Below are 72,089 nucleotides of genomic sequence, written 5' to 3' on the forward strand. Positions count from 1 at the left end.
CTGCCTTCCATCCTGCGTTTCACTGCTTCAGCTTGAGCCTGTTTTCTTAGCCCAGTCATGAAGTGTGTCATCCTAGAGAGGTGACATCATTCTCTACATGTTATGGAAATAGTTTTTATATGAATCAAACAAAATATTCATGTGCTCAATAATTACATCTAAACAATTGCTTAATCTCAACATCATAAAGTCAACAACTTATTCTTCTGCATCTGCACTTCTACTTAAGTTTTTGATGTACATAATGCACCAATGCTACGAAAAGCCAATTTATCCGAGAGCTTTATTATATAGTACATGTGTATTTAATGATTGAAACTTTATATATTTATATTTGAAACTCTGAATTTTATGTTTAGAAAATTGAAACGCTAAATTTCAATTTTAACCTACAATTTGGTTTTCTCGATTTTCAAAACAAACCAAATTGTTTTAACTTGGTTTGAGTTTGCCTTGAATTTCATATTTGATAACCTTAAATTATCCTTTTTGTAATGAATTCCAATCAGCCTTTGATAAACAATATGCTTACAACATTTAAAAATAATAACAACGTTATACACGTTTTACCATTTATACGACTACCAACCAAAGCGAAGCTAAAAAATGTAATGGATTGCATTCACATGAACTCTACATGCTAGACAAAAAACAATTAAAAAACATATAGCAATTATAAACATAAAATGAATGAAAAAACATTGATTTTTTTTCTTCATATAGTTTTCTTTAAGAATAATTACGATGAAGATATTTTAAATGTAAGAGGTACGCTTATCAATAATTAATTATCACATTGTTCATCAACCATATATATTTGAAGTCACATCTGTTTTGAAATAGAATGATCGCAAGTTTGTGACATGAAGTATGGTTTCGTACAGACTTGACTAATTATTGGAGTGTCGCATGTATCTATGTATGTTACGTACACAAATAATCACATCAATTTTAAAGCATAAAAGACAAAGTTCCCAACACCAAAAAGCAACCACAACTACGTTACATACATGATGATCTTCATCAAAACGACAAAACCCATTACCAAATATACAAAACTTCCCCCCACATAAATTAATTATTAGGTAAACAAATGTCAAGATGATTTCCCAAATATCACAATAAAAGAAAAAAATGATATATTGAGATATGATAAATTTACAATAAGGTAGGATGAGGGATTGTGATTGTAAAATAATGAAAGATTTTAGTACCTGTTGTTTTGTTATTTACACTCAGTGACTCTTTGGATGATGATGATGATTATGTTTATGTATGTGAGGAGGGGTCTACCATACCATAAATGATAAAAACTATTATGGTATATACATAATTCTTCATCGATATGATGATGCTGCTCTAAGTTTGTGCAAAAATTGCAAAGTTTCACTGTAAGAAGGATCTGTTCGGGTGATGGGCTTGCATGAATTAACATGATCTGTCGACTCCAACACCTGCCAACAAGTCAAGCGTATCCAAATCAGCATCACTTTTGTAGAAATTATAAGTAGGGTAAAATAGTCATTTGCTAAATAAAACTTACAACAAGTTCCCCATATCCAGGATATGCAGATTCAATTGGTACTATTTCCAATCGAAAAGCCCATCCCCCATACCCTTCAACTATTGGAGTCACTTTTGTCTGCAAAAAACAACAACATATTAAGTATTTCTTATTACAACATTAATACTTTGAAAATTCTTAGCAGAGTGAAAATTGTTTTGTATTTGGCTGACATTGTTATAATATAAATATATAGTTAAGTGCATGAAGAATTTAAAGAAAGTACCTCGCAAAAACTTAGAACATCAAGAGATCCTTTTTTATGTAGCTCGTGAAGAAAATCATTAAGCTCCACTAATCTTGTGGACCCACTTCTCAACTCTCCTATCTGACAAAACAAAAGTAATCATACTTGCAACTTAAAAAGCAAAACAATCCAATCCAATCATATAACTTTTCTCTCATTCATTGCTTCTTCATAATATCCAAGGGGAAGTGAATTGATAAATCATTACACATTTATTCTTCAATTAGTTGACAAAAAAATAAAAATAAAAAAGTACCGATGGTGCAGGGCGAAAGACATAACCCATTCGCCAGGGCATATCTGCAAGTTTACTACCAAAATGTGGGCAACTGTAGAACACCTAAAACATTGGACAACTTAATAACAATAATAATAATAAATATTAATTGGAAGTAGTGATAAGTTATTAAATCAAACATACCACACCAACAGTGTTTTTGACAAGATTGCCTCTGTTTTCTGCACTTGCTTGATGTAGCATCTGTTTCACAACCAATCCCCCCATGCTGCAATACAATATAATAATATATTAACAAGAATACCAAAATGGCTAAAAGAGAAATTCTTCTGTTTTTTCTCTTTCATTCTTAATTAAATATTTCAACCTATGAGTTACAAATACAACAGGTCGATCTCCAATACGTGCTGCAATAAGCTTTTCCAACAGCATCGAGCTAACTTCCTACAAAATTTCACATTCCAATTTATTTACATTTCCAATAACCAAACATCTCCAAATCTCATTTATTTTTTAAATATATTTCTAATAACACACCACAAACCTGAAGAGGCAAGCTTGATCCAGACCATTGTGTAAGATTCGTCTGCAAAACAAAAGATATAACTCAAACTTCATTTACAATTTACAATCATGTTTTTATACAAAAACAATTTATAATTTTATATAATCACAAACCTTGTACTTAAGACTAAACAAACGTGCATGAGGGAAATCAGTAGAAAGCCACTCCCCTGGCCAAAAAGTCCCATGTTTTCCTGCCTCTTCATCAATCTTTTCCACAAGCCCCGATTTAGATGATGACTTGTCTTCAGATAACCTCCAAGTCTTGTAGGGCCCACCACGAAGCCCATGAACAAAAATAACATCAAGTGAAGGACTCTCTAATCCACCTTCAGAATCATTATTCCTTCCTTTTCCAGAGCATTCCCAATGACTCATTCCAGGGTTGATCAAAAAAACCGTCTCACCATAACGAGCACAACCATGATTTTTAGTTTTAGAGCCACTATTTCCATCATCATCATCATTACAGAAGATATTCAACAATGTTGCTCTAGCATAGCTTTGAGTTTTAAGATCACTACATATCTTTCCATTTGCACATTCTTCAAGCCAATTACACCAATCTTTATCTTCCAGTATCATTTTTTTAACTTTTGGATGAACTGAAAGCACCATTAACAATCGAGCTGCATGTCTACGGACATGAGCTGTAGGTGGGACCCGGACACTAGACGGGTCCCGGGCATCAACAACAGATGAATCACCATGATCATTGGCTTCCATGTCTCTTGATGCATCATATGCTTCAATTGCTGATAATTTCTCGTAATCATCACTTAATAAAAAGCGGCGTAACAGAGGAATTATGCCATAATCGATTATTTTCTTTTGAGAAAATAAATCATCACTGCAGATTTCTGTCATTGCTTTGATACCCTTTAAAGTTGCAAGTGCAGAATCTAAAGCATTCGCTTTAGGGATATTTCCTTTCTTTAGATTTTTGTAGGTGTTAATAAATGGTTCAAGGGTAAGAAAATCTTCCAAAGCAAATGAATCACCATTGACTGCTAAGTTGACCACAGCACTAGCCAATTGGTTCACACTTTGGGTGCCAGAAAGTACATTTGCCTGATCGATTTGTGTCTGCAAGAGAAGGGTATTTCCGTAAATTACCATAAACAAAAAAGAAAAAAAAAAAAAGTAACAATGATACAAACCTTGACTTTGTCCCTAGGTTGAGCACTCCCTTTAAGAGATAACTTTCTGGATTTGAGAATGTCTGAAAGCATAATAGCTAACCAACCTTGGGAAATGGGAATGGAAGAAGGGCCATAATCTTCACAAATGCGAGAAAGGATTGTGATTGCAGAAGATCTAATAGCATCAGATGAAGTTTCCCTAAATACCCATGGAAGCAGAATGCAAGACCACTTTTGTCCTTCTTCAAGAGACAAACGCATGTCCCCTGAACAAAGTGATTCCAACCCTTTTGCTAGTGATTCTTGAACAGACTTATGATTCATAGTCCTTTTAGCAGTCTCCCTCATTAAATGAAGACCTTTTTCCATAACTACCCTTTGAGCACCAGGGCATCTCTCGAGAGATAGTAAAAATGCAGATAAAGCCACACGAGTTAAAGAGATATCATCGGCTTTGCTTGCTTGAGAAACGGTTGTAAGAAGGGTAGAACTCCAATCAGAAACAAAATCATTCATGGGGAGATTTTCGTCTTTTAACAACAACTGAGCTACTAAACTCCCGTGAAATTTCACGGATCTTTCAGGAGCAATCAATGCAGACATGACAGCGTGTCCATTGAAGTCAAGTTCTTGGATATGGGATCTATTTACATCTGATGCCATTGCCCAATTTGCTAAAGCCCATGCAGCAAAAGGAACAGCAACATGTTGTGAATGCAAATCATCCCATAGTCCAGGGATAACAGTTGTGTTTACAGAAGAAGTGTTGTTTAGTTTGTTGAATGATGGTGAGTTGTGAGTGGCTTTAGATTCATCTAAATCCATTGATTGATTGCTTGTAGAAAGACCAACAATTGAAGTGCCTCCAAGAACTTCCATTCCAATGCCTTTCAATCCAGTTCCATCATCATCATCCTGGCTGCTGCCAGGTGGCTCATCCATGTGCATGCCACCTTCTTCAATAACTTCAAGTGCAGCTGCAATATCTCTCATTGCAGCAGTTCCTGATAGCATGGGCTTAAGTTTGATTTTGTCCACGTTGTCACAGTTGGAAGTGACAATATCCATGATTGCTGCAACAAGCATGCTTCTGCCTTTTGAAGGGTCAGAAATGTCAAATGAACTTCGCCTTGGGTGCTGCTTTCATGAAAATGCTATATCAATATGATAAAAAGTTATTCTGGATAAACTTATATACATTAGAAAATTAATCAAAATCCTAACTTCCCAAACAAGCTATGATTAAGTTATTTATGCATGTAGCTTTAGTAGGGTGGACAAATAGCACATCTAATAATTGTTGCTTAAACTACAAAATCAAATACTACTTATTCTGATACACCAATTAAAGGAGAACTCACTAAGTCCGGTTGGAGCTCATTCAACATTAAGGATTTAAGGCCACTAACAGGATTACTAAATCAACAATTAAGAATATAACTATAAGCTACTTTTTGGGGCACACCATTACTCTTGCATTTACTAACACAAGAAACAGCAAAAGAGAATATGGTGTTGTCCAATGATGACAGAATTATACCTTTTTGGATTGATGAGGTTGAGCAAAGAATATGAACCTGAGAAGATTGGGAATGGCATGAGGCCTCCCAAGAACCGCCTCAGACACATTAGGGTCAGCAATCAAGTACGCTAAAGCCCTAGCCGACTCGGCCTGAGTCCCATAATTTCCCCCTCCGGACAATGCTACCGACTCTAATAACCAATCCAACACCACACCACCGCCAGCACCAACAATCGCAGCCCTCCGGCTCTCATTCGCCGCCACAATATCCGCCAATAACGCCGCAACCCTAACCTCAAACCCTGACCAAACTTCATGGTTAGCCGAAGACAAAACCGAACGAAGAGATTTCCATAGAACCGACGCCGCAACGCCGGTATGCTTCATCGTATTCACAACTCTCTTAAACGACTCCTTCGACCGGTCAATCGCGTGTTCGAAATCATCAAGCAAACGTTTCTTCTTCGCTTGTTCTTCCTTAATTTCGCTGTCATCAAATTTGATAACGGATGATGCAGCAAGAATTGCGGCAGCGGATATTACAGTCGCGGATAATGCAAAGCGCGAAGTGCCTGATAGAGGAGATAGAGTCCTAGGGCGGAGGCGGTGGAGAACCAATGGCGGTGGCGGAAGATCATCTTGTGAATGTGAACTGTTGAGGAGTTGCGGGTAATCGGTTGAATTTTTTGAGTTACGATCGGAAGGATTGGCGGAGAAGAGGCGACGGACAGAACAGTTGGATATGTGAGACCGGTAGCGGTTGACGGTGGTTCTACTAGCGAAGATACGACGGAGCATTATAGTAGAAAAAATCAAGAGAAAAAGAAAATGAAGAATCAGCGCAAAATCGGGAAAGGAGACGGCTTAGACGCTCGCCGTAAAGAGGCGTCGATGGAGTCGCTTTTCGTTGGCATCAATTTTTTCGTCGCGTCTAAATTACATTATAGTCCTTTATAGTTCTTCAATGACACTCAAGTCCTCCTCTTATCATATCATAAAGGTATTTAATTTGTTTAAAATCTCTTTTGTAGGAGCAAATACATGCTCGGGATCAAACGAAAGTTATTGCGGAGCTAAAAGCGGAAAAATTAGTGCAAAGTCAAAGAAGTCTTAAAACTGGAAGACCACGACGTGGTGGATAGAGGATTCCCGGTCAAATAGTGACATGACGATTACGTGATTTTAATGAAGATCACGACGTGGTGGCAGTAGGCCACGACATGGTGTGTCAGATTCGGGATTTATAAATATGTTGATTCTTCTCTCAACCCTAACGAATGCTTGAAGTTATTTCGACTTCTGGAGACCAGAGAAGTGTTGGAACACAGAAGGAACTCGTATTTCGATTGAAGATTAGCTTCTAAAGAGATTTGAGCCGATAATACTTCTAAAACTTATTTACTTTGTTCTTCATTATGATTTTCATTGTGAACTTCGTTTTTAAGTGTTTGTTTCCAGAAATCATAGGATACAAACCCTAACTTATGTTTAGAATAGATGATCATTATGACTATGTGTTGATTTATTGGATATTGGATTGTTGGTAGTTGCTTATTTGTTATGATATTTCGTTAAAGATCCTTTTGTGTTAATAATTACTACTTTTTCTATTTATTACTGAGTTTTCTGAATTAGATGATCATTCTATTTGGTAAACTTGAATCTTATGAATTTGTGACCATCAAAGTTGCAAGACTAGTGTTTTGGTCATAAACCTATGGTTAAATAGAAGAATATGTAAATTAATGTGGAAGCTAATATGTAATGATCATTCATGTATTGAATTGATGTTATTATCCATTAACACTAATATTCTTATTTGTTTGTCCACCTGATCAATGTATGAATGAACTAGTTTTACTAAAGGATTATTCTTTTTATCATAAAGTTTAATCAAATTAGGAATCAGTAAGCAACAAACAACTCAATCCATTGCTCTTTCCAATAAATCAATCATGGGAGTAGTGTGAATCGAATCTAAACGGAAGTCTCTTTAATATCTTGTTTCAATCCTTAATTTGAATTGTTTTTTGTTAGTTTTTTTTTGTCTTCTGTAGCTTTTATGTTTCTAGACTTGCAAAAAACCTAAAAAAAAAAAAAAACTTTTTAGCTTACCTGCTATTCGATTAGGTTCACTATCTACCGCGTATTAATTAGTCTAGATTAGTTGGTTTATTACTTAGTACATAAAATGCATATCAAGTTTTTAGCGTTGTAGCCGAGGAACGGTTCAAATCTTAGTTAATTATTATCTGATATTTGTTTTCAATCCTTTGTGTGAAATTTATTTCACAAAAAGTTTAAATTTTTCTATTTAATATGTAACCACGACATGGCAGTTTCTCACCACAACGTGTTGAACGTCCTGACGGTTTTCGAATTATTTTTCGTTTATTACTTTTGTTCCTTTTTACACGTTGTTTTTTTGTTTATTACAGTTAGTTTTCGAGATGATGGATATCACGTGAATAACGATGGGCACATACAAGAAGCAAGTGTGCAACGATCAAGGATCAAGACTTGCTCCACCAGAATCCCAATTGAAACCAAATTTGAGCTCAAGGACCATATTCTAGAGATGCTCAAGGACATTCTATTTTTCGAAAAAGGATCATGAGGACGTGTTTAATCACATCGATGAGTTCAAGGACATTGCAAATTATTTCAATGTTCCAAGTGTCTTGCAAGAAGCAATTTTTCTCAGAATGCTCCCAGTAACTTTCATAGGAGATGCAAAAATTTGGCAAAAATCCCTTGCATCTTGAGCAATTACTACTTGGATGAATCTACGCATAGCTTTCATTGAGTAGTTTAGTCCACCATCAAAAATATCCAATCTCAAGAAGAAGATAGCAAATTTCCAACATAATGATGGCGAGTCTTTATTTGAAGCATGGGGGAGGTATAAAGGAATGCTTAGGAATTGTCCACAACACGATCTAAATCTGCAACAAGAAGTAGTTATCTTCTACGATGGGGCAAAAGTTACAACAAGACAACTCCTTGACTCTCAAGGACCAATGACAAACTAAGAACTGGCTACTATTAAGGAGTTGATCGAGGAATTCGCAAAACATTCGCACGGATATCATACCCCATGGGAAGATGTTACAAGAGGAAGAGGAAATTTTGATAGAGGCAATGAAAACATGGCGACGGTTTTAGAGAAATTAGAATCAATGGATCGAAGGATGACTAAGATGGATCAATTCATCCATGCAATTCGTGTTGGATGTGAATATTGTAGCGATCCTCACTTAACAAAGGATTGTGACCTTGACGAGCAGAAATCGGAAAGTTCAAGCATGCTATTCTAGTGAAGATAAAAATGATGAAAATTGGAAGAAATACAATAAGGAATGGTTTCCCTATGATGAGTATCAAAAGGCAAAAGAGGAAAAGTATATGCAACAAGGTTGCGAGTTTTACCAAAAGGAGCAACCGGATCCCAAAAAAAAAAAAGAATGACTTTGCAGCCATGCTTGCCCGATTCGCAACTGCGTCCTAGAAAAGACACGATGAGACTGATGTTGTCATTCGAAATCAGCAAATCTCCATCAAAAATATTGAGCAACAAATCGGTCAACTTTCAAAGAAATTCAATGAACGATTACCAGGAACACTTCCAAACAACACAAAACAAAATCTGAAGGCGCATTTCCAAGCCATCACAACAAGGACTTGTAAAATTATTACTCCTTTGGCTCCTGTTTCTAACGATGATTCAGATGTTGTGTAGAAACTGGAAATTAAAAATCAAGAAAAGAACTCTGAACCTCAACCACGACGTGGTGAAGATCCAACCACAACGTGGTCATATGCTAAAGCCAATAAAAATCCTCTGGTCAAACTGTATCAGCCACCGCTACCATTCTCGAGTCGAGTAAAGTAAGACAAGCACGCCAAAGACTATAAGAAGTTCCTGGAGAATATAAAGGCCCTTCATATCAATATTCCATTTATCGTAGTAGTGGCCCAAATGCCAAAATACGCTAAATTTTTGAAGGATCTTCTCACGAGTGGAATGAAGATGGAAGAGGCGGCAAAGGTGGTCTTAAATGGGAATTGCTCAACTGATATGCTGAACAAGTTACCTAAGAAGATGAGGGATCCAGGAAGCTTGACACTCCCATGCCAATTCGGAAATTTGGCCACAAGTTACGCTCTTGCCGATTCGGTAGCAAGTGTCAGTCTCATGCCTTATTTCTTTTTCAAGAAGCTAGATCTTTCGGAGCCAAGGCCAATTCTCATAGAAATACACCTCCCTAACAAAACAGTGACCTTTTCCAAGAGGTATATGTGAGGACTTATTGGTTAAAATTGACAAATTTGTTTTTCCCGCATATTTTGTTGTTCTAGATATTGAATAAAGACAACCAAGTTCCGATCATTCTTGGAAGGTCTTTCCTAAGCATCGTACGGGCCTTGGTGGACATAAGAGAGTCCAAACTCACCCTTCAAATTGGAGAAGACGATATCACTTTTGGAGTAGATTGAGCTATGAAACATTAAAAGATAACTAATGACATGGCTTTCACGGTGGATATCTTCGATGAGATGTTGGAAAAAGAATTGAATGGGTGGAAGGACAACAATTCAGAGGGGTACATGGTTCTTCAAGAGAATTATTTTGATGTTGAACATAACTTAGAAGAGTTAGAGAGGCTTATGGAAGAAAGTGAAGTTGAAGACCTGAAAATGCAATCTGAATGTCAACCACAACGTGGTGACCCTACCACGTCATTGTCAAGTGAAAAATCACGATCATACAAGCCATTTGAAAACACTACGACGTGATAGGTAGAAGACCACGTCGTAGTAACTGCTCAGAACACGAAAGTCGAGCTGAAGATCTTGCCCGAACATCTGGAATATGTCTTTCTGGAGGAAAATAAGCAAAAGCTTGTTATTATATCAACTATTTGTAACATCCAAAAAATATGACCCAAAAATTTCATTTTTCATTCAAGTAAAAACAATATTCCAATTCATTGTTCATACAACCAAAATAAAATAAGTATGTCAAACATCATAAAAATCAGAGTGTGTCCCATAAACAAAATCCATATGGTGTGTGCGATGCAGTCAACTCGAGCTCTTCCCCTTGGAATCAGAAATACCTGAAACATAAACTAAAAACCATAAGCACAAAGCTTAGTGAGTTCCCCAAAGTACCACATACCAACATGCATAACATATAACGGGTCCCGCCCAATGAGTATAACGGGCCCCACCCACATACAAATCATATAGCAACTAATAACGTACAAGATAATCATCAGGCCCCACCCAGAAAACATACAAGCACATACACATAGTAGTGTCACACAGACAATGTGTATCCTAACAGATTATATCATGGGTCAGCATTGGTGCCTTCGACCCGCTATACATGGTGATGAAACTCACCTCGAATGCTAAATCTCATGAAAGATCCCTAGTTGTTGTCCTTAACGTAAAATGACCATTTACCCCTGCTCTGATTTGGACCATAATCGAGGCCCAATTCCATCTAATCTTTCTAAGTCCACTAATGGTCCATTAAAGGCCTGCTAATGGCCCAATTTTCTAAATTGGCCAACTTCTCAAATGGGCCTTCCCTAAGCCCAACCATGTCCTTAGTCCAAAATCTGACTTTTGATGGCCCGCTAAGGACCAAAGACCTAAAGTCCAAAGTATGGGCCAAACCGAGGCCCAAAACGCACCAAGCCCATATCTGTTGAGTACGTTGGGCGTACTCCTATGTACGTTAAGCGTATTGTCTAAATGGCGTGCATAATGTGCGTACCTGCATGTATGCCCAACGTACTTCTCTGTTAAGTCACTTTTCCCATTAAGTGCTTAATACTCTAATCCAAAGGCTATAATCACATATCCAAGCCCTCTTCAATGTCTTGATCCATAAAGTCGATCACTTGGTGGCTTACAACCCACCAAATGAGCCCAAACATAGAATAATAGTAACTAACTCCATAGAAATGGCTAGATCTCATGCATGGTTACATAAAGGCCTTAAAGGTTGAAACTTTACTGCTAAAGGAATGCTTTGAGCTCCAAGGGTGGGAACCCTAAGCTCAAAAACAGAGTTGCATGATAAAGATCCATCCTTTGGACCTAAAAAGGTCCAAAGCTCCATAATCCTAGATCTAAGCTCCTATGAGGAAATTTGGAAGCTTTATACCTCCTTTGAGTGCCAAAAGATGAAATAGTCCCAGATCCCTGAGCTCAAGATACTCAAGTTCTTCTTCTTCAACTCCTCTTCTCTTCTTCCAAGCTTTTCTTCACCAAAATAAGCTCAAAAGGTCAAACACACACAACAATGGAGTATGAGGGCGTACTAGGGTTTTCAGAGGGTGAGGGACTAGTAAGGAGGCTAGGGTTTGAGCCATAATGGGGTATTTATATGGCTAAAACCCTTAAAATTAGGGTTTTGAGTCTGCTCACGTACGTTGCGTGTACGTGCATGCGCCTCCCGCATCCTCGGCGCTTCTACGCCCCGCGTACGCCAGGTTACGCCCAACGTATGACTTATGGGCAACCTAACTACTTGGCCCATTTTTCTAAGGTCCACTCCAAAAATCCACTTGTCACATTATTAGCCCAATAAATAATATTAATTACTTAAATTACATAATACCTCGAGAGACGGATGTTACACACTCGTTCTATAAAAGGTTCATTTTTAACCCTAAAATATATTTAAGATTTACATTTTGGTCCATACGTCGTGTGTACTCGGGGTGTACGCACGGTGTAGTCATACATGAGGAAGCGGGTCTTGCATGCGTATGCCCGACGTACTCATCAGGTACGCAACGCGTACACTATTCAAACAAAAACCCTAGTTTGAGGGTTTGCACCCTATATAATCCTCTTTATGACCCCAAAACCTTCACCTTCATCAGCCTCCACCTAAAAATCGTCCTTCTAGCTAACCCTAAGTGAGAAGAGTGAACTTTGAGCTCATTTGTGTGTTTTGGTGGTGTTATTGAAGAAGAAGAAAAAGGTGGTGGTATAAGGACATTGGATCTTGGAATAAGCTTGGATATGGGATTCTCACCTTATTAGCAACCTTTTGGAGGTAAAAAGCTCTTAGCTTGATCATATTTTCTTATGGATCTAGTTATTTCTTCATTTAGGGCATTTTTGGTCCCAACCTTTGTAATTCTTGAGCATGACATGATCTTAACCTAATAAGTCGTCCTTTCAGACCCAATGAGGGGTCTTGAGTCATAAAAATGAGATCTTGATGCTTAGTTCTTCCCCATGCATGCTCTAGAAGGTCTTTAGGTGTTAAGAAGTTAAGTTTGTTAGTATTAAGCACATAATGGGCATGCAAAGTCATGATGTTGGAAACTTTATGACTCTCAGTGGTATTTTGGCTTTGGATCTACATTTGGAACGTGAGAGCTCTTATTAAGGAAAAGACTTTGGTGCATACGCCGAGCGTAATCCAGTGTACGTTGCACGTACGGGGTCAACTGCCCAATGTCGGTTAAGGCTTGTGTATGCCCCAACATAGGAGCTGAGTACACCCCTTGTACTCAGCTGAGTTGACCGATTTGACTCATTGACCTTGACGTTTGACCAAGTTGGACCTAAGGGTGTTTTGGGTATTTTAAACTATTAATTGAGATTAGGTCCTTGGTTTTTATTAGGTGATCGTTGAGCCGATTTTTCAGAACAAAGATTTATTCAGCTTTCATTCCGATTGAGAGGTGAGTTTTCCTCACTGTACTTAGGGGTCAAAGGCACCAATGCCTACCCAACAAATTATGTATCATGTTATAGGATGTTGCTATTCAGATCTACATGTTTATCTGTATTTGCTGGTTCTGTGTTATGTTTATCTGTTACATATGTCGACATATGTGTTGGGTTAAGGTTTTATTGCTTTGTGCGGTAACCAACAAACCAGGGAGCAATCCAGACATAAGTTGTTGGCCCAGAGGGCAAGCCAGACTTATTATGTGGGCTCAGTAGCAATCCATATATGAGCTGAGGGCCCGATAGGAATGCCAGACTCATACTATGGGCTCAGGGGTAATCCAGTCTTTTAGTTGTATACCCAGTATATGTTGTTATGTGTATGTGTTTGTTGGTACTTTAGGGGATCTTACTAAGATTTGACTTATAGTTTTAGTTTATTGTTTCAAGTACTTCTGAGGATCGTGGGAAAGCAAAGGCGTGATCGTGAACATCTTCCTATTTTATGTCACTTGGTCTTGGGGAAAACTCTAATTTTGAAATAATGCTTTGAAACAATGACTTTATTTGTAAACAATGTTGGTTAATGGTTGATTTTGAAAATTTTAATTTTCCTTGATTTTTGGAGTGTTACAGAAAACTCACATGTCAAGAAGTCAATGGGAGTCATTTTGATCTTGATCCTGCGAGAGTCAACTGACAATAATCCTTTTAATTATCACTAGTACAAGACTAGAGGTTGAAAAACTATTGTGTTTAATTGACATATTTCTGTGCACCTCCAATTGAGTTGGAAATGCTTATGAGTTATATGTTCTTCTTTTAACTGCAAAAGCAAAGAACATTGGTCAGTGAAATTACACTAATTAATACGGATGATATGCTAATAACTTATAAGCATTGGTGGGCTCTTGTGCTATCAAAAGGCAATGAATTTAATAACAAAGTTCAGTCAATGAAGGAAAACTGATTTTGATTTTGGTTTGTCCTAAATATTTTCTTATGACTATATGTTGGAAATGACAGATCCACATGGATGGGAATGTATACAACTTTAAATCTAAGTAGAAAAAGGTTTCGCTTTAATTCATGAAAATGGTTATAAGGAAACACTTTCACTAGTAGATTTTAAGAATATGATAAACATCAATATGACTGTTGGTTGTATTAATTGCATTCTTAAATTCACAATATGATTATGACATCCCTCTTCATATTTCAAATTGTGAGGAATGGAAAGGAATTGTTAAAAATTTTAGGAGATATGTTTATCACGTCTTGAAAGGGTTTGAACATATATACTATCCATATAAAGTGCATAAGCTTAAGAAGCCTAAATAAAGGCTTAATGAAGCATCACAAAATAGGAATCTGCACTTCCATGATAAATTCAAAAGGTGTTGATTTGTAGAAGACTAGTTTATTTTTGAATACATATCAAAGATAGTGGGAGCATAATTATTATGCTTGGTATTTCATGTTGACAATACTATCCATAAGGAACAATGTCTCTAATTTGCAAGTTACAAAAGTTGGGAACTATTTAACTATAGTGGACTGAAGGGAGTGGGCACTCATACTTCATTTCGAATCTAAAGGTTTAGATTGTATAGTTTAATAGAACTTAGTCAAAGATATACATTAATAACTTGTTGAATTTTTTTGACATTTGATATTCAATATATGGAAATATTATAGCTAAGAATTGAACATATATAGGACCCTTGTAATAATGAGTCGAATCCCATATGCTTCGGATATATAATCGATTACATATGATATAATATTTATTTATTCAAATTCTTTTAGCATTGTGTGAAAAGGGTTAGAATTGCATGTGACTGAAGTTGCGAAAAAACTGTCAAGAACGTTCTAAGGTTTTACCGAATAATTGATTGCTTGTGGACAGTTGGAAGTATGTTTTTGTTAGGACGGACCATAGTGACATGTTTTGAATTGAGATGATTCTTAGTGAGAATGTTGTTCATATGGGAATATGTAAATGTTTCCATAATAGGAGATGTTTGCAAAATCTACGTTTGAGTTGGAAACTTTAATGCAAAGAAGTATTCAAGGAGAGTACCTTGAATTTGAGACTTTATAACCTTGGAATTTTTTCTAATAATAAGTTCCAGTGGAACATTGTGTAATATCGGAGGCTCAGTCTCTATGACTTTGGAACCTCGACATCGCAAAAAGACAATGCATGTAAAGATGAAATTTCACTACATCTTAAACAAGGACAATAATTTGGAATTGTGAAATGAGGATTATTGGAGTTGTAACATTCCGAAATAAGGTATGTATCAATGACCTTAACTTTTATTGTAATTGTCAAGACTAGCCCTTATTTGAGAAAAGGTGGTAATTGAGTACGCGGGGTGTACGCATGTGTACGCCCAACATACTCATGTGCTTAGTAAGAACGTGGAGGCCACCTAGTATGCTGGGCGTACTAGAGGGTACGCTGGGCGTACTAGGCTCAGAGTGTAAACCCTAATTGTTTTGTGTGTCCCTATTCAAGGAACATGATGGCTTCATTTCCAGCCACCATTTCTAGCCTCCAACTCCCCTCAAACCCTAAATCCCGTTTCCATAGCTTGTGTAAGCATTAGTGGCTTATTGAGTGTTCTTGTAGAATTCTTTTGTGAATAAGGAGCCTTGAAGGAAGAAGAGTTGGTGTGTAAGCTTTTGGATTTGCGCTTTTCTGTAGTTGGTGCATCATTTAGAGGTATCAAGCTCAAAGCTTTCTCATTGTTTTGATTAGTTCATGTTTTTGTCCTTTTTTAGGGTTTTATGTCCCAATCTTGAAGCTTTATGAGTTTGATGAACTTCAGAGTATAATACATGCCCTATTAGGTTTTTCTAGTTGTTTGGACTCATAAAAATGAGATCTTGGTCCTCAAGATCTCTCCATGCATGAGATATGATGACCTTTGTGAGTAAAGGATTCGATTTTATGAGTTTTAGATTTGTCCATCCATGCTTAGGCTTAAAGTCACAAATTTTGTGAAGTAACAGACTCTAGTTAGCCTAGATTCTGAGATTGTAGCAATGGTCTTAATAGATTAAGACCAGGAGCGTGAGAAAGGTGAGTCTGGGACGTACGCCAAGCGTACCCCTAGTTACGTGCAACATAGCGTCGAGTTCACCCCGATGCATTCATGGTCAGTTGTACGCCCATCGTAGAGGGCTGTACACCCATCGTACATACTGGGTGTTGACTTCCGTTGACTTTTAGGGTTTTGGTCAAGTTATGGACTTTGGAGGCCAGGGGGGTAAAATGGTCGTTTACCCTTCTGAGTTTTAGTATAGGAATTTAGCCTAACATCTTTTGGGGGGGTTGTTAATATTAATTATTAACTAGAGGTATATGTGTAATATGTTAGGCGGAGTCTAGTTTGGCAGTCGGGTGCGAGATATTATTTGCTTTACTTTACGATGTGAGTCTTCTAACTATACTTACTTGAGTGGTAATTACTATGCGACCGGAGGGTCTTACTTGTGTTATTGACCGGAGGGTCTTGTTTGTTTATACTGAGATATGTGATATTATGCATTTTGTCTTTTGTGAAATATGTTGTTATATTAATATGTATATATATTAAGTTATGACCGGAGGGAACATACCAAGCAGTGAGACCGGAGGGTCTTCACTTAGACACATGACCGGAGGGTCCATACCGAGTCGTGAGACCGGAGGGTCCTTATCGAGATGTATCCATGAGAGGCTAATTATTTGTGTGTGTGTGTGCGTGTGTTGTATTTTGGGGAACTCACTAAGCTTCGTGCTTACAATGTTTGTTTGAAAATGTGTTTCAGGTACATCTTAGGAATGCATGAAGGCGTCAACATGATTGTACACACCCGCTTGATGATTTGTGTTATGAGGATTCTGGGATATTTGACAAATAATTTCCGATGTTTTGTGTTTGGGAAAAATTCAAATTGGCTTGATAAATATTAAACTATGTTTGTGTGGAAGTTTTAAAATTGAAAAATTTGTTCGAAAATTTAGAGTACGTGTTAACGGAGTAATGTCCAGTCGATCTGTTCACAAAGTAAAGACCATCAAGAGGCATAATATGTATGTTCATAACATTACATGACTGATGTTATCTAATTCAAGTAATTAGTTGATTACTCGAAACATTATACAATGAATAAATTCAAAATTTTTATGGTGATTAAATAATATGGATTTATTTATGATCATTGGGTATGATGTCATAGTTAATTAATTTATTACTCCTCATTCCCAAAATTATAGTCCATCTTTCCTTTTTTGGTTGTCCCAAAATAATAATCCACTTCTAAAAATAAATAACATTTTTACCAAAATACCCCCTCATTATTACTTAACCAACTAAGCATTTACTGGAACATTAAATGCAAAATAAGGACAAAACTGTCATTTTATTATATAAAGTTAGTGGTAATTAATATTTTTTTTAATCTGTGTGTTTTTTGTCTGTGGACAATAATATTGGGATGGACGGAGTATTGTTTTTCACTTTTCATGTTTTACTTCCTTGAGTAATTTTAATATTATTCAAAATTCCACAATCGTTCATACTTTTGGAAGTAAGTAGTGAATTAAGACTGTCATGAATTGATTGTAGACTGTCGATTGAGGTTAAGACATTGCGATTAGAATTGCTACAATATTCATGAGTACTTTGAGAATATAGATCTTGAGTATTGGATAAACCCACACTTACAAATTACTTCGTAGATTCAATCACTTATATTTCTAAGACGATAATATCTTCTATACTTAAAACAGAAATATATAGTTAATAGTTTACAGATCAATTGTCCATTGGTTTGCTCAAACACATCTCATAACTGGATGTAATAAATGGTGATTCCATGTTTGATTTTGACATGTAAATTGCATGACTATATATTCAATGTAATTCATTCAATTTTACTTAACAGGAAAACGATATCTGTAGGCCCCTCAGTGATTTGAGTTGATTTATGAAAAACCAAGCGCCTAGTCCGAACTAAATTGATACGTTCGATTTTGTAGTCTAAATTGATCACAAATCAGGAAATCGGGAAACAAATAAATGAACATGAGGTTGATCATTTAACTCCTAACTTAATTCATACGATATATTGTAGAATGAAGGAATAGTTGATCACTTATCTTAGGGACAATGTTTGATTTGAATTAGAGTTCGACAATCGCTTTGGAAATCACTATTTTCTATTTAATTCAATGTCTATATATACTTGCAATTGTAGTCACATATTTATCCAAGTGAGAGACTATTGGATTAAGGTGTCTAAGCCAATAACTAAATTGATATGTTTTTGTAATTAGAAGCAAAGTCATTTTTGGGTTGCCCTCAAGACCAGAAATAGCTTGAAATGATATTAGGAGAGAGAAGTATAATTTATTAGATTATTATATGATTAATAAACTAATTCGAAATTCTGGGAAAATGATTTCTTAATATATTATGTGATTAATATATTAATTGGAAATATAAAGTTGATTTGTTAATTTATGTGATTAATAAATTAATATGAGATGAATTTTTAAATAACTGATTTTTATTTATTTATATGATTAATAAATTAATGTAAAATCAATTAAAATTGATTAATTATTAATCAGAATTAATCTAGAATTAATTAAAGGTGCAAGGGGTGAATTATAATTGTTTAATAGTTAAACAAAAGAAACAATTCTAGAACCCTCCATGGTATGCATGATTTTGGAAGGTTTCCTAGGGTTTCTGGAAGCTTCCCGGTTGCATAAAAGGAAAAAATTTGAATTAGGGTTAAATCTATTATTTAATTAGTTCAAATATTGCTTTGCCTGCAAGTTACCTAATCTATAAATATGACCCCTTGGCTTGAAATTTTCATTCACCACATTACCAAAAGGCATAAGAACGAAATTTCCTTCATATCTCCTCTTTTCTCCTCATTCTAGGGTTTCTGGTTTTAGGTGTGAGCTATTAGAGACATCATCCTTTTGGTGCTTGCTTTCCAAGGAACTTCAAGAGGATTTGATTTGATTATTTGCTATAATAATCAAAAGATATGTAACCCTAATCTTTATGTTAATTTCGATTTTCATAGTCTATCTCTAGGGGTTCTTGATGTTCATAGGTTATTTCTATCAATAGAGAAAACATAGATCCTTTAGAGGTTGCATGTGAACTTAAGGGTTTAAGTGTTTTTCCGCCACGTGAATTTTTTAATAACCTAGAAAACCCATCAAAGCTGAGGGCATGGAGGGCAATCCAGACTTATGTTGTGGGCTCGGGAGCAATCCAGTCATAAGCTAAGGGCTAGAGGGGCAATCCAGAGTGACGTTGTGGGCCCAATGTGCATGCATTATATATGTACTGATGTGTGTGATACTTTAAGGGAACTCACTAAACTTTGGTTTACAATTGTTGGTTTCGTGGTTTCATGTACATCAAATGATCGGGACAAGGCGAATGCATGATCGTACACATCCTTCTGCTGATATATGTTTTGAGAGATTTTGATACTCTGATTTTTATGACTATGTTTTGGAAACATTGTTTTGTATGATTTGTGGTTTATGAAAATGGTTTTGGAAAACAAAATTTTTTATCCTGATTTTGGGACGTTACACAAACGACAAACATCAAATCTTGTTGGCCAATTTAATAGCTATATAGTTCTTTTAATGATGATGTTTTGTATACAATAATTTTTAGTCATACACAATAATTTATGATTTATATATTTGAAAGTACAACCTTTTAAAACATAATTATTACGTATGGCTAAAAAATATTATGTATAAATCACTCTCGTTCTCTTAAATGTATCAACTCTTTTTGGTTAGTTTAGAAGCACTTGATACTTCTTAAGTGCATCAATTCTTTTTGGTTAGTTTACAAGACATATACTTCTAATTTGGTAGTACGCTGGCCTCTTTTCCAAAAAAAAAAAAAAAAAACCAAAGCATTATGCCTTGCAACTCATTAGATGATGACAATAATAATACACAAAAATATGGAAGTATATTTGTGTTTCTTGCATTTAGCTCTATCAACAAAATGATTTAAATTTTAAATTGATTTGTGATCCAGTAAAATTTTTGAAGGTAAAAAACATTACGATTCTTACCATCTTCTTTTAACATTTCATTTATCTTTTATCTGACCTATGCAAAGAGGGGGTGATGGTAAATGAAGATAACATTGGGGTTGGACGGTTAATTATACATCACTATTCGTGTTTTAGCCTGAATTAATTTGTAAGATGTTTTCTTGATTGGATGCTCGACATACATCCCAGACGAACTATACAATCCATGAGGCAATGTCGATGACCACAATTATGGTCATTTGAAAATTGAAACTATAAGAATGTTACGAATTCAAGATGAAGTAGTTCCATAAAGATATTATTTTAGAAAGAAAAAAATATATTTTTTAATTGGATTGTTTATAAAAACCGTAAAAATGCATGTCAATTAAGTTGTTTGGTTGCAAAACCTGTATTTGGCTGCTAAATTATAATTATTATTTTTTCTAAACTTTTGCTAGCTTATTCCTAATATATCTATATAAATTTTAGTTGTTCCAAAAGAAATGGTGGAAAACACAAAATTAGAAAGTCGATTAAATTGTGTAAATGAACTTCTAAAATGCAAAAAATAATAGATAAATAAATAACATATAATTGTCAATCCAAGTGTTTAATTTTTGCCTTTAACTTTTTTTTTACTAAAGTTTCTATTAACTTTGAATGCCTTTAATTTTTCATATTAAATTGTGTTTCTGGACTTTCTGTTAACTTTTAATGCCTTTAATTTTTAATTTTTTGGATATATTAACTAATTAAATGATATGTCAAGTAAGTAATTTATTTTTTCATGAATTATAAATATTAATCATGGTATTAGTCTATTATTTATTACTTTATGATTTATTATTCTTGGTTGTAAGTCATTTATTCTTGCATTGGTGATATCAACTCGAACACTCGATCATATTCATTTCTTTAGTTAAATATCTGATGCGATTTTTCTAGTTTAGCTATGGTGAATGCATACATAGTTTTTCACAGTTTTATGTTTAAGAAAATATGCCAAGTGTTTTTGATTTATTATTTATACTTGGTTAACAGTGAATATGAAACAATACAGTCACATTGAATAATTAAGTTTTCAACCAAACAACGTAACTTCAAACTTAAACTAGAATAAAGCTAATAAATTATCCATATACAAGAAAGAAAATCTTAGTTTGGGTTGAGCTTATATAAATCTGGAAGAGAGTGATGAATTGCATTTGAGAGTGCTGGCGTTCTTTGTGAAAGTGTAGTTTGTTCTTTCATCGACTCTTCTCGTGTAATTCTTCCTCTATTAATACTTGGTGATCTAAGTTCTCTTACATTCTTCTCCTGGTGGAGTATTTTCGCAAACCTATATATATGCATAATAGAAAATATTCAAATCAATAAAATAAATATAAAATGCTTCGTATATATGTTTTAAAACATACACTAAATATAATTTTATGAGAAACGTGAATATACTTTATTAAAGCCATCTCATTGGTGGTATGATGGTAAGGCTCACATATGCCCGTGCCAAAGTTCACTTTCGTCACTTGTTTTTTCAACAACTCTTGTCCCACTTTCACAAGATTTTCTAAGTTCTCATGTGTTGCCAAATCCATGGAAGTTAAGTCCCCACTTAAAGTGTCATCCTGATATCATTTTAATTCAATATGTTATAATATGAAATCTTGAAATCTTTTTAGTATAAACTGGAATGAAAAAGTTACCTGAATACGAAGATAATTTTCTTGTGAATGAAGGGCTTGGAAGACAGTGGAGATATGATAATCAACCATATCGCCACTCGCCTGAGTAAATACATCCACCAATGGGGTTGAGCCACCACCGGCGCCTAACCACCCCAAAATTCCCCAACTAGATGACTTTGTCGCATCATACCTTTCTTGAAATTGTGGTGACCCTGTTCCCAATGACAATACTAGAAATCTCCCGTATTCTGTTGGCTTTATTGGGAAAAAGTTTGCACTACCACTAGTTATTTCATTTGTAACTTCGCTTATGGCAACCAAAGTCTGCAAAAAAGAAACATATTAGCCTAACACTTAAACATAATATATAGATGAGTAATTAATTATTAGTGTATAAGACATATATATACCGGATTGTTGGCTGTTATTGCACCATCGATAAGATTGAATTCTCTAAGAACTTTTCCTTCAGAATCTTTTGTTTGGAACGAATGTGAAGGAAGATAAGTTGGGGCAGCTGATGTTCCGATGCATATATCAGATAACTTGGCATCAAGACTTGGATTCTTTTGTATCTAATAAATATGAATATTAATATTATATGGTTATCTTGAAAGGGCTAATTAGATGTAAGAGAATAAGAGATAGCAAAAGAGTTTCATTTATTTTTGTATTATTGCATCATGCTTTCGGATCGATCTACTAAAGCATTGCACTTTCAGTCTTTTCTTATTAAGATATCATACTTTTGAAAATCTATCTAAAAATAGTATTCTACTTCCAATGTTAACGTTTCCGGTTTTGAAAACCGATAACTTAATGGTTTTAGGAGCAACAAATATATAGATCAATTCAATACCTGGTAGCTGGAGAAGATCATAGGCTGCAAATATTTGATGTCAAATGTTGGAATCACAACGTTTGTTAACGTTTCATGAAGTTGTTTTTCTTTTAGTGTTTCTCGAATAACTTTATGTAAGTGTTCACCATCATATTTTGGTCCAGATAGAGCTTTGACCACTTTTGTAGCAGCAGCAAACCGATGGTGCTTGCTACACAATGTAAATTAAAAATGCACGTTTATGACATAACTAACCAATTCTTAGGGAAATTCTCCATCTCACTACATGAAAAACAACTCATTCTTCACAGAAAACATGTTGCAAGGCGACAGTTTCAACAATCAAGCACTGGATGTTCAAGATAAAAATCATGGAACCATTTTAGGACAATTCCCATCACTACAAGAAACGTCACAAATAAATTTGTTTTGTTGCTAATAATACATATATATATACCTGTCATGTGGAAAGATATTAGGACAATGTTGAATATAAAAATCTTTAACATCCTTAGCTGCAAAAATCGGACGATTATCTTCACCGGGAGTAGTTAACAAGGCCGTCACAAGACCACCGGTGCTTGTCCCTGCTATCACATCAAAATAATCCGCCAGTCGTGCATTCTCACCATCTAATTTCTGTCATAATTATTCAAGCTCCTCAAAATTTTCGTATATGATCATTTAATTTCAAGATAAAAAGAATAATCCAAGTAACTAAATTTATAAAAGATACCTGTAGTTGGGTTTCCAAAAATTCAAGGATGACACTTGGAATGATGCCACGTACTCCACCTCCATCGATACTCAGAATTGTGATTAGATTTCCATATGTCGGCGGTTGCAATGGTGATCGTGGTTCTTCCATGAAAGACATGATGAAACAGAGAAAGAAGTAGCTAGCGGAATAATAATGAGTTTTGTGGTCCGAAGTTGATGAGGTGATTTATCATTTATTTGTGTAAGGGTATTTTTATAATAAGATATAAAAGTTTCCAAGTTTTAGGGAGAATAGTCTAGGCAGCATGTTTGACTTTTAAGTAATAGAAGGAAGTTGCACGGCAACTTGCAAGTTAGCCATCAAAGAATCAAATAGTAACTATAGATACAAGATAGAAGGAGAAATTTCTTTAAACGAAGTAAAATATAGTTTCTGCTTGACTCAAATAAAAAAAAAAAAAAAACCCATCTTAATATACATATTTTTAACTGCTTTTTTATTAAGATTTGTTAATTTGTTAGAATTTGATAATTGTTATTTTGTTGATCAAGAGTATTTAATTTTGTTAGGTTTCTTAATTTTTATTTTAGTGCTAAATTTTGGAAAGAGTTCATTAGAAACCTTTTTTTTTACCCGACCCATGTTGAGCCGTTGACAAACACGACCATATAGCATTCTTTGATGACCCCACTTTGGATAATTCCTGGATCCTTTACTCCTCGTTAATATTATGGACGTGTTTGTCAAAAGTAGTTATTAGTTGGAAGCGGGTAGCATGTAGCTGGTAGCGGGAAGCTGTAACTTTTATTTGTTATATGAATGTTTGGCAAAAGTAGCTGAAAGCTTTTGAAATATATAAAATTACATAAAAGGACAATTGATTAAAAATAAATAAATATTTAAATATATGTTTAAGGATAATTATGGAAATTGATTTCAAAAGCCCAGGAACGTTTTGTTAAACGCTACATGAAGTAGCTTTTAGAATCGGAGCGTTTTGTTAAAACTAAAAGCTAAACGCTCCAAACGAATCTTTTTGTTTAAACTAAAGCGTTTTATCAGAAGATAAAAGCTAGAAGCTCCCAAACGCTTCTAAAAGCTTTGTGCCAAACACGCCCTATATGTCACCTATCATGTCACTTGTTAACCTATTAATTATCTTTTTTAAATTTCAAAATTTTAATTTCTCACTCTAATTGCATAAATTAATAACTAATTCTCCATTTTAAATTTTAAATTTTAAATTTTTTCATTTTAATTATTTTAAATTAATAACATTAGATTATAAAATAAAATAAAATTAATACAGATTATAAGGTGATATAACTTCACATATTTATTTAAATCAACGATTATAATTTTATATAACTAAAAAAAATCTCTTAAGTAATAACTTATTTAAAATAATTGATTAATAATTTTGATTTTTTTAATATCAAAGTTTAATAAATTTTATTACCGTGATTTTCACGGGTTATAAACTAGTTCTATATATACATCTTTAGTTGGATTTTTACATACAAATTTGCAAACAGATCCTATTCACCTCCAAAATCTGAAACATGGAAGATAAAACATACACATGTAGTTATCATCAAAAATCAAGTCATATTATCATATAGTCATTTATTAGAGGTGGATTGTTTCTAATCAAATTGAAGTTATAGTACAATTTTTAAATAGTTTGATTTGTATGTTTATGTCATCATATTATCGTTTGACACTCAATGATATTAAGTAATAATATTTATGGATCGATCAATGATCATATATTGCATTTATTTTGATTTTTTAGAACATCAACATCATGTATACAGTATATTCTCTATATGAATAGACTATTTGAACTTTTAATATTAAAAGAATATAGTCCATTTTGATCCATAAATAACAAAAAATAATTTTGCAAGTGATTATTTGGGATATTGGACATTTAGTCCAAACACTTTATAATTACAACAAAACATTAGCAGAAATATAAATTATTATAATTAAACCTTTAGTTTGCTATCAAAAAAAATTGTTTTAAATTCAAGAAATTTTAAAACTTTATTATAATGTGCAGTGAATTTTTCAATAATGTCCATTTCGTAACCACACAAAGAAGTCTAATCATGACCATAATACGACTACAATTCAATGTTCAACGCACATAACTGCTTTTTGCAGGGACCATTTAATTTTTATCTTCTTTTTACTAGGGGTGAGCAAAAACCGCACCGCAACTAAAATTAACTGCAAAAACCGCATAAACCGCAACCGCAAAACCGCAACCGCAATAAAAACCGATGGTGAGGTTTTATGTTTTTCAAAAACCGCAAATTTGCGGTGCGGTGCGGTTATTAGTTTCCAAAAACCGCAAAAAAACCGCACCGCACCGCATATATTATATACAATTTTTTTTTATCAATTATTAGTTTATTAAATATTAAAAATAAGACAAGTTTCATGAATGAAAGACAAATAAAATACTAGAAAACAAAAGTGTTGGTTTTTTTTTTTATGTTTAACTTTGAAAAATGATGAAATTAAACAATTTTAAGATATTTATTGTTAATTACTAATGATTTGACGTTTTTAAGATATTAGTTGTTTGTGGTTTAAGTTAAATAGTTAATTGTCTTATACCTTATGTTTTTTTTATTTATTATTACAAGTAATATGTTTGAACTCTTAAAACTATTTGAGCTCTAAACTGTGGTTAAAAACCACACAAATTAATCGCACCAAATCCATGCGGTTAATAACCGCAACACTAAAAAAACAAAACCGCACCGCAAAAATAACCGCACCATGCGGTTTTGAAAATGGATTAACCGCATTTGCGGTTAGTGGTGAGGTTTTGGCTAATAACCGCACCGAACCGCACCGCGCTCAGCCCTACTTTTTACCACCGTGGCCATGGTCGTGGGAAGAGGTTTTTTTTTTTTTTTTTTTTTTTTTTTTTAATTTTATTTTAAATATACACTTCAGTTGTTATAAAGATGTGATAGGCTGATAGCATAAGCATATTTGAACTTGGATATTCTATCTTTTGATATAAATATCCAAACTTTGTATCATTTGATCGCCTTTGTTTATATTCGATTATAAATATAAAAAGTTTTTTTAGTTGATATTTTTTTTGGAGTATTATTTATCTAAAATATTATTATAGAGTCTCTTAGTTAATTTAACGTTTTTAATTAAGCATTCAAAATCATATTTTAATACAAAACAAAATACTTCGAATACAAATATTATTTGATATCTCTAAATATTATTAAAAGAGAAACCTTATGACATCATCTAAGGTTTTGTTTGTTTTTTATTAAAAACCTCTTCAAACCTCTTCGTGCTGCGCGGCGCAGCACACGCGCAACACTTTCTTTCCCGCAGTTGTTTGTTTTTTCGCAGCCTTCAAAATTAAAAACCTCTTCATGTCCTTTGCTTGGGACAACACTTGAAAATTGCTTCTAACCTCTTCAAAACTAAACCCCCCCAAAAAAAACGGCCACCTCCATTCTTCCAGCAAGTCGATCGTGAGCTACCTTCTCTCGACATCGCGTCTTCTCAAACCAGTGATCACCGGCGCAACCCCCACTGGCTTCTCCCCTTTCGTTGGTCGTCCTTCCAGGTTAGTTTCTTGTTCTTTTTTTTTTCCGTTTTTGGCTGCTGAAAGCAACAATTGTCTTGAATGATTTTTGGCTCCGTTTTTGGCTCCTAATCAATGAACGATTTTTGGCTCCTGAATCAATGAACGATTTTTGTTGTGCAACTTCATTGGTGTTTTACTTCATTGTTCATGCTTCAACTTAATTGTTTGATATTTGTTGTTGAATCTTTGATTTTGCTTGTTGGTGCTAATCTTATCAAATAGTTCATGCCTTATATCAAATAGTTGTTCTTGAATCTTTGTTCTTGCCCCAATTTCTTCAATTTGTGCTTAAAATGTCATATGTTGTTGCTTAATTGTAATGAAATATTGCTGAATTGTCACTAATTATTGCTGAAATGTCACAAATTGTTGCCGAATTGTCACAAATTGTTGCTGAATTGTCACAAATTGTTGTTGAAATGTCATGAAATGTTGTTCAAATGTCAAAAAATGTTGCTGAAGTGTCATAATTGTTGCTGAAATATGAATAATCTTTGTTGAAATTGATTATGTTCATCATTACAAGTTGTAATTATGCTGAAAGTTGTTGGTATAAGGTTATATGTGCTAAAGTATGTATTCCATATGGTTTTTTTATTAGCAATGACAGATAAACATACATGGACCAATGATCAAACAAAATTCTTATTGAACACTTGCATTGAAGAAGTACAAAATGTGGATAGAAAAGGTTTGAGTTTGCACAAAAATTCATGGAACAAGTTAGGAACAGCTATTAAGGAAAATTTTGGTGTGGATTTAACTCAAAGACAATTGAAAAACGCCTATGACAACCTTAAAGCCAAATACACGGGATGGTTATACTTGAAAAACAAAACTGGCAACCTTTACAATCCTCAAACAAACACTTTTAACCTAACAAATGAGGAGTGGGAGGACTTTAAAAATGTATATATATATATATATATATATATATATATATATATATATATATATATATATACACACACACACATATTAATATGTATTCTGTTTATATAGTTGTCATTTATTCTTATACTACTTTTGTTACATTGATTGGGTTTAGGGACATCCGAAAGTCGCTTCTTTGAAAACTGTCCCATTGTTGTTTCCAGAGCTTTGTGCAGAACTCTTTGATGGAAATAGTGCCTCTGGTAATCTAAGCTATGCCACATCCCAAACACCATCGGGACATGGATCATCTTCTTTCCATGTCACACCATTGCAACTTATGGACACCCCTTCTGTTAACATAGATGAGGATGATTTCTTTTTCCAATCATACCACTAAGCTACCACCTTCTGTTGCTTCACCTTCTGCTACTTCACCTTCTGGTAACCCCAACAAAAGAGCTAAACCCTCAACTCCTAGACCTCGAGCTAGTGCCTCACCTGAGCCACCTTCTAGTGCCTCCCCTAAAGCTTCTATTACTGCTGATGATTTAGCATTGGAGATGCAGCAAGCTCTACGACATTTGACTCGAGGGCCAACAATTCCCCAATGTTTAGAGAAGCTAGAGTTACTCGAGTTAGGCCCGGTTGACCCTCTACGATTTGCTGCTTATCATATTTTTGGAGGGACCATGAATATGAGAGAGATGTGGGTAGATTTGCCTAATGATCCATAAATATTAAGAGGGTGGATCGAGATGACAGCTACAAGTTTAGGAGTATTAAAGGATGGAAAGATTGTCCATTAAGTTTACATATTTTGATTTGAACTATGTGGTTATGTTTTTTGGTTATTTGGTACTTGGATTTTATTTGTAGTATGTGGTTATTTGGTACTTGAATGTTATTTGTAGTATTTGGAATTTGAACTATGTGATTATGTATTTTGGTTATTTGGTTATGTTATTTGGTACTTGAGTTTTATATTTTTTTATTTGGTACTTGAGTTTTATATTTTTTTATTTGGAACTTGAACTATGTGATTATATATTTTGGTTTTTTGGTACTTGAGTTTTATATTTGGTACTTGTGTTGATTAATAGGTTCCTAATGGATCACGACAAAAAGATACTACTCATAATTCTAATGTACTTGTACGTCCGCTACTTTTGGAAAAGGGGTGTAAAACGAGTGCGGGACAACGATTCGGAAATGACGGGACATGAATTTACATTAGAGTTACTTCACCGTAATCCTCTACAATGTGTTGAAGTGCTACGCATGTCCCGTGAATCATTTGTCCGACTATGTGCTCATTTTAGAGTAAACTACGCGTTAAATGATAGCAAACATGTGTTGGTTGAGGAGAAGATGGCTATGTTTTTTATGATGATTGGTCATAACCAACGTTATGTGATTATCAAGCGGAGATTTCAACACTCAAAGCAAACAGTTCATAAGTTTTTTCATGAAGTGTTGGACAAAATGCTGCTTTTCGCACATGACATTATAATGCCAACTTCTTTTAATCTGAATCCAAACATTCCAGGACATAATAGGAGGCTACGACGGGTGTTTAAGGGAGCAGTTGGTGCACTTGATGGCACCTTGATACATGTTGTTGTCCCTGCAAACAAACGGGATTTATATAGAAGTAGGGGAAAAGGTGATTGTTACCAAAACGTGTTGGCAATATGTGACTTCAACATGATGTTTACGTTTGTTGTGGCCGGTTGGGAAGGGATAGCACACGATTCTAGAATTTTATCAGAAGCATTAGCAAATCCACATGCACCATTCCTGCTTCCACCACCAGGTAAATTTATGGTTATTGAAATAGTTTCATCTTAGCTTGAAAAAATAAATGACTTTTTTTTTTACAGATAAATATTATCTTTGTGATGCCGCTTATGCAAACATTCGAGGTTTTATGGCACCGTACCGTATTGTGAGGTATTGGCTTGGATATTTCCGTCGAAGACGTGCATTAACGAATAAAGAAAAATTTAACCATGCACACGCAAAACTTCGGAATGTCATTGAGCGTGCTTTTGGTGTCTTGAAAGCACGATTCCCTATATTGAAGAGGATGGCACCATTCTCATTGGTTACACAACGAAACATTACCCTAGCATGCTTTGCACTACATAATTTTATAAGAAGAGAGGGACTACGTGATGAGTTTTTTGCACGATATGACGAACCAAATGTCTCGGTTCGGAATAACAATGCAGGCGTTGATAATGATGAAGATGAGATTCCAACACATGGTACTGCAGCGGATTGTGAATATATGACTCAGTTAAGAGATGAAATTGCCGAACAATTGATGCAAAATATGGAATGAAAATTATTAAAGTTTGGTTGTATGAATTTTATTTAAAAATTTTATTGTAAGACTAATTTGGTTGTTTGAATTTTATTTGAATGTTTTAAGATTACAATTATTAAATTTTTGGTATTAAAAAACTATTATCGGTTTATTAAATTATTTTATTTTAATTTTTTTTAATATCTGCAGCAGTCTGCAACCGTTAAAAAAACAAACATGCTTCTCATTATAGTCTGCAACACTTTGGTCTACCTCTTCTGCTGCAGAGGGCTGCAGAGGTGGTCCGCAGACTTCAGACAGTTTCACTTCGGAAAAACAAACAGCACCTAAGACAATCTGAGCTGTTGATTGTGTTTCTTTTATAGGTTTTACACCCTTAGATCAATTTGTTTACGTCACCTTGATCAAACAAGAAGTCAACCCGTTATGTTAGGAAATTAAATGTAGGAATTGAATGAAAATGATACATGAATTCTTTCCAAACTTACAACTACAAAATTGGTTCCTTATTAATATAAACCTTAAATTTAGGCTCTATTTCCATTCAAAATTGCTTTCCAAATATATTATATATTGAAATCTCTGAAACTATTAATTTCATTTTTCAAAAGTTTCGGATATTATTATGAACCAATACACTTTGAAGCATAAATATCTTCTATTTTAAGTTTAAATGAGATTTCAATTTATTACCTGCTAATTTTCATCATATTGACTTGTATATATATTTCAAACCTTTTTAATAATCGATTTACACAAACATTATGTTATAATTCCTCTGCAGAAAACAAATGCAAAAAAACTTCAACCTTCCCATCAGTCTGATTAGTTGAATAAATATATGTACTTCTTCTTTAAATCCTTTTAATCTGTAAGTTTGATATTGTTTACGAATTTATATGTTTTTACTCATTCGTATGGTTCTTTGTTGAATACTTATAATTTAGATGTATAATGTTGCTTTTGAATTTTTCTTGATGTTGTGTTTGGTTCTTGGTTCCATCTTTTTAATCGGTAACTATGATCCTTTTTCGAAAATAGTAAAGTCGATGTTAAAATTGGATGTTATATGATGTTACATGTGTGTGTATACCTTTCTAAAAAATCAATAGATAAGACAAGAGATGACATGACATAATATAACAGACGGGTTGTACTTAGACATGAAAGCCCCTCCTCCCCCCCCCCCCCCCACATACACAAACACATAGTTTTGAGGTCATGGTGGTGGATAAAGCTTCATCACTTCTGCCTCTAATTTGCTCTTTGTTTTATAGTAACGAATGTTCTTTACTATCACTGGATCATTTCTTTCACGTTCAGGATCCATTGATATAATCCCTATTGTATTTCAAATTCAATAACAAAATTGTAATTAATTAATTACTCATTAAAGTTAAAAAATTATAAATTTATCTCACTTCCTGCTCATCCAAGTTTTCTCATTGCTATAGCATCAAGAAGTTGATCATATCACATATTTTTCTAAATAAGAAACACTAATATCAATAAAAAAAACTATTTAATTTTGTAATAAAGTTGAATTAAAAAATAAGTAAATAAATAAATAATAAGAAGAAGAACCTTGTATTACCATCATATTTTATGTTTGACCTCATCATCATATTTAAATCCTCCCATAATTTGAGGCATTGTGATTAACCAAAATGCAACAATGCTTGGATCTTTCATGCTATCAATAATATGTTTAAACACAAAAACAGATGTTTTGAAGTATTAAAGTGAGACAATTGTTACAAGAGAAAAATGGGTAGAATCGTAATTGGCATTTACCTCATAAGGGTTTTTTGTTTTTTTTCATTATGTTGTAAGCTTTGCATGGAGGCTCGATGATCTGCAAAGTAAATAAAACTAAGGGGATGTTTCTTTTTTCCTTTATTAAACTCTGTAGTGAATGAATATATGGATAAAATGCTCTATACTTAAAAATTGTAGATAAAGATGGAAAATAAAACGCAATGGATTATGAGAAATCACAAAAAATAAGAACCAAACCTCGGAACCAACATCGAACAAAAACCCTACTTTCTTTACTTCAAAAAAATCAACGTACTTGCACATACTAAAAACTGTAGAACGAATTTCACAAAAAAAATGTTATTTCATAAAAAAACTAGTCTGAAAAAAAAAAGATGGTGGTAAACTGAAGAAGGCATATCAAAATCAACAAAAAAAAAACGAAGATATAAACATAAATGATGGACATGATAAATGATTTATGTCATAGTTATCCTTAAAATAAAAAAGAAGTCATCAATGAATCTTAACATTGTCGATGATAGTGATAACAACTCAGATTAAGGAAAAGAAACCTGATATTAGAGATGAAGTGGAAGGGGATGATTAGCTTCGTTGCAGATTTATTGGTTATAGTTTCTTTGCGGGGGGTTTTATGTGGTTCATTTTGAAGGAACATAAATAAGTTGCTATTTTTTGAAATAAACAGTTATATTCCGCAATATAGCTATAAAATAACAATATATTTTGAAAGTACATTGTCAAATGTTGAATTATACTTGTTTAGACCCATTTTCACGCATGGTTGGCTGTATATAGTTGTTTTCCGTGTCACAAGTAAAAATTGTTTGAAGATACTTATATGTGACAAGCAGGGTCATTGAACTAATAAAACAAAAAATATTGTCTATAAAGAGGTCATTCAACGCTATATATATTTACCTATTTTAGTGTAATTTCTATACATTTCAATAATAACAATAACCCTGTTTTTTTATAATTATTTTGTAATATCTATATAAATTTGTATTGTATTTATGTGTTCCCCGCGTTTAACGCGGGTCATAATCTAGTTATTATTAATAAAGAATAATAAATATTTAAAATTTATATAATTATGAAAGTAAATTGAAATTCAGGTTAAAATAACCATTTAAAATGTTCTTATAATTTTATAACTCAATCTAACCTTCACATTTAAGAGTTGATTCGTACTTTTCTCCATACATAACAATGTGTTTTAAAGTATTGGATTGTTGTGTATAGAAAAAAATATGTTATGTACAAATCACTTCCCTTTTCAAATGTCACTTGGTTCGAAAATGCATATATATTTCGGATTCAAAGTATCCCATTTTAGATTTAAGGCTTCTACAGTTTCATTTTACAACCAATTTAGACCTTCATATTCACATATAAAGTTGTTATTATGAACCCCCAGTCTGTCTGCATAACTCTTCTGTCGACTCTGGGCGGTCAATAACCTCTGTCTGACCTGCTGAATCTGCTCTGTCGTCTGAAGCACGATCTCGGTACTGCCCATCACTCTCTGCCCAACCTCTCCCCAGCAAATGGGGGTCCGACACCTCCTGCCATACAACAGCTCAAAGGGTGGCATACCAATGCTCGAATGATGGCTGTTGTTGTAGGAAAACTCTGCCAAGGGTAGATACGCATCCCAGCTACCCCCGAAATCCAACACACATGCTCGAAGCATGTCCTCAAGCGTCTGAATCGTCCGCTCACTCTGACCGTCTGTCTGGGGATGATATGCGGTACTAAAATGCAATCTAGTACCCAACTCCTCATGAAATTTCTTCCAGAATCTGGAAGTAAAGCGCACATCGCGGTCTGAAACAATCGAGATCGGCACCCCATGCCGAGATACCACTTCTCTCACATATAACTCTGCCAACTTCTCTGCTGAAAAACTCTCACTGATGGCAAGGAAGTGTGCGCTCTTCGTCAGCCTATCCACAATCACCCAAATTGCATCAACTCCTCTGGCAGTTCTCGGCAATTTGGTGATGAAATCCATAGTGATCTGTTCCCATTTCCATTCGGGAACCTCCAATGGCTGCAACTTGCCATGCGGTCTCTGGTGCTCGGCCTTAACCCTACGGCAGGTCAAGCACCTCTCAACGAACCATGCGACGTCCCTCTTCATACAGGGCCACCAATACTCTCTCCTCAAATCCAAATACATCTTCGTAGCCCCCGGATGGATCGAAAATTTCGACCGATGAGCCTCCTCCATCAAGGAAGTGCGCGTACCACCCACAAACGGTACCCAAATCCGACCCTGAAAAGTCATAAGCCCTCGCCCATCCGTAACGAATTCTGAAACCAAACCAACGACCCGTTCCCTCTTCTGCATCTCCGGCTGCACAGCCTCGGCCTGTGCCCCACGGATGGCATCCAATACCGGAGCTATCATGGTCAATCTCAAACATACATCTCGTAATGGAGTGCTCTCCGCCCTGCGGCTCAACGCATCGGCCACCACGTTGGCCTTGCCCGGGTGGTACAGGATCTCACAATCATAATCCTTGACCACATCTAACCACCTCCTCTGACGCAAGTTTAGATTGGGCTGATCCATCAAGTACTTCAAGCTCTTATGGTCCGTGTATATCGTACATCGAACCCCATATAAGTAGTGGCGCCAAATCTTGAGGGCGAACACTACTGCCCCCAACTCTAGATCATGCGTGGGATATCTCGTCTCATGAGGCTTCAGCTGCCTCGATGCATATGCTATCACATGACCCCTCTGCATCAACACCGCACCCAACCCCAAAATCAATGCATCACAATATACTACAAAATCCTCCATCCCTTCCGGGAGAGCTAATACCGGGGCTTCGCACAACCTCTGGCGAAGTGTCTCAAAGGAGGTCTGCTGCTCGGGACCCCATGAGAATGCAACACCCTTCCGGGTCAACCTGGTGAGCGGCACTGCGATCTTGGAGAAATCCTTGATAAATCTCCTATAATACCCTGCTAATCCAAGGAAGCTCCTGATCTCAGAGGGTGACTTTGGTACCTCCCAACCCATCACCGCCTCAACCTTGGCCGGATCGACCAGAATCCCTTCCTGGTTAACGAGATGTCCTAGGAACTGGATCTCCCGTAACCAGAAATCACACTTGGAGAACTTTGCATAAAGCTTCTCCGATCTCAGTACCCCAAGGACCTCCCTCAAATGCTCCTCATGCTGCTCTCTAGATCTCGAATACACCAGAATATCATCGATAAATACAATCACCGACCGATCCAACATCGGCCTGCATACCCTGTTCATGAGATCCATGAACACCGCCGGGGCATTAGTGAGCCCAAAAGGCATCACCACAAACTCATAATGCCCATATCGCGTCCTGAAAGTTGTCTTCTGGACGTCCTCATCTCGCACTCTCACCTGATGATATCCCGACCTCAAATCGATCTTGGAAAACCAAGATGCTCCCTGCAACTGATCAAATAAATCGTCGATCCTCGGCAACGGGTAACGGTTCTTGACCGTCAGCTTGTTCAACTCCCGGTAATCAATACACATCCGGTGTGAACCATCCTTCTTCTTGACGAACAGAATAGGTGCTCCCCACGGCGAGCTGCTCGGCCGAATAAATCCCTTCCCCAGCAACTCCTGAAGCTGCGAGGATAACTCTTGCATCTCTGGAGGTGCAAGACGATAAGGCACCTTAGCTATAGGTGCAGCCCCCGGAACCAAATCAATACCAAACTCCACTTGCCTCACAGGAGGTACTCCCGGCAGCTCCTCGGGAAAGACATCTGGAAACTCACACACCACCGGTACCTCCCCAACTGAACTCGGTCTCTCGGAAGTCGCTCGCGTATCCATCACATACGCCACAAAACCCTTACAGCCCTGCTGTAGACACTGCCTCGCCCTAGCGGCCGAACAAAAGGCTGATCCCGAACGTGTACCCTCACCGTACACCGAAAGAACTCCCCCACTAGGGTCTCGTATAGTCACCAGCTGACGCTCACAGTCGATAATCGCGCCGAATCGGCTCAACCAGTCCATGCCCACAATGACACAAACATCACCCATCGCAATAGGAATCAGATCAATCGGAAACTCAATCCCGAAAATCTCTAACACACATCCCCGGAAAACCTCTGCGGCACAAATCACTCTATCATCAGCTATGGAGACTCTCAGAGGCCGACTCAGTGCCTCACGACTAGCACTGATATGCTGACTAAAGGCCAAAGATACAAAAGACCGACTCGCACCCGAGTCAAATAACACTAAAGCAGGTACGGAATTCACAAGAAAGGTACCTACACATAACATAATATAAGCATAACATCATATATCAAAATAAATACACGAAAGGAAACATACCAGCCACAACATCGGGCGCGGCGCGGACCTCCTCCGCAGTCAGCTGGAAGGCTCTCCCTCGAGCTCTCGGCGTCTCGGCCTTCACAGGCCGACTCTCTGTAACTCTGGTGGCGGCAGGAGCAGACCCCTGAGATGCTCCGCGCAACTGCGGACACTCGGCCTTCCGGTGTCCGGTCTGGTTGCAGTGAAAGCACACTGCAAACCCCTTGGGGCAGTCCTTGGCCATGTGCCCCTCCTTGCCACATTTGTAGCAAGACCCCGTTCGGCAAACTCCGTCATGACCCTTGCCGCACTTTCCGCAAGTGCGGCCCTTCTGGCTCCCTGGTCTGGGATCAGCAGGCTTGGCCCGCTTAGCAGTCGGCTGCAACTGTGCCGGTCGCCGATCCCTCCCCTGAGACTCCGCCTCCTCCCTGGCCTGAGTCTCAAGCTCAATCTCCCTCTTCCGGGCATTTGCCTGAAGCTCGGCAAATGTCCGGTACGAGGAGTTCGCAGCGAACTCCCGAATATCCCGCCTCAAGATGCTCAAGTAGCGGCTCATACGTGCCTGTTCAGTGGACACGTGCTCAGGGCAGAACATCGCCCTCTCATGGAACATCCTCGTGATCGCTGTGACAGACTCAGTACCCTGCTTGAGGGTCAGAAACTCCTGTGCTAAACGCTCCCTCTCCACCTGGGGAACGTACTCATCCCGAAACATAGTGGTGAACCTCTCCCAGGTCACCGCAGAAAGCTCAGCAGGCGAATACTGCGCCGTCACAAACTTCCACCAGTCCTTCGCTCCCAAGCAAAGCTGGTTCAGCGCGAACCGTACCTTCAAATGCTCAGGAGACGAGCAAGTGAAGAAACACCCCTCAATATCAGATATCCACCTCATAGCTGCCACCGGATCCTGAGTACCATCAAACTCTGGTGGTTTTGTGTTGCTGAACTCACGGAACAGCAACGCATCCCCACCCTGCGGCCTCGCAGCAGCAATCGCTGCGGTAGCCGCTGCAGCAGCAGCCTCAGAAAGAGCGGCATAACGCTCATCAAACGTCTCAATCAATGTGGTCTTTATAGACCCAAACATCTCCGGTATCTCTGCCCTGATGGCCGCAGCCACCTCCTCCTGAATGATCCGGCGGATCTCCTCCTCACTGGTACCACTGCTCTCGGGCATCAAACGTGTCCTCACCATGATCTACCTCTGAAATACAACATACGATAAATTAGAATCCACACGAGTATGCTCACACTCGACAACTCTTTTCTCCTTGATTCTTGGCATTCCAAAGATTCTGACTTGGGCTGCACACCGCTCCGGTGCTTCCAGTAGTACGGGCCCAATACTACTGTCCGCACCGCACCAGAATACACTCCAAGTCCTTCTCTTTGGATCCCAGGTCTCAAGTACTTTATCATGCATAGACTACTCTCTAATAGATCTCTCATAAGTCCCTTGCTGCTACCTACTCACTCTCAAGCATCTCATAGCAGCTCACCTCTCCCTAGGCTAAGGCATCACACATCAGGCCACTCTAGTCCTAATAGCAATACCTAGCCTACTCTAGCATGCGGATACATCATATCAATATCAATATCACATAATATATAAAGGTATTTTGGGAAATCACCGTTCGGGCGCTGACTGATCGTACACACATCTCTTGCTCTGCGTTTTTTCAAAAATCTTTTACTCTTTTTGAAAATACATCTCAAATCCTCAGTTTGAGTTCAAATACGCCCGAAGGTGTACTCGAATCCCTCAAACCAAGGCTCTGATACCAACTTGTAACACCGAAAAATTTTTGAATTTATTTTTCACAATTTATAAAAACATTTCTCGTTTAATTTCATAAAACATTAAGTTTCAAATTCCAATATGTATCATACAAATCCCAAGATCACATAAATATATCGAATTCCTCTACGTGTGTACAGATCAAGCCGGCGCCTTCCCACGGTCATCGCTGGTACCTGAAACAACAACACTAACACTGTAAGCACGAAGCTTAGTGAGTTCCCCAAAATACCGCATATAACACATATTAGCCACTCAAGGCTATAACTCTGTGGGTCCGTGCACCCAAACTCTGTGAACCCTCAGGTTCTAACTCTGGGAACCTTCCGGTTCCAACTCTATAAGCATGCACAACAGAAATCATATAGACATCATGCAGTACAACACATAGCATACATATAACATACACATACTTGATCACATAACTCTGATTACCTACTCAAGGTAAGGCATAGTGAGAAGACTCACCTCGCGTGTCTCGGTATCTCACGATCCCTGGAAATCCCTCGTGCTCGATCCTCCGAGCTCTAATCCTCCTATAACATCACAAGACTCTAATTAACACTTTTTATCTCTAGGGTTGACTATCCCCAAGAAGTCAACACAGGTCAACGGTCAACGGTCAACGGTCAACTTTGACCGGACTCGGCGAGTGCACACGGCAACTCGGCGAGTCTAGACGTTCTCACCAACTCTCTAGGATTCCCTTTCTACACGTCGAGTACTCCCCCTGACTCGACGAGTTCCACCTGGAAGAATCGCGGGACCACCCCGACTCAACTCGCCGAGTCTCAAGAACGACTCGGCGAGTCCCAGCTCGACTCAGACCACTTGACAACCCTCTCTAACTCGCCCTGACTCACTGGGTCAACTCCTGACTCGACTGGACCACTCACTGGCCGGTCCAAGGCAATCTTCAAGCTACTCGCCGAGTCTGCTCATCGGACTCGGCGAGTCCATTCCATGCAATCACTCAAACTTGCTTCTAAGGTCAGATCTACTCCAACAATTCATAGATCTGGCCCTCCTAGACTGATTCATCACGTAAAGTCCTAGTCTTGATGCATTAACAACCTCTATATGACCAATTATGAAGAATCTTCAACAAATCTCACTACACAAGGTCATGACCTCCATTGTTCTCTATAAAGCTTGAAGAATGAGACTCTCTGGACCTCTATGGATCCAGATCCGAAGTCTCATCACTAGCATGGGACTATTTGGCCATCAAATCAACTCAACAAGGCCACAAGAAACCCTAAAATCGATTATACTTCACAAAACAGGAGATGAGTCGAAATCATACCTTTAGATTGAAGGGTCAAGCTTCAAATCCACCAAATAGCAGTCTCCTTTGCCTCCTCTTGGCTAGAGCCTCCCTCTTCTTTGCTAAACAACACACAAATGTCAAGAAATGCCTCCTTTCTCTCTCAAATCGCTAAAGCACTTTTAGGGTTTCTCTCTATGGACTGATGGATGCAAATGACGGCCATAAGGCCATTTAAATAGGTCCCAAACCCGAGAAATTAGGGTTTCATTAAACAGCGTGGACTCGTCGAGTCCATATCCTGGACTCGCCGAGTCCGGACGAATCCCGCGTCCAGAATCGCGACCCTACTCGGCGAGTCTGAGCTCCAACTCGCCGAGTCCCTTCTCAAAACTCAAAATATTAAAACAATAAAATACCTGGAGATCCGGGCTGTTACAGGCAGCTGATGTTCCAATGCATATATCAGTTAACTTGGCATCAAGACTTGGGTTCTTCTTTAACTGAACAAACATGAATATCAATGTACGTATTATATGGTTACTTGAAATGGCTAATTAAATGAAAGAAACATAAAAAAATACAGTTATTTTTGTATTATCGCATTTCTATTAAAGCATTACACTTCCTAATTATTATTTTTTTTATTAATCATGTTCTGAAACTCTATCGAATTATAGTAGTATGTGTACTTTCAACTTTTTTTATATTCTTATTAAGATATTATTATACTTTGAAAAAGTAGCCAATTATAATGGTAAAAATTGTTGTGAATTTGGATGACTTTTCTATAATTGGTAGACATGGTTCAATATCTAATGTTATAATATATTTGAAGAAAAGAAAGTAAGACGCTATAATAAATAAAAGTGCATTGTTATTTATTGGTTTAAGCATTTTTTGAAACAAATATCAAAGAAATTTATCTTTTTCTCTATTTCATTGTTAAGATTTTTGGGGTTTGAAAAACGATCCTTTGATGGTTTTTTAGGGAGCAACAAATGCATAAATTCAATACCTGGTAGCTTGAGAAGATCACAGGTTGCAAATATTTGATGTCAAACGTTGGAATCACGACATTTGTTAATGTTTCCTCGAGTCGTTTTTCTTGTAGTGTTTCTTGAATAACTTTGTGTAGATTTTCACCATCATATTTTGGCCCTGATAGAGCTTTGATCACTTTTGTAGCAGGAGCGAACGGATGGCTACATATTGTACCATAAAATGGAAGTTTAAGACAACAAAAAAAACTCAATATTAACCATAACATAATTTTTCCATCACACTACTAGAAAAAACAATTCGCTTATAAAAATAAAAAGATGTTGCAACGTAATAGTGGAATCGTCCCAACTTGTTTCTCACTTATTGCATAAAAACATGTCCTAAATTATATTTCATACAGAAGGTTAACCAAAATATTTCTAGTGTTCCATGATTGACCTTCCATGTAGACTTGAGACGTTGACGTGACAACTCAGATAGTGCACTATATACAATTTTTTATTGCATGAGAACGAAAGAGTTTCAATGATCAAGCACTATACTATACAAGAAGTGTCACAAGGTATTTAATTGCTATTATTACATGATACCTATCATGTGGAAAGATTTTAGGACAATGTTGAAGATAAAAATCTTTAACATCCTTAGCTGCAAAAATGGGACGGTTATCTTCATCCGGAGTGGTTAACATGGCGGTCACAAGACCACCGGTGCTTGTCCCAACTATTACATCAAAATAATCCGCAAGCCGTGCATTCTCACCATCTAATTTCTGTCATAACTAAACAAGCTTTAATTTTTCTTGTGGTGCTTCACTAAGATATATATTCTATATTATAAATGTTACCTGTAGTTCAATTTCCAAAAATTCAAGGATGACACTTGGAATGATTCCTCGTACTCCACCTCCATCGATACTGAGAATTGTGATCAAGTTTCCATATGCTAGTGGTTGCAAAGGTGATTGTGGTTCCTCCTTAAAAGACATGATGAAAAAGAGAAAGAAGTAGCTAGAATGATAATGAGTTTTGTGGTCTGAGGTTGATGCATGAGGGTGATTTATGTTACGTACGTGAGGGTATTTATAGGGATATAATTAATATTTGTTGCATGTTTATTGGAAGTTTCAAAGGTTTGGACATTTCAAGGATGGGCCTCATGTTGAATTTAAGTAAAAGGAAGTTGCATGGAGGCTTGCAGGTTCGTTAAATTATATAGTCAAGTCAGAGCTGGTCCAAACATATATGAGGCCCGGGGCGAAAAGAAAAAAAGGACCTCTCAAAGACAAATATAATAAAGATTCAAAAAATATAATTTATTCTTAAATATAGACGTGTTCAATTAGCAATAACAAACAAACTAAATTGTTTATCTTTTGAGCTAATTTGAGTTTCAACCAACTTTAGGCCCTAAAAATCATTTAGGTAATAATTTTATTCATATATATAAACTAAATAGCCCATAAAATTTGGGCCCCCTGGAGTCGTAGGCCCTAGGCGTTCGCCCGGGTTGCCCACCGTCTGGACTGGCCCTGAGTCAAGTAGTAATCACAGATCGAGAGAATTCTTAGAGTATACAGTGTGGGTCACAACGAGAAACGAATTGGCTGAGTTGGCACACGAAAACGACGTCATGACGCGGGGAACACCGCCCCCCTAAACTCGTTGAAGCTCATTATGGCACTTCTCGTGCTCGTTACCACATATTGAAACGGGAATAATAACCAATCAAAATCATTTTCTTAGCTCCTTCTCTCTTTCTCTATCTACCTTTTTCTACCTCTTAACAAGTTATAACATTGGAACACCATTTCCTGCATGGTGTTATGGTGGTGTTAAGGTTGATGTGGCATGTAAGATGACGTTATAACACCGGTGATAGTTTATTTTATTTCCTTATTTTTATTAGTTTATTTTAGATCTTTTTATCATTATTGCATTGTATATTCTTTATTTTCTTTATTATGGATCATACCGGGTGCTTGTTATGTTGCATGAGATATTTTGTAGGCTTTTCGGTGCTTGTTGCGGTTGCAGGTTGATTAGAGATGGGCTTAGTGGGCTTCCGGGGCATTATTGGGCTTGGCGGAATCAAAGAGGAAGAATTGGGCTTTGAAAGTTATTAGCTTGGATTATTTGGACTTGTGAAGATGGATCATAAATTTCTAATTTTTGGCTTGGAGCATCTATTTGGTGGCTAAATGATGATTGGTGGATTCAAATTACATGGACAGGGGGGGACCAAAGGAATCTTTAGTAGTGGAGGGTGGAGTGGTGGAATGAAGGACCAATAGCATTACAACAACATTTGTGCGGGTGGAATTTTTGTCGCGCGGGTACCCGCGCAACTGCCCAGTTTGGGCATTTTGGTCATTTGGCACACCATAACTCTTGGGGATCAGATCTAGAGGCTCATTCACGATTTTTCACCATTGGAGACCTGCAAGAGGCGATTTTGGGAGCTAGAAACCATTTCCTTTCATCTTTCCAAATCATAGGTAGTTTCTTTATGCAATTAGATTATTGTTCTTGTTACTTTGTTGCCATGAGTGGCTAATACTCTTATTTGGTTGACTTTGGCTGAAAACCAATGAATGTTTGTGGGTTTTGAAGGATTTATGTTGATTATCAATTTATTCCATGTTTATGATTCTAGTTTACAATTCTTATGCTTAATCGATGCTTTGATCATGAGCTTAGTATTTGATTGAGCAATGGTTGATTTATTTCATTGATTTTGCATTGGATCATTGAATTTATCTAGAGCAAAGGCTTTATGATGGTAGAAATCATCTCTAGCTTATGAATCATAACTCCTTTATGGATGTGTAAGCATTTGACATCCTCCAGGAATTGGGGATTCCTTCCTTCTTAAGGCTAATTGATTTATTGGGATTAATTGCTTCAATTGACCCTTGATCTTAATTAAGAAGGTGTGTTGTGGGCTTCCCCAACCTCCATACTAACTATGAGGAATCTTGGCATATCATGCTTCATGATTGCTATAACCAATTTGGGATGAAGGATAAGCTTTGTATTAGATCCTAATGATAAACTCACAAATGTTCATTGTGTTGAATTGCCTTAGTTAACCAATTATTCTCAACCTTTGAGCATCTCATCAACTTGCTTAATTGCAAGGTTTTTAGTTATTCAAGTATTTTAGTTTTCAAGTAATCACCCCCCCCCCCCCATTTTAGTTTAATTGTAGTTAGTTAGTTTAATTTCACTAGTTCTATTGAATTGCATTGGTGAGTGAATACTACCATTTCCCCGAGAATCAATACCCCCTTTTACCATTATATTACGTTTATTTAGCAATCAAAGGGTGTAATTTGCTTGGTGGGCTTGACATCCCATCAAGTTTTGGCGCCGTTGTCGGGGAAATTGGTTATTGTTATTTGATTGTTTATGCCTAGGTCTACAAGAACCGGTGAACTACTCTACAATCCGGAAATTGAAAGAGAAGCAAAAAGGTTGAAAAAGTTAGCCAAACAAGCAAAGCAACAACAACTTGTTCAAGCTTCTTCCTCTTCTCCACTAATCAACATAGAAGATCAAGTTCATACTTCAAGTGATACCGACACCGAACCGAGTTCTCCAATTGTTGGTCATTCCTTTGAAGACATTCCGTTTGAAAACCACATAGCCATGAATAACACTCCACCTCACAATCTCAACCCAAACCCAATCAATCAAGATGCCAATACCCCACCCCATCAACCAAGACAACAACCACAAGAACCTCTCATTGATATGCCACCTTGGAATCCAACCCCTCCTCAAAACCAACCTAATTATCAACCACAAAACCAAAACTTCCACCAAAACAACCAACCTCAAAACAATGCTTTTCAAGTTCCACAACAAGTACATTACCCAAATCAACCCAATTACCAACCCCCTCAAATGTACCAAAACCAAATGTACCCACAACAACAACCCCCCTACAACCAATATCCTAATTACCAAGCTTATTCACCACCAATTTACTATCACAACCAATACCCTTACCCACCTTATCATCAACCACCCAATTACTTGCAACAATATCCCAATAACCCCAATCCACCCAATCCCCACCAAGAGTTGACACTTAGACAAATGATGGAAACGGATGTTACTCACAAACCTCTTGCTATTGTTTATCCCGCAAACCGCCGAGGGATTGAATTGAAGTCAAGTTTCATCCATCAACTAACCAAATTCCATGGGTTGGATAGAGAAGATCCTCAAAAGCATTTGAAGTCCTTTCATATGATATGTGTTAGCATGTTACCCGACAATGTGATATTTGATGATTTCAAGTTAACCGCATTCCCGCTCACCTTGGAAGATAAAGCTAGAGAGTGGTTATTCAACTTACCACCGGGATCTATTCACACATGGGAAGAGTTACTCAAGGCCTTCAATAGCAAATTCTATCCCACCTCCCACATTTCAAGTCAAAGAAGTGACATTTTAGGGATTCGTCAAGGGGAAAATGAAACATTTCAAAAAAGATAGTTACCCAGATATAAACATACCGAAAAGTTAATTGCTTTAATAAGTCATATTTCCTTTCTTTAATTCCACTGTACACTTTAATTTCTTAAATATTAAATGTGATTACACTTTGTTTTTAATATTATTAGTATATTATCATTTTGAAAATTATCACAAATACGAATCAAGTTACATATATTTTACCACTTATTACTTTTATTATTTTTAAATATCAAGTTATATACGTATATGAAATCAAGTTACAACGCAATTTTTTATTTTCTATTTTTATTATTTTTATTAATTTTTTTTACAAATTATCACATTTATCAACACACTTTTTAAGTTTTTCTTTTTCTTTTTTTTTTTCTTTTTTCTTTTTTAAAATGTTTTTACTAAAATTTTAAAATGTCTTGCATTTTTTTTTGTCTTTTTGAAAATTTTGTGATTTTTCTTTTATTTTTTGAACTATACGTCGGTTTGAGTTTTGATGTTTAATAATGATAAAAGTTTTAAAACATAAAAGATTAAGAATCATATAAATTTCCTCATAAATATTTTTGAATCATATCATTTCAAATCATAATATTTTGAATCATATTTTTTTTTTGAATCATGGTGTTTTGCATCATATGATTTTGGATCATAATATATTTAACTATATGAGATTTTATTGATAACATATTTGGATCATTAAAAATCTTAAACTATTTAATTTTAAATTATAAAAAGTTGCAATTAAAGATCATAAAATATTTGGATCATAACAAATTCATGACCATAAAAATATATTGAATCATAACTTTTTGGATTATAAATATTTTAAATGATCTTGATATGGATTATATTATTTTCAAATATTATATATAACAAATCTTTTAAAAAAATGATTTAGAGGATGAAAATTATTAAGTTTTATTTTTTATAAAATTTGGATTACGTTAAAAAAAGTAAGTACCTTTAACAAGAATATTTTCGAAAAATTTCTTTTAAAAACTCACTAAAATAATAAGATGAATAACTCTTTCATTTGTCTTTTTGTATTTGGAGAAATAAAAAAATCGTGATATTTTATAAAACCTAATATTTCATAAAATTAAAATAAGAACATTTTAAAAGCTTATTTAAAAAAAAAGCTTTTTGCAAAATCACTAGTATAGTGAGTAGAAGTATTCATTAATTTTTTTATTATTTTTGGTGAATTTATATATTTTTCTTTTTTTTTATTAAAATAAAAGAACAAAATTTTTTTCTTCAAATTTTCATTACTATACTCATTTTGTAGAAAATTAAATTTTAAAAACTTTGGTTTTTTCAGAACTTTTGTTTTGTAAAGAAAAAAAGTTAGAGCTAAAAAATGAATTGGGTGAAAAATAAATAAAAGATACCAATAAAGAGGTGCCATGTGGCAACTAATAGTGAGGCGTGTGTGACTCTGTTTGAGTTCTAATGTGATGACTTTGTTGTGTTCAGAGTTATGCCCCTAAACTTTAACCACTTAGCTGGAAAATTGTAAACAATTGGTGATAATAAGAGTGCTCGGTGTGGGCAACGTCGACTCCCATTATAATAATGTGGACATCGAAAAACATTGGTATAATACCGGGGACACCAACCCCAATGCCCGTTAAGGTATAGGGGCGTTACCTAGGCTTGGTAATGTCAATGAATGGCAATGCCCTTTCTTCCTTCCTCTCTTTCTTCTTTCTTGCTTCTTCCTTGTCATCACAATGCAATTGAAGGCTTAGAAGACCCCCCCCCCCACCCAAAAAAAAAAAAAAAACCTTAACGCAGTTGATGGAAAGAAGAAGAGAGAAGATGATGATATGGCTTGGGTATGTGTGTGACCCATACCCATCAGTTTAATGAAAATACCACCGTGCGTTTTTTTAATTCAACACAATTTCTAAATCAAATCCGGGGTATTAATTTTTAATGGTTAAAGATCTAGATTTGTCTTTACAATCTTTACCGAAAATAAAGTCCTCATCCGATCCTATATATATATATATATATATATATATATATATATTAGTTTATAACCCAATTAATTAAATTTTTATAGTGAAACCTCAAAATTATTAATCAATTATTTTAAATAAATTATTAATTAATAGATATTTTTATTAGTTATGTGAAATTATAATCATTGATTCAAATAAATATATAAAATTAATTTTCTATATATATTAGACATTTTTTATTTGTAAATTAATGAAAACAATAATATAAAATTTAAAATTTAAAATTAAGAATACATACATTGACAAATAGCATTACATTAATGTGGAGGTCTAATAAATTGAAAATGAAGAACTAATATATTGACAAGTGGCAACACATTAATTAAGAGGTCTAATATGGTAACACATGTCAAAAAAACTACTCATTTATTAGTATAGGAAGATATATATAATAAATTATCCAACTTGATACAACATATATTTTTTCATAAATAAATATTAAAATAGAAATATCATACTAAACAATGACCATTAAAAAGAAAGAAAAACGTCTCATTAAGACTAAGGCCCCGTTTGATACGCATCTTTTCAGGTCCAGACAGATCTTTCTGGTTGTATGGACCGGAAAGACTGTTTGATTTGCATAAAATAAGGGGTCTTTCCCGGTAAGATATGTCTTTCCCAGAAAGTCGCAAAATCATATCTTTCTGGCTGAATGGGCTGGAAAGACAATTATACACCAAACCCCGCCTCTTTCTTTCTTTATTGGATTATTAATTTTTTAAAATAACTTTTTTTAAATTTATTTTTTTATTGAATTATTACTTTTTTTTATCATTCAGCACAGTCAATCAGATGTACAAGCAAACATCATGGTTTCTTTTCCAGTCAGAAAACTTTTTCAGACAACACTTTATTAAACAACACCTTCTCAGACAGAAACCATCAAACGACACCTAAGACAACTCGGCTTATGTGCTATGTTACACAAGTAAACATAACAAAATGTTATTTTTTTATAAAAAGGTGCATAAGTCTTTTTTTTTTTTTTTTTGAATTATAAAACTTGATAAAAAAAATATAATCTCTTCATAAAAAATAAAGAAATAGTATAAATCATGACCATAAAAAGAAGGGTAAACGTCTAAGTAAGACAAGTCGTCATACTTGGTCATAAAATTAAACGTAACAAAAGAGGTTTTTTTTTTATTTATTTTTATTTTTATTTTTATTTTTTATTTTTTATAGAATAGTGCATACAACTTTTTATTTTTTTAAAATTATCCAACTTGATAGAATATATGATTTTTTGCAAAAAAGAAATTTAAAATAGTAATGTCATAATAAACCATGACCATTAAAAAATAGAAGGAAAACTGTCACTTTGATACAAAGACGATTCGTATTACTCGATAACATAATTAAACATAACAAAAAGAGTATTTTTTATAGAAGGATGCATAAACCTTTTTGTTTTTATTTTTCAAATTATCCAACTTGATAATAAATATGATTTTAGCTAAAAAAAAAATTAAAATAGTAATGTCATTGTAAACTATGACCATTAAAAAGAAAAGAAAGTGTCTGTTTTAGATTAAAATGACTTGTCTTACTAATTCACAAAAGTAACGTAACTAAACAGTATTTTTTATAGAATGGTACATAATGTATTTATTTTATCAAATTTGGTATATATATATATATATATATATATATATATATATATATATATATATATATATATATATATATATATATATATATATATATATATATATATATATAGAGGTTTAGGTTCTATGGAAAACAAAACCCTAAAAATCATAAAAATGCATAAAAAAAATACTTAGAAATCACAAAACTTTTTTTTGAATTTTTTTATAAAAAATCACAGTTTTTTATTAAAAGTCGCTGAAAAAAAAACAAAAAAATCAAAATTTTTTTTTATAAAAAAAAAAAAATTTTTTTTTCAAATTTTTTTCCAGCGATTTTCTTTAAAAACCTGCGATTTTTTCATAAAAAATGTCAAAATAAAAGTTTGGTGATCTCTAGGTATTTTTTTTATGCATTTTTATGATTTTTAGGGTTTTTTTGTTTTCCAAATAACCTTTCCCTATATATATATATATATATATATATATATATATATATATATATATATATATATATATATATATATATATATATATATATATATAACTTCACATCATAAACTCCTATTTTTTAATTATATAATAAAATTAATAATAATTAAAATTTAAAAATATAAGATTTAACAAACAAAAAAACAGTTACATTAGTTTAAAAAACAAAAATTGAATGGTAGATTAAGAAAAACAAACAAAGGAAAATAAAAATTACATATTATTGTTTTTATATTTGCTTAAAACGTCCATAGTCCCTCACACTCGTGATTGTCGGCCAATATCTTCAACATTTTAGTATCGGTTATGGTTTGTCGCTCACGGTGTGCTTCCTTCATTATCTTCACCGTTTCCTTTTGAATTTAAAGACAACCATCAAGCTTTTCCTTAAAATAATAATGTAAGTTGTTTGGTTAATTGGCTCCGAAGATTTTTGAGCCAATCCCAATCTCTCCGATGCCACTCGCTTTTCTTTATCCCTACTAACCGCTCATTGTAAGGGTTCTTCCATTTTAATTATGTCTATATCATCGTTTAGGTCGATTGTATTCTGGGGTCTGAATTCTATGTGTAGTTGTTCGATTCATATATTTTGGACCTGTAACATCCTGAAATTTAGGTATATCTCTTTAATCCTTCTTCTTTTCCAAGTTGTCAAATTTAGCCCAAAATAGAAAATGGTGGCGAGTGGGTGCGCTGGGCATACTGAAGATTACGTTGCACGTACCCATGGGCGTGTCTTTGACGCGGACTCTACCCAAGTACGCTGGGCGTACCTTAGCTTACGTTGGGCATCATGGGCCCAGATTCAAAATCCTAAGTGAAACATGAGCACTATAAAAGGAATACTATAGCCCCCCCATCCCAACCACCATTTTATAGAGAGTGAAACCCTAAGAGAGCCAAACCTTCGTTCTAAGCTTGTGTGTGTGTGTTTTGAGCTTGAAAGTATCATTATGTGCTTGTGAAGAAGAAGAGAGGACCACCGTGGAAGCTAGAATTGGAGTGCAAGCTTTGGATCTAAGCTTTACAGAGGTTGGGGCACCACTTGGAGGTAAAAAGCTCGAAGCTTTCTTCATCATTTTGGATTTGTGCTTTATGGACCAATTTTTAGGGTTTTTGTCCCAATATGGAGACTTTATGAGTACATGTGATAGTTTATTTTATTTCCTTATTTTTATTAGTTTATTTTAGAATTTTAGCTCTTTTTAATTAGTTTTGCATTGTATATTCTTTATTTTATTTATCATGGATCGTATCGGGGACTTTTTATTTTGCATAAGAAATTTTGCAGGATTTTGGAGCTTGTTGCGGTTGCGGTTTGATTAGAGTTGGGCTTAGTGGGCTTTCCGATGCATTATTGGGCTTGTCGGATCCACCAAAGAAGAAGTGGGCTTAAAAAGCTAAAAGCTTGGATGAAGTAGGCTTGTGAAGATGGATCTTGGACTTTTATTTTGGGCTTGGAGCATCCATTTTGGTAGCTAAAAGATGATTGGTTAATTTGAATCGCATGGATATGGAGGGGACCAAAGGAATCTTTGGTAGTGGAAGGGTGGAGTGGAGGATTGAGAAGCCAATAACATTACAACAACACTTGCGCGGGTGGAATCTCCATCGCGCGGGTACCCGCGTAACTACCCAGTTTGAGCATTTTGGTCATTTGGCACACCATAACCTTGGGGGATCAGATCTATCAGCCTCATTCTCGATTTTACACCATGGGAGACCTGTAGGAGCCGATTTTGGAGCTTGAAGACTCATTTCTTTTCATCTTTCCAAGATACTGGTAGTTTTTTTTATGCAATTAGACTTTTGTGATTGTTTTTCTGTTGCCATGAATGGCTAAACTCTCTATTTTGGTAGACCTTGGCTAAAACCTCTGAATGTTTGTGTTGAAGTATTTATGCTTATTTATCATTTATCTTATGTATATGATTCTAGTTCATATTTTCTATGCTTTTTTAGTGCTTTGATCATGAGCTTGGTACTTTAATAAGCAATTGTTGGTTTATTTCTTTGGTTAAGCATTGAATCAACGAGTTTACTTGGAACAAGAGCTTTATGATGGTAGAAATCATCTCTAGTTTATGAATCATAAATCCTTTATGGATGTGTAAGCATTGACATCCTCTAGGAATTGGGGATTTCTTCATTCTTAAGGCTAATCAACTTCTTGGGTTCAATTGCTTCAATTGGATCTTTGATTTTGAATAAGAAGGTGTGTTGTGGGCTTCCTTAACCTCCATACTACCTATGAGGAATCTTCGCATATCATGCTTCATGATTGCTATAACCAATTTGGGATGAATGATAAGCTTCATGTTAAATCCTAATGATAAACACACAAATGTTCATTGTGTTGAATTGCCTTGGTTTACCAATTCTCTCCAATATTTGAGCATCTCACTTTCTTGCTTAATTGCAAGTTATTAAAGTCTTTTAGTTTTCAAGCAATCATAACACCCCCCTTTTAGTTTAATTGTAGTTAGTTAGTTTATTTACAATAGTTCTTTTAGATTACATTGGTGATTGAATACAACCATTTCCCCGAGGATCGATACCCCTTTTTACCATTATATTACGTTTTATTTGCAAACAAGGGTGTACTTTTCTTGGTGGACTTGACATCCCACCAAAATGGTCTCCATAAGCCTTGATCTGCCCCATTTCGGTATAAAATGTGTTGTAGATCCATAAAAATCCAATCTTGATCGTTTATATTGAGCCATGCATGAGATAAGGACTTAATGAGGAGAGAGGATAAGAGTTAGGAGTGATTGGTGACCTTTACAGCCATGCAAAAGCTTAAAGGTTTCGACTTTATGGGTTAAGAGGCATTAGAAGGACTAGATCTGGAATATGAGCTTGTATCTTAACCGATTCAGACCCAAAACATTAAGAGCATGAAACTGAGACTTACGCTAGGCGTAAATCTCAGAACGCGCCGCATAGGGGTTGAGATCCCCGATTCTGGATAGCTGAGGTACGCCCCGCGTACTGCCCTTTGTTGACTTTCATTGACTTTTAGGGTTTGGTCAACAATTGGGCATTTGGACCATTGGAGGGGTAAAATGGTTTTTCCCCCTCCTGAGAGAATATAGGAAGGGACTAGTCTAGCCTTTGGGCGCCGTTGTTAATTAGAGGGATTTATTTAATGTGATTAGGCGGAGGCTAGATCAGTATTTCGAGTTCGATATTATCCGAGTTTACCCGAGGTGAGTCTTCTCACTATACATTACCTAGAATGGTATCTATGTGCAGACCGAAGGGTCTTATGTGTATGTGTATGTTTGAGATTTATGTACATTGTGTTATATGTATTCTATGTGTTATATAGACCGGACTAGAGGGTCCAACGACTCATGAGGCCAGAGGGTCCTCGATCAGACCGGACCGAAAGGTCCAACGATATAGATCGGACCGGAGGGTCCAAAGATATAGACCAGACTGGATGGTCCAACGATTTAGACCGGACCGGAAGGTCCAACGAGCTAGACCGGACCGGAGGGTCTAACGAGCTACGGGACTGGAGAGTCCCGCTAAGACACATTGACCGGAGGGTCATACCGAGTTATAGCCTCGAGTGGCTTATGTGATGTATGTGGTATTTTGGGGAACTCACTAAGCTTTGTGCTTACCGTGTTATGTGTTATGTGTTTCAGGTCCTTATCAGGATCGTGGAAGGCAGCGACTCAATTGTACACGCAAGAGAAAAGAGTTATGAATGAGGATCCTGGATTTTGATAATGTTTTGAAAACTTTGTTAAGTATTAAATGGTGTTTATTTAGAATGACATGTGTTTTATGAAATTAAAAATGAAAATTTTGGTTTGAAAATTTACGACGTTACAAGTTGGTATCAGAGCCTTGGTTTGAGGGATTCGGGTACACCTTCGGGCATATCTGGACTCAAACTGAGGATTTGAGAAAAGTTTTCAAAAAGAAACAATTTTTCCAAAACAAGTAAAATATTTCAAGAGAAATCGGAAAAGAGCAGTGTGTACAATCAGCCAGCGCCCAAACGGTGATTTCCCAAAATTCCCTTACGTTATGTGTTATTAGATATTATGAGATATTATGCATGCTAGAGTAGGCTAGGTATTCATATTTAGGACTAGAGTGGCCTGATTTGTGATGCCTTAGCCTAGGAGTTGCTGCTATCTGTGATCCGCTTTCGAGTATGTGCTGAGTGAGAGTATCCAGTAGGAATCCTTTAAAAGAGGGATTTGAGTAGAAGAGTAATCTAGGAGAGATACCTAGATGAGCATTTATGGAGCCTATCGAGAGAGTAGTTAGATACCCGCGAAGGGTAGAGTTTCAGAGTTCGGTAATATCTTTTGAGTATGAGTAGAGCAAGTGGAGTTATCACCTAGAGTGGGTTTTACGTGTTTATTCGATGCCTGGATGTTGCTTGCTTCGTGCTTTGTGAAACTCCCGATGATAGGAGTCAACTACCAATTGAATGTGACGATATTCAGGAGGTAGATGACTGACATCATAAGGAGTTTCTCAACAGCTGATGGCGGAGAAGTGTGAGAACCTAGGAAGTGACCGTAGTCAGATGAGTACGCTGACAGAGTAGAGCATTTCGCTGGGAAACGAGCACGCGTGTTGGGATTGGGGATTGAGAAGGTTGAGCAGCTAGTTAGGGACTCTGGGATGGTCCGTGTAGGGAGTATGGGTAGATGTGGCAGGTAGTATGGGTCCGTACTACTGAAAGCAGAGGACCCATACTCAATGCAGGGAGTATTCCGGAGAATCTAAGTAGCAGTTCGAGAGGTGATGTCATGGTTCGAGTACCATGATAAGTAGCAGATCGAGAGGTGATGTCATGGTTCGAGTACCATGATAAGTAGCAGATTGAGAAGTGATGTCATGGTTTGAGTACCATGATAAGTAGCAGATTGAGAGGTGATGTCATGGTTCGGGTACCATGATAAGTAGCAGATCGAGATGTGATGTCATGGTTCGGGTACCCTGATAAGTAACAGATCGAGAGGTGATGTCATGGTTAGAGTACCATGATTTGAGGCGGATTGAGAAGAGAGAACATGGTTCGAGCACCATGATTCGTAGCAGATTAAGAGGAGATAACATGGCTTGGGTACCATGATGCATAGCAGACCGAGAGGTGGTCACATGGTTTAAGTACCAAGACTTGTGAGGGTTAGTGCTTCTGGTTTACCAGTTATCCTGATGTGGTAGGTTAGACTGAGATAAGATATGAAAGAGTATGGGGCCAGAGGCCCATGTTGAATGAGTTTCGGTGGAGCCTCCCTTGAGAGGGAAATCGAGTTAGCTCTGAGGGATTGTTGGTGAGATGCCAGTGGAGTCGCAAGAGTCGGGGATCAATAGGTACGGTGCATTATGGGAGAATACGGTCTAGGCTGAGCGACCGGCCGATAGTGGAGATGTCACTCTATGTGACATGAAAGGTGCCTTTATTAGTAGTTTCCGGTGTTTAAAAAGGAGTATATCGGGGCAGTGGACCTCGTGGTCTACATTGTAGATCGACAATAAGAATGAGGTATGTGCTTTGATGGTTATTCCTGTTTTGGGAGGCAGGTTGAAGAGTTAGAGTTGAAATGCGTGAAGGGCACTATTTGCGGATTAGAGACAGATTGGATTCAGAGCAGTGGGGTTTCCGGCGGTGTGTCAGTCTGAGGCCTCAAGGTGACCAAAGGCAGTCACGTGGGGAGGATTCTGAGATTTTGTCAGGGACGGGATATGTGGTGATTGTTCGAACCCTGAGTGGGGGAGAACTGGTTTTCCAGTAATGGGATCCATGATCCATTCATGGGCGGTCAGAGAAATGGTTATGGAAATCTATGGTGCAGATGCATGAGCCCTGAGTTAGTGGAGGATGAGGCAAAGTGCCAGACGGGAAGATGTATGAGATTGTGTTTAAGAAAGGATGAGTGGATCCATGGCAGGTGGCCGTGGATTGGAGAATTCATTGTGACCTGGGATTTTCGGGGTTGAAATATGTTGAGTTCGAGTGCGATCAAGGTCGATATGAGTAGTTTCATATGGGTAGTGACTAAAAGAGGGGTAGCTTCGGGTTTTTGTCAACGTGTTCTGAGCCATTGACGATGCCTCTGTGTTTCCAATTGGGAGATGGAATACTATGAGATTCGAGTGGTGTGAGAGAAAGATCGGTTGTGAGATTCTGAAAGAGCAATACGGTATCTGAGTATGGTGCCGTAAGTATGAGATCTGTGGTTTGGGTAAAACATGATGAGATTCTGTGATAGAGTACCGAGGTATCCGGGTATGATGTCCTTAATTCCAGATTATTTTGAGTTCTGAGTTAAGAGATGGCAAGCGGTGTAGTAAGTATCTATGGTTCCAGTGGGAGCTATTCGACTGATTGATGTCAAAAGAAATTATTTAAGAATGAGAATTGTAGTGAGAAAAGGAGTTATGTCATGACAGTTACCGTCAGAAGTAGTGATACTTACTTTTGGATGATGTGTGCATCTATCTATGTTGGGCCGCGGAACATGGGATTAACGGATGCAGAGTATGACATCGACTAGAGGATGAGACTGTGGGATGGTAAGAGAACGTACTGTAAGGATGCAGGGAGCTGCAACATCCATGAGTTAGTGGGAGAGGGTGTTGTGATGCTACGAGGAGTCGTAGTACTCACTAGTCAGCGAAAGGGTGTTGTGATGCTACGGGGAGCCGTAGTACTCACTAGTCAGCGAAAGGGTGTTGTGATGCTACGGCGAGCCGTAGTACTCACTAGTCAGCGAAAGGGTGTTGTGATGCTACAGGGAGCCATAGTACTCACTAGTCAGCAAAAGGGTGTTGTGATGCTACGGGGAGCCGTAGTACTCACTAGTCAGCGAAAGAGTGTTGTGATTCTACGAGGAGCCATAGTACTCACTTGTCAGTGAAAGGGTGTTGTGATGCTATGGGGACGTAGTACTCACTAGTCAGAGAGGGGGTGTTGTGATGCTACGGGGAGCCGTAGTACTTACTAGTCAGCAAGAGGGTGTTGTGATGCTACGGAGAGTCGTAGTACTCACTAGTTAGCGAGAGGGTGTTGTGATATTACGGGGAGCCGTAGCATTCACTAGTCAGAGTATGGCACATAGGAGTTCTTAGGCTTGGGTAGCTTACCGTTTGAGTCTTCGGGAGCCTGGTTTCCGAACCAGGGGCGAGACGGGGGTCTCCGTGTCAGTGGGAGTTGATATATCCCAGGTTGAGTGAGGATTTTCGTAATTGGAAGGAATTAGGGAGAAGGTGTGTGCTTAAATTCGTGAATCTAGGGTCATGAGTTGAGTACCAGATTGGAATTGAATGGTTCCAAGCCTGCTGTGTAACGACCCAAATTTTTTTTTTTTTTTTTTTTTTTAGAAAAACATTAATAAATAAAACATTGTCTAAATAAAAGAAACATTGTTTGTCCACACCGTAACACATTGCAACCATGTTTTCAAAAGTCAAACCGTACATCCCATCAAAACATCAGAGTACAATCCCAGTAAATCTCCTAAATGCGGAAACCGAAGAGTGTGTGTATGACGTGCCGCTACCGCGTCGGCTCCTTCCCCTTCGATGCAGAGGTACCTGAAAACAAAACTGAAAACGTAAGCACAAAGCTTAGTGAGTTCCCCCAACGTACCGCATACCATACCAACACATAACATATATACTGCCAGGCTATTCTGGGGTGCCTGACTACCCGGTACGGCCATTCTGGGGTGCCGACCTACCCATACGGCCATTCTGGGGTGCCGTCTTACCCGTGTCAAGCCATTCTGGGGTGCTGACTACCCATGTCAAGCCATTCTGGGGTGCTGACTACCCGTCGGTCCTAACAACCGACCACAGGGACTGGTCCCCTCATACTACCTCTATCGCATATAACATAACAAGCCAGCATGCAAACATATAATCATATACTGTCAGACGTATCTGGGGTGTCTGACTACCCTTCGGTCCTAACAACCGAACTCGACTACTATCACATACAGCATATCATGCTAGCATATAACATGCCAGGTACTAGCGAACTTAGATGATATCACAAAGACAATCATCTATCATACAACTCCTACTGGTGGGTCGGCATTGTGGCCTTAGACCCACCGCTACTGGAAGGTAACTCACCTCGAAGTAGCTGCTGAACTGATCGGGAACTAACTGACTGCTGCTGCTCCGGGAGTCCTCCGGCTGCAATTTCCACGACATACTCAATCAAACACTGCTAACTGTCCTTTAGGTAAAATGACCATTTTACCCCTGGATTAACTCTAAGCCAAAGCTGGAGTCAACTTTCAGTTGACCCGACTCGCCGAGTGGAGCACCACTCGCCGAGTCCCTAGCAAACCAATGTCCTGGGTCCCTGGTTCTACTCGTCGAGTCGGGCTATGACTTGACGAGTTCACCTTCTAACTGCCATTCAACACCTTCATCCTACTCGCCGAGTTGTATGAACAACTCGTCGAGTTCATCTTCATCCGATGAACACTTTATGCTAAGACTCGCCGAGTTGTATGAACAACTCGCCGAGTCTGTTCTTGAGCTATGAAGATTGTCTTGGACTCGCCGAGTCAGGGCATTGACTCGCCGAGTCCTAACATGGGTGAGTTCAGCTCCCAACTCACCGAGCCACCCCCTGTGACTCAAGGCTCAACTCGACACATGAAGAAGGGACCAATTCGGTGACTCGCGACCAGACTCGCCGAGTCACCTATGCGACTCGCCGAGTCGTCGCCATGCACTCCTTAAATATACCGATTTGCTCGGTTCCAGACCATGCCATTCATAGATCTGGACTTCTAGGACACGAATCACACGTAAAGTTTCCAACTTTACGTGTGGATATTCACCAATATGGATTATAAGGCTCAAAATGTCTCAAAATGGTAGATCTAGGGCTAACAAGCCTCATGAGGTCAAAAAGCTAACAGATCTGAGCTCCTGGAGCTCAATCTTACATAGATCCAAAGGCCAAACGCCTTATTACAACATATAATGAACATGCAAGCTTGGGGAATTGACCAAGAAGGACCCAAATGAAGTTTTAAGCATAGAATCAAGGGGAAAACGGGTTATACCTCAAAGGAAAAGTTGAAATGACACAAGGATGGCTGATCTCCTTCTCCTCTTCTTGATCTACTCCTCTTACTCTTCAAAACCTTCAAGAACACACCAAGAATACCTCAAACTCTCAAGAAAACAAGGGAAAACGATGTAGGGGGAGTTCTGGGGGTGAATGGGGACGAGTTGGGGCGGAATGAGAGTTTAAATAGGGTGCAAACCCTTGAAACTTAGGGTTTCATCCCGCAGCGGTGACTCGCCGAGTCCAGGATATGGACTCGTCGAGTCGCCTACTTAAAACGCGTCCTGAGTCTCGTCCCTACTCGGCGAGTCGGACCCTATGACTCGCCGAGTCTAAGGCTAAATTAGGGCAATGCTCAAATAAAATTCACATACCGGAAACCAGGTGCTACAAATCTCCCCCACTTATTTTAGACTTCGTCCTCGAAGTCTGCCGCCTGATCCTGAAACAGCTCGGGGTAGTGCTCCATCATCTCGTCTACCGGCTCCCAAGTCCACTCTGAACCCTTGCGGTGCTGCCATTGCACCTTCACTAGCTCCACCCTCTTGTTCCTTAAATCCTTCGACTTCCTGTCGAGGATTGCGACTGGGCGCTCGATGTAGTTCAGGCTGTCATCAACCTGAATATCCTCCAAAGGTACTACTGCAGAATCGTCCACTAGGCACTTCCGCAACTGCGAAACATGGAAAGTGCTGTGGATCTGGCTAAGCTCGGCTGGCAGATCCAGCCTATATGCTACCTTGCCCACCCGGGCTAAGACCCTGAACGGTCCGATGAATCGCGGGCCCAACTTGCCCCGCTTCCTGAATCGGATGACGCCTTTCCACGGTGACACCTTCAGGAGGACCATATCCCCGACCTGGAACTCTAAATCGGATCGACGCTTGTCGGCATAACTTTTCTGTCGACTCTGAGCAGTCTGAAGCCTGCTCCGGACCTGCTGTATCCTCTCAGTCGTCTTGAGCACCACTTCGGTGCTTCCCATAACTCTCTGGCCAACCTCACCCCAGCATATCGGGGTCCTGCACCTCCGTCCGTACAACATCTCGAAGGGAGGGCGGTCGATGCTCGCGTGATAGCTGTTGTTGTAGGAGAACTCAGCCAAAGGAAGATAGGTATCCCAGCTACCACCGAAATCCAGAACACACGCCCGCAACATGTCCTCCAAAGTCTGGATGGTCCGCTCACTCTGTCCATCTGTCTGCGGGTGAAAGGCGGTGCTGAAATGCAGACGAGTGCCCAACTCGTCATGGAATCTCTTCCAAAACCTGGAAGTAAAACGCACATCCCTGTCCGAGATCACCGATACTGGCACCCCATGCCGTGCCACAATCTCCCTGATATAGATGTCAGCCAATTTCTCGGCCGATATGCTCTCCGGAATCGGAATAAAGTGAGCACTCTTGGTCAATCTATCCACGATGACCCAAATCGAATCCACTCCACGCGCGGTCCTGGGAAGCTTCGTGATAAAATCCATCGTGATATCTTCCCACTTCCACAGTGGAATGTCCAACGGCTGCATCTTGCCATGCGGCCTCTGATGTTCGGCCTTGACCTTCCTGCAGGTCAAGCACCGCTCGACGTACCATGCCACATCCCGCTTCATGCAGGGCCACCAATAGTCTAGACGAAGATCCCTATACATCTTCGTCGCCCCGGGATGAATAGAGAATCGGGACTTGTGCGCCTCCTCCATCAAAATCTGGCGCACGTCCCCATGATACGGCACCCACACCCTACGGTGTAGTGTCAATAACCCTCGGCTATCATAATCGAAGGAGGAAACCTGACCTACTACGCGCTCGTTCTTCCGATGCTCCTCCTTGATAGCCTCCTGTTGAGCTTCCCGAATCTGCTCCAACAGGGGAGTCACCACAGTCATCCTCAAACAGGCGTCCCTGATCGGCGCCGTCTTGCGGCTAAGCGCATCGGCCACCACATTGGCCTTTCCCGGGTGGTAAAGGATCTCGCAATCATAATCCTTCACCACATCCAACCACCGACGCTGCCTCATGTTCAGATTCGGCTGGTCCATGAGGTACCTCAAGCTCTTGTGGTCCGTGTAGATGGTACACCGAACCCCATAGAGGTAATGTCGCCAAATCTTGAGGGCAAATACCACCGCCCCCAACTCCAAATCGTGCGTCGGGTAGTTCGCCTCGTGAGGCTTGAGCTGCCTCGAAGCGTAAGCAATGACATGCCCCCTTTGCATCAGCACCGCGCCCAACCCAGAAATGGACGCATCGCAATAAACCACGAAATCCTCTACGCCCTCCGGTAGGGCTAAGATCGGCGCCTCACACAATCTCTGTCTCAGCGTCTCAAATGCAGCCTGCTGCTCGGGTCCCCACCGAAAGACCACGGCTTTCTTCGTCAGCCGCGTCAGGGGCACGGCTATCTTGGAGAAATCCTGGATAAATCTCCGATAGTAGCCTGCCAATCCTAGGAAGCTCCGAATCTCAGATGGGGACTTCGGAACCTCCCATCTCATCACAGCCTCAACCTTGGCCGGATCGACCAGAATCCCGTTCTGGTTGACGAGGTGCCCCAGAAATTGCACCTCGCGCAACCAAAACTCACACTTGGAGAACTTGGCATACAAGCTCTCCCTCCTCAGGGTCTCTAACACCTCTCTCAAATGCTCCTTATGTTCCTCCCGGGTCTTGGAATAAACCAAGATATCATCGATAAAGACTATCACAGACCGGTCCAGCATCGGTCTGCATACACGGTTCATGAGGTCCATGAACGCGGCAGGAGCATTGGTGAGCCCAAACGGCATCACCACAAACTCGTAATGGCCATAGCGCGTCCGAAACGCGGTCTTCTGCATATCCTCCTCCCTGACCCTCATCTGATGATAACCCGAACGCAAATCAATCTTGGAGAACCAAGATGCGCCCTGAAGCTGGTCAAAGAGGCCATCAATCCTCGGGAGCGGGTAACGGTTCTTCACCGTTACCTTGTTCAGCTCCCGATAATCTATACACATCCGATGCGACCCATCTTTCTTCTTCACAAACAGAATCGGGGCTCCCCAGGGCGAACTGCTCGGCCGAATAAATCCCTTGTCCAGCAGCTCCTGCAGCTGCGTAGACAACTCCTGCATCTCGGGAGGAGCCAACCGATACGGTGCTTTGGCTATCGGAGCCGCACCGGGAACGAGGTCAATCCTGAACTCCACCTGTCGCTCCGGAGGTATCCCAGGTAGTTCCTCCGGAAAAACATCAGCAAAATCTCGAACCACCGGGACCTCGCTCACGGTTGCCTTACCCGCCTCCCGGGTGTCCATCACGTACGCGACATAACCCGCGCATCCCTGCTGAAGGTAGCGCCTAGCCCTCGCTGCTGAACATACAGTGGGTCCACACTGCGGCCGCTCTCCATGAATCACCAACTCTCCCCCGCTTGGGGTCTTGACTCGCACTAGCTGCTGTGCGCAATCTATCACTGCCCCATTAGGGCTCAACCAATCCATACCAATAATCACCTTGTTCCCACGCAATGGAATGGGAACCAAGTCTACCAGGTAACACTCCTCAAACAGTCGCAGGACACAATCTCGAAACACCATCGATGCTCGCACCGATCGATCATCGGCAATCTCTACCTCTAACGGGCAATCTAACTCGCCTGAAGTCTCATGAAATCTCTTGCTAAGAGCAAGAGAAACGAACGATCGGGATGCACCCGAGTCGAACAATACCTGAACCGGGATGCCGTTCACATGGAACGATCCTAATACACATGTATACACACGGAGCACATATCAATATCATAACAATGTAAAATAAAAGATAGAAGGAAGGAATCATACCCGTCACCACATCGGGCGCGGCGCGTGCCTCCTCGGCAGTCAACTGAAATGCCCGACTCCTCACCACTGGAGCCTCTGCCTTGCCCTGACGGCCATCCGTGATCCGCAGGGTCGCTGGAGCTGGCGCCTTCACTGGCGCTGAAGCTGTCAACATGGGGCAATTGGCCTTCTTGTGGCCCCTCTGGTTGCAGTGGAAACACAGCAACTCCGATGTCTGAATAACGGTCGCAGGAGCAGTGCAATCCCTGCTGATATGCCCAATCTTGCCGCACTTGTAGCAGCCTGACGATCCCATCCTGCACGCCCCCTCGTGCGGCCTGCCGCACCTCCCGCAGCGGCTCGGTCCCGACTGGCCTTTCGGCCTCCCATCTGATCCCTTGGGCTTCTTCCCCGAAGCCCCCGATGACTGACCATTCTCAAGTTTCCGTTTCCGGATGTGCTCCAAATCTATCTCCCTCTCCCTCGCCCTGGCAATCATGGAGTCCAGGGTAGGGCAAGCCGAAAAACTAACATGCTCCCGAATGTCAGCTCGTAGCATATCATGGTAACGAGTCCTCCTCATATCCTCGTCACCTGCATACTGGGGCACCAACAAAGCCCTCTCCCGAAACTTGGCGGTGATTTCCGCCACGGTCTCTGTCGTCTGCCTCATGTCTAAGAACTCCCTGGCCAGCTGCTGAAGCTCGACTGCTGGCGCAAACTCTGCCCTGAACCTAGCCACAAAGTCCGACCAGGTCATTGCCTCGATAGCCGAGGCTCCCATCGAGTCACCCACTGACTCCCACCAATCTCGGGCCCGGTCCCGTAAACATCCTGCTGCGTACCTCACCTTCGACCCCTCGGGGCAGAAGCTGATCAACTGGGCAGACTCGATATCCGCAATCCACCGCCTGACGACAATGGGGTCCTTCACCCCATGGAAATCCGGCGCACCACTGCTCCTGAAGTCCTTGAAGGACAGTGTGCGAGATCCTGACTGGCTAGAGGCCAAGTCGCTCCTGAATGCCCGTAGGCGATCTTCCATCATCTCCACGATCCCTTCCTTGATCGACCCAAAGATGATGGGGGTCGACTCAAGGATGCCCCTAGTGATCTCCGACGTGATGAACTCACGTAGCCTCTCCTCAATCGGCTCGGTGCCAGATCCCGAACCTGACCCCTCTCCTGACCCGCCATCTGTCGATCTCGGTCGAAGTACCACCATTCTGCAAAACATCAATAATAATCATTAGTGGTACTGCTACTTTCTGAGGGATCTCAACTACTTACAGGTTCCTTGGTCTCGTCTTGGCCTTCCTCGGCTCGGGTACGGATCCTCTGCTTTCAGTAGTACGGGCCCATACTACCTTCCACATCTATCCGTACCTTCTCCGAGGAATTCCTCGACTCCACCAACTCCCCTCTACTACTGCTACTCTCCGATATTCTCACCCTAGGCTTGCCCTAGGGAGAACTCAAGTTCAACACAACTGGTCCTCAGCTGCTGTAGGTCTCCTCATAATGCCAGTTAGCCACCACCTAAACACCACCACCTGTGATGAGGATTAGATCATCCTTCAAGTAAAAGGCCCGTCCCTACAACGGTTGGACTCAAACAAGAGCTGCGCAATAGGGCCAGTTCCAACACTTTGGGATTATTCAACCCCGATTACATGTGGTGTGACGTGTTTACCTAGTGGCTCACTCCCATTACTCAGAATCCCACCGAGCACGAAGCAAGCAGCATTCGGATAAGGAAAAACAGACTCGAGCCAAAACTGTTCTTAAAACAAGAAACGACACTTAACATAGGATGCTAAGCTCATACTATCAGGCATAACCTAAACAGGCTACCCTACTGCTGTCTACTCAATTCTAGCATGCAATATTCAATAAGCTGCAACAAATAAACAGGCACATAAGGCATCACTCCTAGATCCTTAGCCTATTCTAGCATGCAATATTCATAAAGCTGATAAACATAACATAAACTTGTATGGGTACTATGGGGAATACTTACTTGAGCTCGGCCGGTTGCGCACGTCACACACTTTACTCTTTCTCGTGACTCTTTTCCGGGTTTTAAAGAATAATTGCTTTTGGAAAAATCTTTCAATCCCTCGGTTTGAGTCCAAACACTCCCGAAGGCGTGTCCGAATCCCTCAAACCAGGGCTCTGATACCAACTTGTAACGACCCAAATTTTTTTTTTTTTTTTTTTTTTTAGAAAAACATTAATAAATAAAACATTGTCTAAATAAAAGAAACATTGTTTGTCCACACCGTAACACATTGCAACCATGTTTTCAAAAGTCAAACCGTACATCCCATCAAAACATCAGAGTACAATCCCAGTAAATCTCCTAAATGCGGAAACCGAAGAGTGTGTGTATGACGTGCCGCTACCGCGTCGGCTCCTTCCCCTTCGATGCAGAGGTACCTGAAAACAAAACTGAAAACGTAAGCACAAAGCTTAGTGAGTTCCCCCAACGTACCGCATACCATACCAACACATAACATATATACTGCCAGACTATTCTGGGGTGCCTGACTACCCGGTACGGCCATTCTGGGGTGCCGACCTACCCATACGGCCATTCTGGGGTGCCGTCTTACCCGTGTCAAGCCATTCTGGGGTGCTGACTACCCATGTCAAGCCATTCTGGGGTGCTGACTACCCGTCGGTCCTAACAACCGACCACAGGGACTGGTCCCCTCATACTACCTCTATCGCATATAACATAACAAGCCAGCATGCAAACATATAATCATATACTGTCAGACGTATCTGGGGTGTCTGACTACCCTTCGGTCCTAACAACCGAACTCGACTACTATCACATACAGCATATCATGCTAGCATATAACATGCCAGGTACTAGCGAACTTAGATGATATCACAAAGACAATCATCTATCATACAACTCCTACTGGTGGGTCGGCATTGTGGCCTTAGACCCACCGCTACTGGAAGGTAACTCACCTCGAAGTAGCTGCTGAACTGATCGGGAACTAACTGACTGCTGCTGCTCCGGGAGTCCTCCGGCTGCAATTTCCACGACATACTCAATCAAACACTGCTAACTGTCCTTTAGGTAAAATGACCATTTTACCCCTGGATTAACTCTAAGCCAAAGCTGGAGTCAACTTTCAGTTGACCCGACTCGCCGAGTGGAGCACCACTCGCCGAGTCCCTAGCAAACCAATGTCCTGGGTCCCTGGTTCTACTCGTCGAGTCGGGCTATGACTTGACGAGTTCACCTTCTAACTGCCATTCAACACCTTCATCCTACTCGCCGAGTTGTATGAACAACTCGTCGAGTTCATCTTCATCCGATGAACACTTTATGCTAAGACTCGCCGAGTTGTATGAACAACTCGCCGAGTCTGTTCTTGAGCTATGAAGATTGTCTTGGACTCGCCGAGTCAGGGCATTGACTCGCCGAGTCCTAACATGGGTGAGTTCAGCTCCCAACTCACCGAGCCACCCCCTGTGACTCAAGGCTCAACTCGACACATGAAGAAGGGACCAATTCGGTGACTCGCGACCAGACTCGCCGAGTCACCTATGCGACTCGCCGAGTCGTCGCCATGCACTCCTTAAATATACCGATTTGCTCGGTTCCAGACCATGCCATTCATAGATCTGGACTTCTAGGACACGAATCACACGTAAAGTTTCCAACTTTACGTGTGGATATTCACCAATATGGATTATAAGGCTCAAAATGTCTCAAAATGGTAGATCTAGGGCTAACAAGCCTCATGAGGTCAAAAAGCTAACAGATCTGAGCTCCTGGAGCTCAATCTTACATAGATCCAAAGGCCAAACGCCTTATTACAACATATAATGAACATGCAAGCTTGGGGAATTGACCAAGAAGGACCCAAATGAAGTTTTAAGCATAGAATCAAGGGGAAAACGGGTTATACCTCAAAGGAAAAGTTGAAATGACACAAGGATGGCTGATCTCCTTCTCCTCTTCTTGATCTACTCCTCTTACTCTTCAAAACCTTCAAGAACACACCAAGAATACCTCAAACTCTCAAGAAAACAAGGGAAAACGATGTAGGGGGAGTTCTGGGGGTGAATGGGGACGAGTTGGGGCGGAATGAGAGTTTAAATAGGGTGCAAACCCTTGAAACTTAGGGTTTCATCCCGCAGCGGTGACTCGCCGAGTCCAGGATATGGACTCGTCGAGTCGCCTACTTAAAACGCGTCCTGAGTCTCGTCCCTACTCGGCGAGTCGGACCCTATGACTCGCCGAGTCTAAGGCTAAATTAGGGCAATGCTCAAATAAAATTCACATACCGGAAACCAGGTGCTACAAATCTCCCCCACTTATTTTAGACTTCGTCCTCGAAGTCTGCCGCCTGATCCTGAAACAGCTCGGGGTAGTGCTCCATCATCTCGTCTACCGGCTCCCAAGTCCACTCTGAACCCTTGCGGTGCTGCCATTGCACCTTCACTAGCTCCACCCTCTTGTTCCTTAAATCCTTCGACTTCCTGTCGAGGATTGCGACTGGGCGCTCGATGTAGTTCAGGCTGTCATCAACCTGAATATCCTCCAAAGGTACTACTGCAGAATCGTCCACTAGGCACTTCCGCAACTGCGAAACATGGAAAGTGCTGTGGATCTGGCTAAGCTCGGCTGGCAGATCCAGCCTATATGCTACCTTGCCCACCCGGGCTAAGACCCTGAACGGTCCGATGAATCGCGGGCCCAACTTGCCCCGCTTCCTGAATCGGATGACGCCTTTCCACGGTGACACCTTCAGGAGGACCATATCCCCGACCTGGAACTCTAAATCGGATCGACGCTTGTCGGCATAACTTTTCTGTCGACTCTGAGCAGTCTGAAGCCTGCTCCGGACCTGCTGTATCCTCTCAGTCGTCTTGAGCACCACTTCGGTGCTTCCCATAACTCTCTGGCCAACCTCACCCCAGCATATCGGGGTCCTGCACCTCCGTCCGTACAACATCTCGAAGGGAGGGCGGTCGATGCTCGCGTGATAGCTGTTGTTGTAGGAGAACTCAGCCAAAGGAAGATAGGTATCCCAGCTACCACCGAAATCCAGAACACACGCCCGCAACATGTCCTCCAAAGTCTGGATGGTCCGCTCACTCTGTCCATCTGTCTGCGGGTGAAAGGCGGTGCTGAAATGCAGACGAGTGCCCAACTCGTCATGGAATCTCTTCCAAAACCTGGAAGTAAAACGCACATCCCTGTCCGAGATCACCGATACTGGCACCCCATGCCGTGCCACAATCTCCCTGATATAGATGTCAGCCAATTTCTCGGCCGATATGCTCTCCGGAATCGGAATAAAGTGAGCACTCTTGGTCAATCTATCCACGATGACCCAAATCGAATCCACTCCACGCGCGGTCCTGGGAAGCTTCGTGATAAAATCCATCGTGATATCTTCCCACTTCCACAGTGGAATGTCCAACGGCTGCATCTTGCCATGCGGCCTCTGATGTTCGGCCTTGACCTTCCTGCAGGTCAAGCACCGCTCGACGTACCATGCCACATCCACAGTCGGTGAGACGTTTTGTTCTGCAATGAGTAACCTTTGGAGGTTCATCTATTGGGTCGGGAGCTGACCTGGTACTTAGTATTTGAAAGGGGAATCGGAGAGGAAGCTGGGGCTTATGTCTATAGGAGTCAGAGAATACTTCCAAGTGAGTGTGGTCTTTTCTTGTGTTTGAGGTCAGATTTTTGGGATTTATTCTTTCCGATAAGTTCTGATAGTTGTTCAGGCGGTGGGTCATTAGTGGGTTATGACCTTTCCATTCCTCTTGAGTTTGACCGGGATCGATTAGAGAATCAGAGCTGGTAGAGTGTTCTTAGAGTCTGCTAATCGATGAGAGATTAACATGATATTTTGCGAGGGTGGTCTGGCAGGGAGATAGACCACTGGAGTTTTCGAGTTCGGAAAGAGTCAGATCAAGTACCGCAGCGGCAGTTGGATCTGTCCTTCTTCGGGGTCGGGAGTTCCTGTTGGGATCAGGTGTCTTTGGAAGAGATTGTTGTATGATAAGAGGTCCTTTTGGTGGTGCTTTTCGGATTACCGGTTCGATCTATGCGTTGATAAGGAGCGATTTCAAGGGCGAAATCTAATTCAAGTGGGGAAGAATTGTAACATCCTGAAATTTAATTATATCTCTTTAATCCTTGTTGGGTCAAAATTATGGTTTATACTTTACTTTTCTAGGAAAATGTATTTTTATGTCTAGGACCATAAACAACTCAATGTTTATCGCTATATATGTGTTTACAGTCAGGTTTACGGCCAGTGGATGTTTACAGCCGTAAACAGGTTTACGACCGTAAACCCATTTACGGCCCATGTTCCCCAACTATATATAGGGTGAGGGGTGTAAGGAGTTTACGGCTACAAGAGTGGAATAGCGAGAAGAGAGGAGAGGAGCTTAAGTGTGTGTATTCTAAGGTGTATACTAAAGAGAGAAAGTGAATCTTGTGTAAGGAGCATTAATCATATTCATTTAATACATACAAGATTCATCATCTTCTTCTTCTCCTTCTCTTCTATTTTGATCTAGCATCATCCGTTTGATTGAGATTCCGCACCATCAAACGGATCTGATTGATTCTCAAGCATTTTGGAGACTTACAAGTGGTATCAGAGCTTGGATTGTATCAGTCAATTTTGTCAGATCTGGAGCTTATTTGATCTTATTTTTGAAGGATTTCTGCGTTTTTGGATAGATCGTGGCAAAATAAGGGGGTTTTGTTCTTCGTGTTTTTCATAAAAACGAGTTCTGGATCGAGTTTTGGAGCAAAAATGGGAAAAACGTCGTTTTTTCGCGATCTGAAGCAGTGTTTACGGCCTTTGAAGGGTTTACGGCCGGAGTTTGTGGTCCAAGTTTACGGCCCTCGGAGTTTACGGCTCACACGTGTACGGTCAGCAGCGTTTCCGGTTCGCACCTCGCACGTGTTTGTTCAGCAGTCTCGGTCTCCGCCAGCAGGAGTCTTCGCATGTTCAGCAGCTTCGATCTCCGCCAGCAGGAGTCTTCACAGTGTCTATTAAAAAAAAGAAAGGGGCGGACGGAGTTTTGGAGGTGCCGGGGATCGAACCCAGGTCTCTTATCTCCTAACCCATGCATCTTACCATTTGCTCTAGGCTGCATCTTGTTCCATTACTCCCGGATTTAATTCATAAAGGCTCACTTTCGCACCTACTTTCACATTTTTGTCAATTTCAGCCCAAAATTAAATTTCTTTTATTCTTAAATTCCATTTTCAACCCAAAATTTTTAGTTTTTAAATTTTGACTTTTATTTTTGACTTTTTACTTAAAATTTGACTTTGACTTTTAAAATTTGACCTTTGACTTTAAACTTTGACTCTCTCGTTTAACTTTTAAATTTTCAAATTTAGCTTTTCGGTTTGACTTTTCAAGTTTGACTTTTGAGTTTGACTTTTTAAATTTGACTTTTAAGGTTGACTTTTGAGGCTTATAGTCAAAGGTCATTTTTAAATTTAAGTTTGACTTTAAATTTGTGCTTTTAATGGCTTTTGAGGTCTACGAGGGAAATGAAGACATGAAAGAGAGTCGTCAGGATATGTTAAGACAAAAGTTCAACATATTCAATTATATCCTTGGAGAAACCCTGAAAGCTCAGTTGCAGCGATTTACTGCACTTACTACTGAGATGAATATAACTGGTATTTTCTTAACTAAATCAGAGATAAACAAAAAACTGCTAAATTCACTTCCGAAGTCGTGGGATATGAACGTGGCTGTCATCAAGAAGACAAAAGATCTCAATCGTCTTAGTCTTACTGCAGTAACTGAAGAACTTGACGCTTTGAAGTGTGGAAAAACAATGAGTTCCGCAAACATCTCGGTCAATGAAGTTTCATGCTCTCAATCATGTGAAACTATGATTAAACTTCTTCGTGAACGTAATGATTTGCTAAAAAGGGAAGTCGATGACCTAAAATACGAAGGATATCAACTTAGGAAAGGACACAAACCCCTAAAGGCTGAATTAGAAGCAAAAACCAAAGACTTTAGGAGGCTTCAAGAAGATTATAGCAACAAATGTGAAAATTATGACTATGTTAAGAGAAAACTTGTTGAATTAACTGCTGAGCTTGACACATTAAAAGGCAAATTTGAAACTGCAAATTTTGATTTTAGAAAATTTGATGTGTCAAGCGAAGTAGTTGCTAACATGATAGACTATTGTTTGCAGTTTAAAAATAACCAACAAAAGGGTCTAGTTTATGAGAGTGTCCCTCCCCCTTTAAATCATAACTACTCTTATACCCCTCTAACTAAGGAAGAAATTGAAAATGAAGCACATCTTCAGTATGGCCAACCCCTTGTTCCCGCTTCTATTACGACTGAACAATCAGGGCCAACTGAGGGTGTTGAGATGAAAGATACTAATGTTTTTACTTCATGTGTAGGTAAAGTAGTAGAAGATGAGAACAAAGAGAATACTACTGAACAAACCAATGTCTCCTTGAACTCTGAATCTGTTGCTTCGAACTCAGCTACTTTTGATCAACATGCTGTTGACAAATACATGCCACCAATTCCAGTGAAATAGAGTGCCTGTTGTAATTGTGATTGTCGGAACAATAAGAGATAAGACAAGGACACGCCACCGGGGGCAGGAAGAAACAACTTCCCAGTGAAGAAAAAGACATGCTTTCACTGTGGAACACCTGGACACATTGCCAGAAGTTGTCCTAATCGTGCATACGTTCCTTACTACACACAAGGATGACAAAACGCGCCAAGAGGGAGATACTCCAAAAGAAACCTCTCAAGGTCACGTTTAGACAATGGTGACTGGAATGCGCAGAAGGCCAAGAATCAAACTTCCAAGGCCAAGAATCCAAATCCCAAAGGCAAGAAGGGAATGTCAGCCATGAAGTCCAATTCAAGAGATGCTCCAGCGAAACAGAGACCGACTAGGTCAAAGTCATCTCGGCGATCGGCTTCAAGCTCAAAAGCAAGTGCTGAGCCACCCATCAGATCTAAAAAGAAATGGGTTAAACCTAACTATAAATGGGTTCCGAAGGCTCAATCTCCCAAATCAACTAATGAATCTAATATTTCTTCATCTTATGTTTGTGATAAACATGATATGTCATGGGAGAGAGTATCGTGCAAAGATGAAAAAGGTCGACCCAATTTCAAAATGGACTGGGTTCCAAAGTCCAACTGATCCCGCTCTGTGTCGGAGCAGCTATGGAGGCATATCACCGGATTTTGGTTTGTTGATGGTGGTTGTTCCATACACATGATAGGAAGCATCTCTCAACTGCACAACATTCCGATCTTTGTTTGAGAATATGTGTCCTTTGCGGGGAAGGAAGAAATGAAGGGATCACTCATGGGGTTTGTGCTAAATGACAAGAAGAATTTTTGGATCTGTTATGAGATTATGCGTGTTGTTATCAGACCTTCTGGATGCAGATTCAATCGGTGAATTATGGTTTGAGTTTTCTTCTCTATACTCCTGGGTTTATCTTAATCTGATTAATTTCAAAGACAATTTTTCATTTTCTTATAGTTTTTCGTTAGTAGGTTGTTTTGGGAAGTGATATCAAGTGAGTGATAATGGGCAGTCTGGTTGTGTGTAAGGGACTGAATCTGAATTGTCTAGACTCTGTGTTTAATGTGCTGGTAGGCACGAAGGATTTGATAATGTGGATTTAGATAGGATTGTTTGGACTGACCATACGACGCCCGGGTAGATTGAGCAGTGAGATAAACACGAGAACCCACATGATACACTAAATTAATACGCATCTAGAACTGTGGCTTAACTTTTCCTTGATGTACGAACTTATGTCCTTAATTCTAGTTCTGATAGGGCGACCGGGGGGTTCTGATAAAGTAGGTATGTAGGAAATTATTTTCTTGCTTCCTATCTGTCAGTCATATGTTGCTTCCTCTGCGTGATTGGAAGAGATCCGACCTGGAATGCAACATATGCAACTCTATTTCTACGCACCTCCTTATATATGAAATTCTTTCTATCTGTTAGCCTTATGCCGTCTCCTCTGCGTAATTGAAACATATCCGACCTGGAACACAACATATGCAACATTCTACCTCTCAATCCCTCTATCTCTGTTAGTCATATGTTGTCCCTTCTGCGTGATTGAAATAGATCCGACCTGGGACACAACATATGCATCTATCTCTAAATCTAACTTCCTCCTTAATAACTGTTTACTCACCTAAAGTAAGGAATCCTTAGGAAGTTCTTGATAACCAGGGTATA

The 72,089-nt window shown here is 38.8% G+C and overlaps 3 protein-coding genes and 1 non-coding gene across 8 annotated transcripts; 1 reads left to right on the forward strand and 3 right to left on the reverse strand.

The window, feature by feature from the left end:
* Window positions 1–1,122: 1,122 nt before the first annotated feature.
* On the reverse strand, window positions 1,123–6,183 carry LOC145076525 (alpha/beta-Hydrolases superfamily protein). Of its 4 annotated transcripts, none has more exons than XM_079022387.1 (10): window positions 5,296–6,179; window positions 3,774–4,892; window positions 2,728–3,699; window positions 2,594–2,635; window positions 2,417–2,493; window positions 2,233–2,317; window positions 2,068–2,151; window positions 1,791–1,892; window positions 1,544–1,642; window positions 1,123–1,454 (listed from the first exon to the last, which is right to left on the reverse strand). In XM_079022387.1, exons 1-10 carry the CDS (start codon window positions 6,073–6,075, stop codon window positions 1,338–1,340), a joined length of 3,477 nt encoding a protein of 1,158 aa, XP_078878513.1. In that variant the 5' UTR covers window positions 6,076–6,179; the 3' UTR covers window positions 1,123–1,337. The 4 variants fall into 4 exon arrangements, 3 of the variants coding, with proteins under 3 accessions (XP_078878513.1, XP_078878636.1, XP_078878574.1); XM_079022510.1 differs by having other exon boundaries at window positions 5,333–5,471; XM_079022448.1 differs by having other exon boundaries at window positions 3,774–4,909; window positions 5,296–5,432.
* A 1,928-nt stretch (window positions 6,184–8,111) lies between these two features.
* On the reverse strand, window positions 8,112–8,218 carry LOC145080710 (small nucleolar RNA R71). Its single transcript, XR_013695299.1, has one exon. It is a non-coding gene; the product is annotated as a small nucleolar RNA R71 (small nucleolar RNA).
* A 1,038-nt stretch (window positions 8,219–9,256) lies between these two features.
* LOC145052671 (uncharacterized) lies at window positions 9,257–9,643 on the forward strand. The gene is made up of 2 exons (XM_079000526.1): window positions 9,257–9,570; window positions 9,637–9,643. Exons 1-2 carry the CDS (start codon window positions 9,257–9,259, stop codon window positions 9,641–9,643), a joined length of 321 nt encoding a protein of 106 aa, XP_078856652.1.
* An 11,473-nt stretch (window positions 9,644–21,116) lies between these two features.
* On the reverse strand, window positions 21,117–41,335 carry LOC145076772 (patatin-like protein 2). 2 transcript variants are annotated; one of them, XM_079022667.1, is made up of 7 exons: window positions 41,195–41,335; window positions 40,938–41,119; window positions 40,361–40,547; window positions 22,169–22,333; window positions 21,777–22,082; window positions 21,526–21,698; window positions 21,117–21,412 (listed from the first exon to the last, which is right to left on the reverse strand). In XM_079022667.1, exons 1-7 carry the CDS (start codon window positions 41,333–41,335, stop codon window positions 21,229–21,231), a joined length of 1,338 nt encoding a protein of 445 aa, XP_078878793.1. In that variant the 3' UTR covers window positions 21,117–21,228. The 2 variants fall into 2 exon arrangements, with proteins under 2 accessions (XP_078878793.1, XP_078878723.1); XM_079022597.1 differs by lacking the exons at window positions 40,361–40,547; window positions 40,938–41,119; window positions 41,195–41,335 and adding exons at window positions 22,618–22,810; window positions 23,057–23,238; window positions 23,336–23,558.
* Window positions 41,336–72,089: the final 30,754 nt, after the last annotated feature.

This window comes from Lactuca serriola, chromosome 1, assembly GCF_051521515.1.
Source record: "Lactuca serriola cultivar US96UC23 chromosome 1, Lser_US96UC23_V15, whole genome shotgun sequence".
Classification (NCBI taxonomy): Eukaryota; Viridiplantae; Streptophyta; class Magnoliopsida; order Asterales; family Asteraceae; genus Lactuca; species Lactuca serriola.

Coding starts and splice junctions, on each gene's coding strand:
- LOC145076525 (XM_079022387.1), bottom strand. CDS start 6,075: ATGCTCCGTCGTATCTTCGCTAGTAGAACCACCGTCAACCGCTACCGG. Junction 2,152..2,232: donor TCAAAAACACTGTTGGTGTG/GTATGTTTGATT, acceptor CCAATGTTTTAG/GTGTTCTACAGTTGCCCACA. Junction 1,455..1,543: donor CTGGATATGGGGAACTTGTT/GTAAGTTTTATT, acceptor ACTTGTTGGCAG/GTGTTGGAGTCGACAGATCA.
- LOC145052671 (XM_079000526.1), top strand. CDS start 9,257: ATGCCAAAATACGCTAAATTTTTGAAGGATCTTCTCACGAGTGGAATG.
- LOC145076772 (XM_079022597.1), bottom strand. CDS start 23,476: ATGTCTTTCATGGAAGAACCACGATCACCATTGCAACCGCCGACATAT. Junction 22,811..23,056: donor AATATCTTTCCACATGACAG/GTATATATATAT, acceptor TACATTGTGTAG/CAAGCACCATCGGTTTGCTG. Junction 21,699..21,776: donor AAAATTATCTTCGTATTCAG/GTAACTTTTTCA, acceptor AAATGATATCAG/GATGACACTTTAAGTGGGGA.